Genomic DNA, 68001 nt, shown 5'->3' on the forward strand with positions numbered 1-68001 from the left:
AGCGAGGCAAGCATGGGCAAGTCTCGCCGAGGGCAGAGCAGCTTCGCAAAAGGAACTTGACAAGATCCAGCCTCTGAGCAGACCTGGAGCTCCGCCGTACTGGAGGCGCACTCGGCTCCGCAAAAGCAGGGATTGCAGCTGCAAGCGGCTTGGCTCCCCCGACTCTTCCAAGGAGGCTCGCTTCCCCGCGAACTGTGCACGTGGCTTCCAGGCAGGGACGCCCCACGCCTCCTGCAGGTCTTGGCTCAGAGGCCGCTTCCTCTGAGCTGGGGCTGTGGGCGGGAGCCCAGACACGCAGGGACAACCCCAACCTCCTGCACACGTGTCTGCTGGGGAGGAGAGCACTCGGGAAATGACGTCTGTCAGGCACCTTCTGGGCGCTCACGGAGTCAGCCTCTGTGTGTGTGGGGCTGCAGACCCCAGCCAGGGGCCCTGGGAGCCAGGTGCTCTGCGTGCTGTGCTGAGTCTGGGCGGCCAAGCAACCGCTGGAGGAGCCCTGCAGTTGCCATTCCCTTCCCTAGGACAGAGCTCTCACTGCTGGAGCCCTTGGCAGTGTGCAACACACCGGCCCCTAAACCAACTGCAAAGACGCCTGGGGACTATGTGCAAAGGCAAGGCAGGAGTGGAGCTGAGGCCAGGAAGGCGCCTGTAGCGTCTCCCAGTCTCGCGCAGCCTGCTCCTTCCTGGTCAGGAAGCCTAGACGCGAGGCAAGTGTGGGACAGGCTCGCCCAGGGCAGAGCAGCCTCACGCCAGCAACTCTGCCACATCGGGCCTCTGAGCAGAGCTGGAGCTCTGCCATCCTAGAGGCGCACTGAGCTCCACCCAAGACGGGATTGCAGCCACACGCAGCTGGGCTGCCTCCTCTTCCCCCGAGGAGGCTCGCTGCCAGCATGCTGTGCACTAGGCTTCCAGGCGGGGGCGCCCCGCGCTTCCTGCAGGTCTTGAATCAGGGGCGGCTTCGCCTGAGCTGGGGCTGTGGGCGGGAGCCCAGACACGCAGGGGCAGGCCCCAACCACCTGCACACGTCTCTGCTGGGGAGGAGAGCGCTAGGGAAATGACGTCTGTCAGGCAACTTCTCGGTGCCCACGGAGTCAGCCTCCGGGTGTGTGGGGCTGCAGACCACAGCCAGGGGACCTGGGAGCCTTGTGCTCTCCGAGGGGCGCTGAGTCTGGGCGGCAAAGCAACCGCTGGAGGAGCACTGCAGTTGCCATTCCCTTCCCTAGGACAGAGCTCTCACTGCTGGAGCCCTTGGCAGTGTGCAACACACCGGCCCCTAAACCCACTGCAAGGACGCCTGGGGACTATGTGCAAAGGCAAGGCAGGAGTGGAGCTGAGGCCAGGAAGGCGCCTGTAGCGTCTCCCAGTCTCGCGCAGCCTGCTCCTTCCTGGTCAGGAAGCCTAGACGCGAGGCAAGTCTGGGCCGTGCTCGGCCAGGGCAGAGCAGCCTCACGCCAGCAACTCTGCCACATCGGGCCTCTGAGCAGAGCAGGAGCTCTGCCGTACTGGAGGCTCCCTGGGAACCGCCCAAGAGGTGAGTGCAGCCACAAGAAGCTGGGCTGCCTCCTATTCCCCCGAGGAGGCTAGCTGCCCGCATGCTGTGCACTACGCTTCCAGGCGGGGGCGCCCCGCGCTTCCTGCAGGTCTTGAATCAGGGGCGGCTTCGCCTGAGCTGGGGCTGTGGGCGGGAGCCCAGACACGCAGGGGCAGGCCCAAACCACCTGCACACGTTTCTGCTGGGAAGGAGAGCGCTAGGGAAATGACGTTGGTCAGGCAACTTCTGGGTGCCCACGGAGTCAGCCTCCGGGTGTGTGGGGCAGCAAACCACAGCCAGGGGACCTGGGAGCCTTGTGCTCTCGGTGCGGCGCTGAGTCTGGGCAGCCAAGCAACCGCTGGAGGAGCCCTGCACTTGACCTCCCCTTCCTCTAATAGAGACCTCACTGCTGGAGTGCTTGGCAGGGTGCAAGGCACCGACCCCAAAGCCGTCCTCAAGGACGCCTGGGGCCTGGCTGCAAAGGCAAGGCAGGAGTGGAGCTGAGTCCAGGAAGGCGCCAGTGGCCTCTCCCAGCATCGCACAGCCTGCTCCTTCCTGGGCAGGAATGCTAGCAGCGAGGCAAGTCTGGGCCAGGCTCGCCAAGGGCAGAGCAGCCTCACACCAGCAACTCTGCCACATCGGGCGTCTGAGCAGAGCTGGAGCTCTGCCGTCCTGGAGGCGCACTGGGCTCCGCCCAAGACGGTATTGCTGCCACACGCAGCTGGGCTTCCTCCTCTTCCCCTGAGGAGGCTCGCTGCCAGCATGCTGTGCACTAGGCTTCCAGGAGGGGTTGCCCCGCGCTTCCTGCAGGTCTTGGCTCAGGGGCTGCTTCGCCTAAGCTGGGGCTGTGGGAGAGAGCCCAGAAACGCAGGGGCAGGCCCCAACCACCTGCACACGTCTCTGCTGGGGAGGAGAGCGCTAGGGAAATGACGTCTGTCAGGCAACTTCTGGGTGCCCACGGAGTCAGCCTCCGGGTGTGTGGGGCTGCAGACCACAGCCAGGGGACCTGGGAGCCTTGTGCTCTCCGTGCGGCGCTGAGTCTGGGCGGCCAAGCAACCGCTGGAGGAGCCCTGCACTTGACCTCCCCTTCCTCTAATAGAGCCCTCACTGCTGGAGCGCTTGGCAGGGTGCAAGCCACCGACCCCAAAGCCGTCCCCAAGGACGCCTGGGGCCTGGCTGCAAAGGCAAGGCAGGAGCGGAGCTGAGGCCAGGAAGGCGCCAGTGGCCTCTCCCAGCATCGCACAGCCTGCTCCTTCCTGGGCAGGAAGGCTAGCAGCGAGGCAAGCATGGGCAAGTCTTGCCGAGGGCAGAGCAGCCTCGCAAAAGGAACTTGACAAGATCCAGCCTCTGAGCAGAGCTGGAGCTCTGCTGTACTGGAGGCGCACTCGGCTCCGCAAAAGCAGAGATTGCAGCTGCAAGCGGCTTGGCTCCCCCGACTCTTCCAAGGAGGCTCGCTTCCCCGCGAACTGTGCACGTGGATTCCAGGCAGGGACGCCCCGCGCCTCCTGCAGGTCTTGGCTCAGGGGCCGCTTCCTCTGAGCTGGGGCTGTGGGCGGGAGCCCAGACACGCAGGGACAGGCCCCAACCTCCTGCACACGTCTCTGCTGGGGAGGAGAGCACTCGGGAAATGACGTCTGTCAGGCACCTTCTGGGCGCTCACGGAGTCAGCCTCTGGGTGTGTGGGGCTGCAGACCCCAGCCAGGGGCCCTGGGAGCCTGGTGCTCTGCGTGCTGTGCTGAGTCTGGGCGGCCAAGCAACCGCTGGAGGAGCCCTGCAGTTGCCATTCCCTTCCCTAGGACAGAGCTCTCACTGCTGGAGCCCTTGGCAGTGTGCAAAACACCGGCCCCTAAACCAACTGCAAAGACGCCTGGGGACTATGTGCAAAGGCAAGGCAGGAGTGGAGCTGAGGCCAGGAAGGCGCCTGTAGCGTCTCCCAGTCTCGCGCAGCCTGCTCCTTCCTGGTCACGAAGCCTAGACGCGAGGCAAGTGTGGGCCAGGCTCGCCCAGGGCAGAGCAGCCTCACGCCAGCAACTCTGCCACATCGGGGCTCTGAGCAGAGCTGGAGCTCTGCCATCCTAGAGGCGCACTGAGCTCCGCCCAAGACGGGATTGCAGCCACACGCAGCTGGGCTGCCTCCTCTTCCCCCGAGGAGGCTCGCTGCCAACATGCTGTGCACTAGGCTTCCAGGCGGGGGCGCCCCGCGCTTCCTGCAGGTCTTGAATCAGGGGCGGCTTCGCCTGAGCTGGGGCTGTGGGCGGGAGCCCAGACACGCAGGGGCAGGCCCCAACCACCTGCACACGTCTCTGCTGGGGAGGAGAGCGCTAGGGAAATGACGTCTGTCAGGCAACTTCTCGGTGCCCACGGAGTCAGCCTCCGGGTGTGTGGGGCTGCAGACCACAGCCAGGGGACCTGGGAGCCTTGTGCTCTCCGAGGGGCGCTGAGTCTGGGCGGCAAAGCAACCGCTGGAGGAGCCCTGCAGTTGCCATTCCCTTCCCTAGGACAGAGCTCTCACTGCTGGAGCCCTTGGCAGTGTGCAACACACCGGCCCCTAAACCCACTGCAAGGACGCCTGGGGACTATGTGCAAAGGCAAGGCAGGAGTGGAGCTGAGGCCAGGAAGGCGCCTGTAGCGTCTCCCAGTCTCGCGCAGCCTGCTCCTTCCTGGTCAGGAAGCCTAGACGCGAGGCAAGGCTGGGCCAGGCTCGCCCAGGGCAGAGCAGCCTCACGCCAGCAACTCTGCCACATTGGGCCTCTGAGCAGAGCTGGAGCTCGGCCGTACTGGAGGCGCCCTGGGCTCCGCCAAAGGGATTGCAGCCACAAGCAGCTGCGCTTCCTCCTCTTCCCCCGAGGAGGCTCGCTGCCAGCATGCTGTGCACTAGGCTTCCAGGAGGGGGCGCCCCGCGCTTCCTGCAAGTCTTGGCTCAGGGGCTGCTTCGCCTGAGCTGGGGCTGTGGGAGGGAGCCCAGACACTCAGGGGCAGGCCCCAACCACCTGCACACGTCTCTGCTGGGGAGGAGAGCGCTAGGGAAATGACGTCTGTCAGGCAACTTCTGGGTGCCCACGGAGTCAGCCTCCGGGTGTGTGGGGCTGCAGACCACAGCCAGGGGACCTGGGAGCCTTGTGCTCTCGGTGCGGCGCTGAGTCTGGGCGGCCAAGCAACCGCTGGAGGAGCCCTGCACTTGACCTCCCCTTCCTCTAATAGAGCCCTCACTGCTGGAGCGCTTGGCAGGGTGCAAGGCACCGACCGGAAAGCCGTTCACCAAGGACGCCTGGGGCCTGGCTGCAAAGGCAAGGCAGGAGCGGAGCTGAGGCCAGGAAGGCGCCAGTGGCCTCTCCCAGCATCGCACAGCCTGCTCCTTCCTGGGCAGGAAGGCTAGCAGCGAGGCAAGCCTGGGCAAGTCTCGCCCAGGGCAGAGCAGCCTCACGCAAGGAACTTGACAAGATCCGGCCTCTGAGCAGAGCTGGAGCTCTGCCGAACTGGAGGCGCACTGGCTCCGCAAAGGCAGGGATTGCAGCTGCAAGCGGCTTGGCTCCCCCGACTCTTCCAAGAAGGCTCGCTTCCCCGTGAACTGTGCACGTGGCTACAAGGCAGGGACGCCCCGCGCCTCCTGCAGGTCGTGGCTCAGGGGCCGCTTCCCCTGAGCTGGGGCTGTGGGCGGGAGCCCAGACACGCAGGGGCAGGCCCCAACCTCCTGCACACGTCTCTGCTGGGGAGGAGAGCACTCGGGAAATGACGTCTGTCAGGCACCTTCTGGGCGCTCACGGAGTCAGCCTCTGGGTGTGTGGGGCTGCAGACCCCAGCCAGGGGCCCTGGGAGCCTGGTGCTCTGCGTGCTGTGCTGAGTCTGGGCGGCCAAGCAACCGCTGGAGGAGCCCTGCAGTTGCCATTCCCTTCCCTAGGACAGAGCTCTCACTGCTGGAGCCCTTGGCAGTGTGCAAAACACCGGCCCCTAAACCAACTGCAAAGACGCCTGGGGACTATGTGCAAAGGCAAGGCAGGAGTGGAGCTGAGGCCAGGAAGGCGCCTGTAGCGTCTCCCAGTCTCGCGCAGCCTGCTCCTTCCTGGTCACGAAGCCTAGACGCGAGGCAAGTGTGGGCCAGGCTCGACAAGGGCAGAGCAGCCTCACGCCAGCAACTCTGCCACATCGGGGCTCTGAGCAGAGCTGGAGCTCTGCCATCCTAGAGGCGCACTGAGCTCCGCCCAAGACGGGATTGCAGCCACACGCAGCTGGGCTGCCTCCTCTTCCCCCGAGGAGGCTCGCTGCCAACATGCTGTGCACTAGGCTTCCAGGCGGGGGCGCCCCGCGCTTCCTGCAGGTCTTGAATCAGGGGCGGCTTCGCCTGAGCTGGGGCTGTGGGCGGGAGCCCAGACACGCAGGGGCAGGCCCCAACCACCTGCACACGTCTCTGCTGGGGAGGAGAGCGCTAGGGAAATGACGTCTGTCAGGCAACTTCTCGGTGCCCACGGAGTCAGCCTCCGGGTGTGTGGGGCTGCAGACCACAGCCAGGGGACCTGGGAGCCTTGTGCTCTCCGAGGGGCGCTGAGTCTGGGCGGCAAAGCAACCGCTGGAGGAGCCCTGCAGTTGCCATTCCCTTACCTAGGACAGAGCTCTCACTGCTGGAGCCCTTGGCAGTGTGCAACACACCGGCCCCTAAACCCACTGCAAGGACGCCTGGGGACTATGTGCAAAGGCAAGGCAGGAGTGGAGCTGAGGCCAGGAAGGCGCCTGTAGCGTCTCCCAGTCTCGCGCAGCCTGCTCCTTCCTGGTCAGGAAGCCTAGACGCGAGGCAAGGCTGGGCCAGGCTCGCCCAGGGCAGAGCAGCCTCACGCCAGCAACTCTGCCACATCGGGCCTCTGAGCAGAGCTGGAGCTCGGCCGTACTGGAGGCGCCCTGGGCTCCGCCAAAGGGATTGCAGCCACAAGCAGCTGCGCTTCCTCCTCTTCCCCCGAGGAGGCTCGCTGCCAGCATGCTGTGCACTAGGCTTCCAGGAGGGGGCGCCCCGCGCTTCCTGCAGGTCTTGGCTCAGGGGCTGCTTCGCCTGAGCTGGGGCTGTGGGAGGGAGCCCAGACACTCAGGGGCAGGCCCCAACCACCTGCACACGTCTCTGCTGGGGAGGAGAGCGCTAGGGAAATGACGTCTGTCAGGCAACTTCTGGGTGCCCACGGAGTCAGCCTCCGGGTGTGTGGGGCTGCAGACCACAGCCAGGGGACCTGGGAGCCTTGTGCTCTCGGTGCGGCGCTGAGTCTGGGCGGCCAAGCAACCGCTTGAGGAGCCCTGCACTTGCCCTCCCCTTCCGCTAATAGAGCCCTCACTGCTGGAGCGCTTGGCAGGGTGCAAGGCACCGACCCGAAAGCCGTTCACCAAGGACGCCTGGGGCCTGGCTGCAAAGGCAAGGCAGGAGCGGAGCTGAGGCCAGGAAGGCGCCAGTGGCCTCTCCCAGCATCGCACAGCCTGCTCCTTCCTGGGCAGGAAGGCTAGCAGCGAGGCAAGCCTGGGCAACTCTCGCCCAGGGCAGAGCAGCCTCACGCAAGGAACTTGACAAGATCCGGCCTCTGAGCAGAGCTGGAGCTCTGCCGAACTGGAGGCGCCCTGGCTCCGCAAAGGCAGGGATTGCAGCTGCAAGCGGCTTGGCTCCCCCGACTCTTCCAAGAAGGCTCGCTTCCCCGTGAACTGTGCACGTGGCTACAAGGCAGGGACGCCCCGCGCCTCCTGCAGGTCGTGGCTCAGGGGCCGCTTCCCCTGAGCTGGGGCTGTGGGCGGGAGCCCAGACACGCAGGGGCAGGCCCCAACCTCCTGCACACGTCTCTGCTGGGGAGGAGAGCACTCGGGAAATGACGTCTGTCAGGCACCTTCTGGGCGCTCACGGAGTCAGCCTCTGGGTGTGTGGGGCTGCAGACCCCAGCCAGGGGCCCTGGGAGCCTGGTGCTCTGCGTGCTGTGCTGAGTCTGGGCGGCCAAGCAACCGCTGGAGGAGCCCTGCAGTTGCCATTCCCTTCCCTAGGACAGAGCTCTCACTGCTGGAGCCCTTGGCAGTGTGCAACACACCGGCCCCTAAACCAACTGCAAAGACGCCTGGGGACTATGTGCAAAGGCAAGGCAGGAGTGGAGCTGAGGCCAGGAAGGCGCCTGTAGCGTCTCCCAGTCTCGCGCAGCCTGCTCCTTCCTGGTCAGGAAGCCTAGACGCGAGGCAAGTGTGGGCCAGGCTCGCCCAGGGCAGAGCAGCCTCACGCCAGCAACTCTGCCACATCGGGGCTCTGAGCAGAGCTGGAGCTCTGCCATCCTAGAGGCGCACTGAGCTCCGCCCAAGACGGGATTGCAGCCACACGCAGCTGGGCTGCCTCCTCTTCCCCCGAGGAGGCTCGCTGCCAGCATGCTGTGCACTAGGCTTCCAGGCGGGGGCGCCCCGCGCTTCCTGCAGGTCTTGAATCAGGGGCGGCTTCGCCTGAGCTGGGGCTGTGGGCGGGAGCCCAGACACGCAGGGGCAGGCCCCAACCACCTGCACACGTCTCTGCTGGGGAGGAGAGCGCTAGGGAAATGACGTCTGTCAGGCAACTTCTCGGTGCCCACGGAGTCAGCCTCCGGGTGTGTGGGGCTGCAGACCACAGCCAGGGGACCTGGGAGCCTTGTGCTCTCCGAGGGGCGCTGAGTCTGGGCGGCAAAGCAACCGCTGGAGGAGCCCTGCAGTTGCCATTCCCTCCCCTAGGACAGAGCTCTCACTGCCAGAGCCCTTGGCAGTGTGCAACACACCGGCCCCTAAACCCACTGCAAGGACGCCTGGGGACTATGTGCAAAGGCAAGGCAGGAGTGGAGCTGAGGCCAGGAAGGCGCCTGTAGCGTCTCCCAGTCTCGCGCAGCCTGCTCCTTCCTGGTCAGGAAGCCTAGACGCGAGGCAAGTCTGGGCCAGGCTCGCCCAGGGCAGAGCAGCCTCACACCAGCAACTCTGCCACATCGGGCCTCTGAGCAGAGCAGGAGCTCTGCCGTACTGGAGGCGCCCTGGGCACCGCCCAAGACGGGATTGCAGCCACACGCAGCTGGGCTGCCTCCTCTTCCCCCGAGGAGGCTGGCTGCCAGCATGCTGTGCACTAGGCTTCCAGGAGGGGGCGCCCCGCGCTTCCTGCAGGTCTTGGCTCAGGGGCTGCTTCGCCTGACCTGGGGCTGTGGGCGGGAGCCCAGACACGCAGGGGCAGGCCCCAACCACCTGCACACTTCTCTCCTGGGCAGGAGAGCGCTAGGGAAATGACGTCTGTCAGGCAACTTCTGGGGGCCCACGGAGTCAGCCTCCGGGTGTGTGGGGCTGCAGACCACAGCCAGGGGACCTGGGAGCCTTGTGCTCTCGGTGCGGCGCTGAGTCTGGGCGGCCAAGCAACCGCTGGAGGAGCCCTGCACTTGCCCTCCCCTTCCTCTAATAGAGCCCTCACTGCTGGAGCGCTTGGCAGGTTGCGAGCCACCGACCCCAAAGCCGTCCCCAAGGACGCCTGGGGCCTGGCTGCAAGGGAAGGCAGGAGCGGAGCTGAGGCCAGGAAGGCGCCAGTGGCCTCTCCCAGCATCGCACAGCCTGCTCCTTCCTGGGCAGGAAGGCTAGCAGCGAGACAAGCCTGGGCAAGTCTCGCCGAGGGCAGAGCAGCCTCGCAAAAGGAACTTGACAAGATCCGGCCTCTGAGCAGAGCTGGAGCTCTGCCGTACTGGAGGCGCACTCGGCTCCGCAAAAGCAGGGATTGCAGCTGCAAGGGGCTTGGCTCCCCCGACCCTTCCAAGGAGGCTTGCTTCCCCGCGAAATGTGCACGTGGATTCCAGGCAGGGACGCCCCGCGCCTCCTGCAGGTCGTGGCTCAGGGGCCGCTTCCCCTGAGCTGGGGCTGTGGACCGGAGCCCAGACACGCAGGGGCAGGCCCCAACCTCCTGCACACGTCTCTGCTGGGGAGGAGAGCACTCGGGAAATGACGTCTGTCAGGCACCTTCTGGGCGCTCACGGAGTCAGCCTCTGGGTGTGTGGGGCTGCAGACCCCAGCCAGGGGCCCTGGGAGCCTGGTGCTCTCCGTGCTGTGCTGAGTCTGGGCGGCCAAGCAACCGCTGGAGGAGCCCTGCAGTTGCCATTCCCTTCCCTAGGACAGAGCTCTCACGGCTGCAGCCCTTGGCAGTGTGCAACACACCGGCCCCTAAACCAACTGCAAGGACGCCTGGGGACTAGGTGCAAAGGCAAGGCAGGAGTGGAGCTGAGTCCAGGAAGGCGCCTGTAGCGTCTCCCAGTCTGGCGCAGCCTGCTCCTTCCTCCTCAGGAAGCCTAGACGCGAGGCAAGTCTGGGCCAGGCTCGCCCAGGGCAGAGCAGCCTCACGCCAGCAACTCTGCCACATCGGGCCTCTGAGCAGAGCAGGAGCTCTGCCGTACTGGAGGCGCCCTGGGCACCGCCCAATAGGTGAGTGCAGCCACAAGAAGCTGGGGTGCCTCCTCTTCCCCCGAGTAGGCTAGCTTCCCGCATGCTGTGCACTAGGCTTCCAGGAGGGGCGCCCCGCGCTTCCTGCAGGTCTTGAATCAGGGGCGGCGCGCATGAGCTGGGGCTGTTGGCGGGATCCCAGACACGCAGGGGCAGGCCCAAACCACCTGCACACGTCTCTGCTGGGGAGGAGAGTGCTAGGTAAATGACATCGGTCAGGCAACTTCTGGTTGCCCACGGAGTCAGCCTCCGGGTGTGTGGGGCTACAGACCACAGCCAGGGGACCTGGGAGCCTTGTGCTCTCCGTGCGGCGCTGAGTCTGGGCTGCCAAGCAACCGCTGGAGGAGCCCTGCACTTGACCTCCCCTTCCTCTAATAGAGCCCTCACTGCTGGAGTGCTTGGCAGGGTGCAAGGCACCGACCCCAAAGCCGTCCCCAAGGACGCCTGGGGCCTGGCTGCAAAGGCAAGGCAGGAGCGGAGCTGAGGTCAGGAAGGCGCCAGTGGCCTCTCCCAGCATCGCACAGCCTGCTCCTTCCTGGTCAGGAAGGCTAGCAGCGAGGCAAGTCTGGCCGAGGCTCGCCCAGGGCAGAGCAGCCTCACGCCAGCAACTCTGCCACATCGGGCCTCTGAGCAGAGCTGGAGCTCTGCGGTACTGGAGGCGCCCTGGGCTCCGCCCAAGACGGGATTGCAGCCACACGCAGCTGGGCTGCCTCCTCTTCCCCCGAGGAGGCTGGCTGCCAGCATGCTGTGCACTACGCTTCCAGGCGGGGGCGCCCCGCGCTTCCTGCAGGTCTTGAATCAGGGGCGGCTTCGCCTGAGCTGGGGCTGTGGGCGGGAGCCCAGACACGCAGGGGCAGGCCCCAACCACCTGCACACGTCTCTGCTGGGGAGCAGAGCGCTAGGGAAATGACGTCGGTCAGGCAACTTCTGAGTGCCCACGGAGTCAGCCTCCGGGTGTGTGGGGCTGCCAACCACTGCCAGGGGACCTGGGAGCCTTGTGCTCTCGGTGCGGCGCTGATTCTGGGCGGCCAAGCAACCGCTGGAGGAGCCCTGCACTTGCCCTCCCCTTCCTCTAATAGATCCCTCACTGCTGCAACGCTTGACAGGGTGCAAGGCACCGACCCCAAAGCCTTCCCCAAGGACGCCTGGGGCCTGGCTGCAAAGGCAAGTCAGGAGCGAAGCTGAGGCCTGGAAGGCGTCAGGGGCCTCTCCCAGCATCGCACAGCCTGCTCCTTCCTGGGCAGGAAGGCTAGCAGCGAGGCAAGCCTGGGCAAGTCTCGCCCAGGGCAGAGCAGCCTCGCGCAAGGAACTTGACTAGATCCGGCCTCTGAGCAGAGCTGGAGCTCTGCGTACTGGAGGCGCACTCGGCTCCGCAAAAGCAGGGATTGCAGTTGCAAGCGGCTTGGCTCCCCCGACTCTTCCAAGGAGGCTCGCTTCCCCGCGAACTGTGCAGGTGGCTTCCAGGCAGGGACGCCCCGCGCCTCCTGCAGGTCTTGGATCAGGGGCCACTTCCCCTGAGCTGGGGCTGTGGGCGGGAGCCCAGACACGCAGGGGCAGGCCCCAACCTCCTGCCCACGTCTCTGCTGGGGAGGAGAGAACTCGGGAAATGACGTCTGTCAGGCACCTTCTGGGCGCTCACGGAGTCAGCCTCCGCGTGTGTGGGGCTGCAGACCCCAGCCAGGGGCCCTGGGAGCCTGGTGCTCTCCGTGCTCTGCTGAGTCTGGGCGGCCAAGCAACCGCTGGAGGAGCCCTGCAGTTGCCATTCCCTTCCCTAGGACAGAGCTCTCACTGCTAGAGCCCTTGGCAGTGTGCAACACACCGGCCCCTAAACCAACTGCAAGGACGCCTGGGGACTAGGTGCAAAGGCAAGGCAGTAGTGGAGCTGAGGCCAGGAAGGCGCCTGTTTCGTCTCCCAGTCTCGCGCAGCCTGCTCCTTCCTGGTCAGGAAGCCTAGACGCGAGGCAAGTCTGGGCCAGGCTCGCCCAGGGCAGAGCAGCCTCACGCCAGCAACTCTGCCACATCGGGCCTCTGAGCAGAGCTGGAGCTCTGCCGTCCTGGAGGCGCACTGGGCTCCGCCCAAGGAATTGCAGCCACAGGCAGCTGGGCTGCCTCCTCTTCCCCCGAGGAGGATGGCTGCCTGCATGCTGTGCACTAGGCTTCCAGGAGAGGGCGCCCCGCGCTTCCTGCAGGTCTTGGCTCAGGGGCTGCTTCGCCTGAGCTGGGGCTGTGGGCGGGAGCCCAGACACGCAGGGGCAGGCCCCAACCACCTGTACACGTCTCTGCTGGGGAGGAGAGCGCTAGGGAAATGACGTCTGTCAGGCAACTTCTGGGTGCCCACGGAGTCAGCCTCCGGGTGTGTGGGGCTGCAGACCACAGCCAGGGGACCTGGGAGCCTTGTGATCTCTGTGCGGCGCTGAGTCTGGGCTGCCAAGCAACCGCTGGAGGAGCCCTGCACTTGCCCTCCCCTTCCTCTAATAGAGCCCTCACTGCTGGAGCGCTTGGCATGGTGCAAGGCACCGACCCCAAAGCCGTCCCCAGGGACGCCTGGAACCTGGCTGCAAAGGCAAGGCAGGAGCGGAGCTGAGGCCAGGAAGGCGCCAGTGGCCTCTCCCAGCATCGCACAGCCTGCTCCTTCCTGGGCAGGAAGGCTAGCAGCGAGGCAAGCCTGGCCAAGTCTCGCCCAGGGCAGAGCAGCCTCGCAAAAGGAACTTGACAATATCCGGCCTCTGAGCAGAGCTGGAGCTTTGCCGTACTGGAGGCGCACTCGGCTCCGCAAAAGCAGGGATTGCAGCTGCAAGGGGCTTGGCTCCCCCGACTCTTCCAAGGGGGCTTGCGTCCCCACGAACTGTGCACGTGTCTTCCAGGCAGGGACGCCCCGCGCTCCTGCAGGTCTTGGCTCAGGGGCCGCTTCCCCTGAGCTGGGGCTGTGGGCGGGAGCCCAGGCACGCAGGGGCAGACCCCAACCTAATACACACGTCTCTGCTGGGGAGTAGAGCACTCGGGAAATGACGTCTGTCAGGCACCTTCTGGGCGCTCACCGAGTCAGCATCCGGGTGTTTGGGGCTGCAGACCCCAGCCAGGGGCCCTGGGAGCCTGGTGCTCTCCGTGCTGTGCTGAGTCTGGGCGGCCAAGCAACCGCTGGAGGAGCCCTGCAGTTGCCATTCCCTACCCTATGACAGAGCTCTCACTGCTGGAGCCCATGGCAGTGTGCAACACACCGGCCCGTAAACCCACTGCAAGGAAGCCTGGGGACTAGGTGCAAAGGCAAGGCAGGAGTGGAGATGAGGCCAGGAAGGCGCCTGTAGCGTCTCCCAGTCTCGCGCAGCCTGCTCCTTCCTGGTCAGGAAGCCTAGACGCGAGGCAAGTCTGGGCCAGGCTCGCCCAGGGCAGAGCAGCCTCACGCCAGCAACTCTGCCACATCGGGCCTCTGAGCAGAGCTGGAACTCTGTCGTACTGGAGGCGCAATAGGCTCCGCAAAAGAAGGGATTGCAGCCACACGCAGCAGGGCTGCCTCCTCTTCCCCCGAGGAGACTAGCTGCCAGTATGCTGTGCACTAGGCTTCCAGGCGGGGGCGCCCCGCGCTTCCTGCAGGTCTTGGCTCAGGGGCTGCTTCGCCTGAGCTGGGGCTGTGGGCGGGAGCCCAGACACGCAGGGGCAGGCCCCAACCTCCTGCACACGTCTCTGCTGGGGAGGAGAGCACTCGGGAAATGACGTCTGTCAGGCACCTTCTGGGCGCTCACGGAGTCAGCCTCCAGGTGTGTGGGGCTGCAGACACCAGCCAGGGGCCCTGGGAGCCTGGTGCTCTTCGTGCTGTGCTGAGCCTGGGCGGCCAAGCAACCGCTGCAGGAGCCCTGCAGTTGCCATTCCCTTTCCTATGACAGAGCTCTTACTGCTGGAGCCCTTGGCAGTGTGCAACACACCGGCCCCTAAACCCACTGCAAGGATGCCTGGGAAGTATGTGCAAAGGCAAGGCAGGAGTGGAGATGAGGCCAGGAAGGCGCCTGTAGCGTCTCCCAGTCTCGCGCAGCCTGCTCCTTCCTGGTCAGGAAGCCTAGACGCGAGGCAAGTCTGGGCCAGGCTCGACAAGGGCAGAGCAGCCTCACGCCAGCAACTCTGCCACATCGGGCCTCTGAGCAGAGCTGGAGCTCTGCCGTACTGGAGGCGCCCTGGGCTCCACCCAAGAAGGGATTGCAGCCACACGCAGCTGGGCTGCCTCCTCTTCCCCCGAGGAGGCTCGCTGCCAGCATGCTGTGCACTAGGCTTCCAGGAGGGGGAGCCACACGCTTCCTGCAGGTCTTGGCTCAGGGGCTGCTTCGCCTGAGCTGGGGCTGTGGGCGGGAGCCCAGACACGCAGGGGCAGGCCCCAACCACCAGCACACGTCTCTGCTGGGGAGGAGAGCGCTAGGGAAATGACGTCTGTCAGGCAACTTCTGGGTGCCCACGGAGTCAGCCTCCGGGTGTGTGGGGCTGCAGTCCACAGCCAGGGGACCTGGGAGCCTTGTGCTCTCCGTGCGGCGCTGAGTCTGGGCGGCCAAGCAACCGCTGGAGGAGCCCTGCACTTGCCCTCCCTTCCTATAATAGAGCCCTCACTGCTGGAGAGCTTGGCAGGGTGCAAGGCACCGACCCCAAAGCCGTCCCCAAGGACGCCTGGGGCCTGGCTGCAAAGGCAAGGCAGGAGCGGAGCTGAGGCCAGGAAGGCGCCAGTGGCCTCTCCCAGCATCGCACAGCCTGCTCCTTCCTGGGTAGGAAGGCTAGCAGCGAGGCAAGCCTGGGCAAGTCTCGCCCAGGGCAGAGCAGCCTCGCGCAAGGAACTTGACTAGATCCGGCCTCTGAGCAGACCTGGAGCTCCGCCGTACTGGAGGCGCACTCGGCCCCGCAAAAGCAGGGATTGCAGCTGCAAGTGGCTTGGCTCCCCCGACTCTTCCAAGGAGGCTTGCTTCCCCGCGAACTGTGCACGTGGCTTCCAGGCAATGACGCCCGGCGCCTCCTGCAGGTCTTGGCTCAGGGGACGCTTCTCCTGAGCTGGGTCTGTGGGCGGGAGCCCAGACACGCAGGGGCAGGCCCCAACCTCCTGCACACGTCTCTGCTGGGGAGGAGAGCACTCGGGAAATGACGTCTGTCAGGCACCTTCTGGGCGCTCACGGAGTCAGCCTCCAGGTGTGTGGGGCTGCAGACCCCAGCCAGGGGCCCTGGGAGCCTGGTGATCTCCGTGCTGTGCTGAGTCTGGGCGGCCAAGCAACCGCTGGAGGAGCCCTGCAGTTGCCATTCCCTTTCCTATGACAGAGCTCTTACTGCTGGAGCCCTTGGCAGTGTGCAACACACCGGCCCCTAAACCCACTGCAAGGACGCCTGGGGACTATGTGCAAAGGCAAGGCAGGAGTGGAGCTGAGGCCAGGAAGGCGCCTGTAGCGTCTCCCAGTCTCGAGCAGCCTGCTCCTTCCTGATCAGGAAGCCTAGACGCGAGGCAAGTCTGGGCCAGGCTCGCCCAGGGCAGAGCAGTCTCACGCCAGCAACTCTGCCACATCGGGCCTCTGAGCAGAGCTGGAGCTCTGCCGTACTGGAGGCGCCCTGGGCTCCGCCCAAGACGGGATTGCAGCCAAAGGCAGCTGGGCTGCCTCCTCTTCCCCCGAGGAGGCTCGCTGCCAGCATGCTGTGCACTAGGCTTCCAGGAGGGGGAGCCACGCGCTTCCTGCAGGTCTTGGCTCAGGGGCTGCTTCGCCTGAGCTGGGGCTGTGGGTGGGATCCCAGACACGCAGGGGCAGGCCCCAACCACCTGCACACGTCTCTGCTGGGGAGGAGAGCGCTAGGGAAATGACGTCTGTCAGGCAACTTCTGGGTGCCCACGGAGTCAGCCTCCGGGTGTGTGGGGCTGCAGACCACAGCCAGGGGACCTGGGAGCCTTGTGCTCTCGGTGCGGCGCTGAGTCTGGGCGGCCAAGAAACCGCTGGAGGAGCCCTGCACTTGCCCTCCCTTCCTATAATAGAGCCCTCACTGCTGGAGCGCTTGGCAGGGTGCAAGGCACCGACCCCAAAGCCGTCCCCAAGGACGCCTGGGGCCTGGCTGCAAAGGCAAGGCAGGAGCGGAGCTGAGGCCAGGAAGGCGCCAGTGGCCTCTCCCAGCATCGCACAGCCTGCTCCTTCCTGGGCAGGAAGGCTAGCAGCGAGGCAAGCCTGGGCAAGTCTCGCCCAGGGCAGAGCAGCCTCGCGCAAGGAACTTGACTAGATCCGGCCTCTGAGCAGACCTGGAGCTCCGCCGTACTGGAGGCGCACTCGGCTCCGCAAAAGCAGGGATTGCAGCTGCAAGCGGCTTGGCTCCCCCGACTCTTCCAAGGAGGCTTGCTTCCCCGCGAACTGTGCACGTGGCTTCCAGGCAATGACGCCCGGCGCCTCCTGCAGGTCTTGGCTCAGGGGGCGATTCCCCTGAGCTGGGTCTGTGGGAGGGAGCCCAGACACGCAGGGGCAGGCCCCAACCTCCTGCACACGTCTCTGCTGGGGAGGAGAGCACTCGGGAAATGACGTCTGTCAGGCACCTTCTGGGCGCTCACGGAGTCAGCCTCCAGGTGTGTGGGGCTGCAGACCCCAGCCAGGGGCCCTGGGAGACTGGTGCTCTCCGTGCTGTGCTGAGTCTGGGAGGCCAAGCAACCGCTGGAGGAGCCCTGCAGTTGCCATTCCATTTCCTATGACAGAGCTCTTACTGCTGGAGCCCTTGGCAGTGTGCAACACACCGGCCCCTAAACCCACTGCAAGGACGCCTGGGGACTATGTGCAAAGGCAAGGCAGGAGTGGAGATGAGGCCAGGAAGGCGCCTGTAGCGTCTCCCAGTCTCGCGCAGCCTTCTCCTTCCTGGTCAGGAAGCCTAGACGCGAGGCAAGTCTGGGCCAGGCACGCCCAGGGCAGAGCAGCCTCACGCCAGCAACTCTGCCACATCGGGCCTCTGAGCAGAGCAGGAGCTCTGCCGTACTGGAGGCGCCCTGGGCTCCGCCCAAGACGGGATTGCAGCCACACGCAGCTGGGCTGCCTCCTCTTCCCCCGAGGAGGCTCGCTGCCAGCATGCTGTGCACTAGGCTTCCAGGAGGGGGCGCCCCGCGCTTCCTGCAGGTCTTGGCTCAGGGGCTGCTTCGCCTGAGCTGGGGCTGTGGGCGGGAGCCCAGACACGCAGGGGCAGGCCCCAACCTCCTGCACACGTCTCTGCTGGGGAGGAGAGCGCTAGGGAAATGACGTCTGTCAGGCAACTTCTGGGTGCGCACGGAGTCAGCCTCCGGGTGTGTGGGGCTGCAGACCACAGCCAGGGGACCTGGGAGCCTTGTGCTCTCCGAGGGGCGCTGAGTCTGGGCGGCAAAGCAACCGCTGGAGGAGCCCTGCACTTGCCCTCCCCTTCCTCTAATAGAGCCCTCACTGCTGGAGCACTTGGCAGGGTGCAAGGCACCGACCCCAAAGCCGTCCCCAGGGACGCCTGGGGCCTGGCTGCAAAGGCAAGGCAGGAGCGGAGCTGAGGCCAGGAAGGCGCCAGTGGCCTCTCCCAGCATCGCACAGCCTGCTCCTTCCTGGGCAGGAAGGCTAGCAGCGAGGCAAGCCTGGCCAAGTCTCGCCCAGGGCAGAGCAGCCTCGCAAAAGGAACTTGACAATATCCGGCCTCTGAGCAGAGCTGGAGCTTTGCCGTACTGGAGGCGCACTCGGCTCCGCAAAAGCAGGGATTGCAGCTGCAAGGGGCTTGGCTCCCCCGACTCTTCCAGGGAGGCTTGCGTCCCCGCGAACTGTGCACGTGTCTTCCAGGCAGGGACGCCCCGCGCTCCTGCAGGTCTTGGCTCAGGGGCCGCTTCCCCTGAGCTGGGGCTGTGGGCGGGAGCCCAGGCACGCAGGGGCAGACCCCAACCTCCTGCACACGTCTCTGCTGGGGAGTAGAGCACTCGGGAAATGACGTCTGTCAGGCACCATCTGGGCGCTAACCGAGTCAGCCTCCGGGTGTGTGGGGCTGCAGACCCCAGCCAGGGGCCCTGGGAGCCTGGTGCTCTCCGTGCTGTGCTGAGTCTGGGCGGCCAAGCAACCGCTGGAGGAGCCCTGCAGTTGCCATTCCCTTTCCTATGACAGAGCTCTTACTGCTGGAGCCCTTGGCAGTGTGCAACACACCGGCCCCTAAACCCACTGCAAGGACGCCTGGGGACTATGTGCAAAGGCAAGGCAGGAGTGGAGCTGAGGCCAGGAAGGCGCCTGTAGCGTCTCCCAGTCTCGCGCAGCCTGCTCCTTCCTGGTCAGGAAGCCTAGACGCGAGGCAAGTCTGGGCCAGACACGCCCAGGGCAGATCAGCCTCACGCCAGCAACTCTGCCACATCGGGCCTCTGAGCAGAGCTGGAGCTCTGCCGTACTGGAGGCGCCCTGGGCTCCACCCAAGACGGGATTGCAGCCACACGCAGCTGGGCTGCCTCCTCTTCCCCCGAGGAGGCTCGCTGCCAGCATGCTGTGCACTAGGCTTCCAGGAGGGGGCGCCCCGCGCTTCCTGCAGGTCTTGGCTCAGGGGCTGCTTCGCCTGAGCTGGGGCTGTGGGCGGGAGCCCAGACACGCAGGGGCAGGCCCCAACCACCTGCACACGTCTCTGCTGGGGAGGAGAGCGCTAGGGAAATGACGTCTGTCAGGCAACTTCTGGGTGCCCACGGAGTCAGCCTCCGGGTGTGTGGGGCTGCAGACCACAGCCAGGGGACCTGGGAGCCTTGTGCTCTCCGAGGGGCGCTGAGTCTGGGCGGCAAAGCAACCGCTGGAGGAGCCCTGCACTTGCCCTCCCCTTCCTCTAATAGAGCCCTCACTGCTGGAGCACTTGGCAGGGTGCAAGGCACCGACCCCAAAGCCGTCCCCAGGGACGCCTGGGGCCTGGCTGCAAAGGCAAGGCAGGAGCGGAGCTGAGGCCAGGAAGGCGCCAGTGGCCTCTCCCAGCATCGCACAGCCTGCTCCTTCCTGGGCAGGAAGGCTAGCAGCGAGGCAAGCATGGGCAAGTCTCGCCGAGGGCAGAGCAGCCTCGCAAAAGAACTTGACAAGATCCAGCCTCTGAGCAGAGCTGGAGCAATGCCGTACTGGAGGCGCACTCGGCTCCGCAAAAGCAGGGATTACAGCTGCAAGCTGCTTGGCTCCCCCGACTCTTCCAAGGAGGCTCGCTTCCCCGCGAACTGTGCACGTGGCTTCCAGGCAGGGACGCCCCGCGTCTCCTGCAGGTCTTGGCTCAGGGGCCGCTTCCCTTGAGCTGGGGCTGTGGGCGGGAGCCCAGACACGCAGGGGCAGGCCCCAACCTCCTGCACACGTCTCTGCTGAGGAGGAGAGCACTCGGGAAATGACGTCTGTCAGGCACCTTCTGGGCGCTCACGGAGTCAGCCTCCGGGTGTGTGGGGATGCAGACCCCAGCCAGGGGCGCTGGGAACCTGGTGCTCTCCGTGCTGTGCTGAGTCTGGGCGGCCAAGCAACCGCTGGTGGAGCCCTGCAGTTGCCATTACCTTCCCTATGACAGAGCTCTCACTGCTGGAGCCCTTGGCAGTGTGCAACACACCGGCCCCTAAACCCATTGCAAGGACGCCTGGGGACTAGGTGCAAAGGCAAGGCAGGAGTGGAGCTGAGGCCAGGAAGGCGCCTGTAGCGACTCCCAGTCTCGCGCAGCCTGCTCCTTCCTGGTCAGGACGCCTAGACGCGAGGCAAGTCTGGGCAAGTCTCGCCCAGGGCAGAGCAGACTAGCGCAAGGAACTTGACTAGATCCGGCCTCTGAGCAGAGTTGCAGCTCTGCCGTACTGGAGGTGCACTCGGCTCCACAAAAGCAAGGATTGAAGCTGCAAGCGGCTTAGCTACCCCGACTCTTCCAAGGAAGCTTGCTTCCCCGCGAACAGTGCACATGGCTTCCAGGCAAGGACGCCCCACGCCTCCTGCAGGTCTTGGCTCAGGGGCCGCTTCCCCTGAGCTGGGGCTGTGGTGGGAGCCCAGACACGCCGGGGCAGGCCCCAACCTCCTACACACGTCTCTGCTGGGGAGGAGAGCACTCGGGAAATGACGTCTGTCAGGCACCTTCTGGGCGCTCACAGAGTCAGCCTCCGGGTGTGTGGGGCTGCCGACCCCAGCCAGGGGCCTTGGGAGCCTGGTGCTCTCCGTGCTGTGCTGAGTCTGGGTGGCAAAGCAACCGATGGTGGAGCCCTGCAGTTGCCATTCCCTTCCCTATGACAGAGCTCTCACTGCTGGAGCCCTTGGCAGTGTGCAACACACCGGCCCCTAAACCCACTGCAAGGACGCCTGGGGACTATGTGCAAAGGCAAGGCAGGAGTGGAGCTGAGGCCAGGAAGGCGCCTGTAGCGTCTCCCAGTCTCGCGCAGCCTGCTCCTTCCTGGTCAGGAAGCCTAGACGCGAGGCAAGTCTGGGCCAGGCTCGCCCAGGGCAGAGCAGCCTCACGCAAGGAACTTGACAATATCCGGCCTCTGAGCAGAGCTGGAGCTCTGCCGAACTGGAGGCGCACCGGCTCCGCAAAGGCAGGGATTGCAGCTGCAAGCGGCTTGGCTCACCCGACTCTTCCAAGAAGGCTCGCTTCCCCGTGAACTGTGCACGTGGCTACAAGCCAGGGACGCCCCGCGCCTCCTGCAAGTCGTGGCTCAGGGGCCATTTCCCCTGAGCTGGGGCTGTGGGCGGGAGCCCAGACACGCAGGGGCAGGCCCCAACCTCCTGCACACGTCTCTGCTGGGGAGGAGAGCACTCGGGAAATGACGTCTGTCAGGCACCGTCTGGGCGCTCACGTAGTCAGCATCCGGGTGTTTGAGGCTCCCGACCCCAGCCAGGGGCGCTAGGAGCCTGGTGCTCACCGTGCTGTGCTGAGTTTGGGCGGCCAATTAACCGCTGGTGGAGCCCTGCAGTTGCCATTCCCTTCCCTATGACAGAGCTCTCACTGCTGGAGCCCTTGGCAGTGTGCAAAACACCGGCCCCTAAACCCACTGCAAGGACGCCTGGGGACTAGGTGCAAAGGCAAGGCAGGAGTGGAGCTGAGGCGAGGAAGGCGCCTGTAGCGTCTCCCAGTCTCGCGCAGCCTGCTCCTTCCTGGTCAGGAAGCCTAGACGCGAGGCAAGTCTGGGCCAGGCTCGGCCAGGGCAGAGCAGCCTCACGCCAGCAACTCTGCCACATCGGGCCTCGGAGCAGAGCTGGAGCTCAGCCGTACTGGAGGCACCCTGGGCTCCGCCAACGGGATTGCAGCCACACGCGGCTGGGCTGCCGCCTCTTCCGCCGAGGAGGCTCGCTGCCAGCATGCTGTGCACTAGGCTTCCAGGAGGGCGCGCCCCGCTCTTCCTGCAGGTCTTGGCTCAGGGGCTGCTTCGACTGAGCTGGGGCTGTGGGCGGGAGCCCAGACACGCAGGGGCAGGCCCCAACCACCTGCACACGTCTCTGCTGGGGAGGAGAGTGCTAGGGAAATGACGTCTGTCAGGCAACTTCTGGGTGCCCACGGAGTCAGCCTCCGGGTGTGTGGGGCTGCAGACCACAGCCAGGGGACCTGGGAGCCTTGTGCTCTCCGCGCGGTGCTGAGTCTGGGCGGCCAAGCAACCGCTGGAGGAGCCCTGCACTTGCCCTCCCCTTCCTCTAATAGAGCCCTCACTGCTGGAGCGCTTGGCAGGGTGCAAGCCACCGACCCCAAAGCCGTCCCCAAGGACGCCTGGGGCCTGGCTGCAAAGGCAAGGCAGGAGCGGAGCTGAGGGGAGGAAGGCGCCAGTGGCCTCTCCCAGCATCGCACAGCCTGCTCCTTCCTGGGCAGGAAGGCTAGCAGCGAGGCAAGCCTGGGCAAGTCTCGCCCAGGGCAGAGCAGCCTCGCGCAAGGAACTTGACTAGATCTGGCCTCTGAGCAGAGCTGGAGCTCTGCCGTACTGGAGGCGCACTCGGCTCCACAAAAGCAGGGATTGCAGGTGCAAGCGGCTTAGCTCCCCCGACTCATCCAAGGAGGCTTGCTTCCACGCGAACCGTGCACATGGCTTCCAGGCAAGGACGCCCCGCGCCTCCTGCAGGTCTTGGCTCAGGGGCCGCTTCCCCTGAGCTGGGGCTGTGGGCGGGAGCCCAGACACGCAGGGGCAGGCCCCAACCTCCTGCACACGTCTCTGCTGGGGAGGAGAGCACTCGGGAAATGACGTCTGTCAGGCACCTTCTGGGCGCTCACGGAGTCAGCCTCCGGGTGTGTGGGGCTGCCGACCCCAGCCAGGGGCCCTGGGAGCCTGGTGCTCTCCGTGCTGTGCTGAGTCTGGGCGGCCAAGCAACCGCTGGAGGAGCCCTGCAGTTGCCATTCCCTTCCCTAGGACAGAGCTCTCACTGCTAGAGCCCTTGGCAGTGTGCAACACACCGGCCCCTAAACCAACTGCAAGGACGCCTGGGGACTAGGTGCAAAGGCAAGGCAGTAGTGGAGCTGAGGCCAGGAAGGCGCCTGTTTCGTCTCCCAGTCTCGCGCAGCCTGCTCCTTCCTGGTCAGGAAGCCTAGACGCGAGGCAAGTCTGGGCCAGGCTCGCCCAGGGCAGAGCAGCCTCACGCCAGCAACTCTGCCACATCGGGCCTCTGAGCAGAGCTGGAGCTCTGCCGTCCTGGAGGCGCACTGGGCTCCGCCCAAGGAATTGCAGCCACAGGCAGCTGGGCTGCCTCCTCTTCCCCCGAGGAGGCTGGCTGCCTGCATGCTGTGCACTAGGCTTCCAGGAGAGGGCGCCCCGCGCTTCCTGCAGGTCTTGGCTCAGGGGCTGCTTCGCCTGAGCTGGGGCTGTGGGCGGGAGCCCAGACACGCAGGGGCAGGCCCCAACCACCTGTACACGTCTCTGCTGGGGAGGAGAGCGCTAGGGAAATGACGTCTGTCAGGCAACTTCTGGGTGCCCACGGAGTCAGCCTCCGGGTGTGTGGGGCTGCAGACCACAGCCAGGGGACCTGGGAGCCTTGTGATCTCCGTGCGGCGCTGAGTCTGGGCTGCCAAGCAACCGCTGGAGGAGCCCTGCACTTGCCCTCCCCTTCCTCTAATAGAGCCCTCACTGCTGGAGCGCTTGGCATGGTGCAAGGCACCGACCCCAAAGCCGTCCCCAGGGACGCCTGGAACCTGGCTGCAAAGGCAAGGCAGGAGCGGAGCTGAGGCCAGGAAGGCGCCAGTGGCCTCTCCCAGCATCGCACAGCCTGCTCCTTCCTGGGCAGGAAGGCTAGCAGCGAGGCAAGCCTGGCCAAGTCTCGCCCAGGGCAGAGCAGCCTCGCAAAAGGAACTTGACAATATCCGGCCTCTGAGCAGAGCTGGAGCTTTGCCGTACTGGAGGCGCACTCGGCTCCGCAAAAGCAGGGATTGCAGCTGCAAGGGGCTTGGCTCCCCCGACTCTTCCAAGGGGGCTTGCGTCCCCACGAACTGTGCACGTGTCTTCCAGGCAGGGACGCCCCGCGCTCCTGCAGGTCTTGGCTCAGGGGCCGCTTCCCCTGAGCTGGGGCTGTGGGCGGGAGCCCAGGCACGCAGGGGCAGACCCCAACCTAATACACACGTCTCTGCTGGGGAGTAGAGCACTCGGGAAATGACGTCTGTCAGGCACCTTCTGGGCGCTCACCGAGTCAGCATCCGGGTGTTTGGGGCTGCAGACCCCAGCCAGGGGCCCTGGGAGCCTGGTGCTCTCCGTGCTGTGCTGAGTCTGGGCGGCCAAGCAACCGCTGGAGGAGCCCTGCAGTTGCCATTCCCTACCCTATGACAGAGCTCTCACTGCTGGAGCCCTTGGCAGTGTGCAACACACCGGCCCGTAAACCCACTGCAAGGAAGCCTGGGGACTAGGTGCAAAGGCAAGGCAGGAGTGGAGATGAGGCCAGGAAGGCGCCTGTAGCGTCTCCCAGTCTCGCGCAGCCTGCTCCTTCCTGGTCAGGAAGCCTAGACGCGAGGCAAGTCTGGGCCAGGCTCGCCCAGGGCAGAGCAGCCTCACGCCAGCAACTCTGCCACATCGGGCCTCTGAGCAGAGCTGGAACTCTGTCGTACTGGAGGCGCACTAGGCTCCGCAAAAGAAGGGATTGCAGCCACACGCAGCAGGGCTGCCTCCTCTTCCCCCGAGGAGACTAGCTGCCAGTATGCTGTGCACTAGGCTTCCAGGCGGGGGCGCCCCGCGCTTCCTGCAGGTCTTGGCTCAGGGGCTGCTTCGCCTGAGCTGGGGCTGTGGGCGGGAGCCCAGACACGCAGGGGCAGGCCCCAACCTCCTGCACACGTCTCTGCTGGGGAGGAGAGCACTCGGGAAATGACGTCTGTCAGGCACCTTCTGGGCGCTCACGGAGTCAGCCTCCAGGTGTGTGGGGCTGCAGACACCAGCCAGGGGCCCTGGGAGCCTGGTGCTCTTCGTGCTGTGCTGAGCCTGGGCGGCCAAGCAACCGCTGCAGGAGCCCTGCAGTTGCCATTCCCTTTCCTATGACAGAGCTCTTACTGCTGGAGCCCTTGGCAGTGTGCAACACACCGGCCCCTAAACCCACTGCAAGGATGCCTGGGAAGTATGTGCAAAGGCAAGGCAGGAGTGGAGATGAGGCCAGGAAGGCGCCTGTAGCGTCTCCCAGTCTCGCGCAGCCTGCTCCTTCCTGGTCAGGAAGCCTAGACGCGAGGCAAGTCTGGGCCAGGCTCGACAAGGGCAGAGCAGCCTCACGCCAGCAACTCTGCCACATCGGGCCTCTGAGCAGAGCTGGAGCTCTGCCGTACTGGAGGCGCCCTGGGCTCCGCCCAAGACGGGATTTCAGCCACACGCAGCTGGGCTGCCTCCTCTTCCCCCGAGGAGGCTCGCTGCCAGCATGCTGTGCACTAGGCTTCCAGGAGGGGGAGCCACACGCTTCCTGCAGGTCTTGGCTCAGGGTCTGCTTCGCCTGAGCTGGGGCTGTGGGCGGGAGCCCAGACACGCAGGGGCAGGCCCCAACCACCAGCACACGTCTCTGCTGGGGAGGAGAGCGCTAGGGAAATGACGTCTGTCAGGCAACTTCTGGGTGCCCACGGAGTCAGCCTCCGGGTGTGTGGGGCTGCAGTCCACAGCCAGGGGACCTGGGAGCCTTGTGCTCTCCGTGCGGCGCTGAGTCTGGGCGGCCAAGCAACCGCTGGAGGAGCCCTGCACTTGCCCTCCCTTCCTATAATAGAGCCCTCACTGCTGGAGAGCTTGGCAGGGTGCAAGGCACCGACCCCAAAGCCGTCCCCAAGGACGCCTGGGGCCTGGCTGCAAAGGCAAGGCAGGAGCGGAGCTGAGGCCAGGAAGGCGCCAGTGGCCTCTCCCAGCATCGCACAGCCTGCTCCTTCCTGGGTAGGAAGGCTAGCAGCGAGGCAAGCCTGGGCAAGTCTCGCCCAGGGCAGAGCAGCCTCGCGCAAGGAACTTGACTAGATCCGGCCTCTGAGCAGACCTGGAGCTCCGCCGTACTGGAGGCGCACTCGGCCCCGCAAAAGCAGGGATTGCAGCTGCAAGTGGCTTGGCTCCCCCGACTCTTCCAAGGAGGCTTGCTTCCCCGCGAACTGTGCACATGGCTTCCAGGCAATGACGCCCGGCGCCTCCTGCAGGTCTTGGCTCAGGGGACGCTTCTCCTGAGCTGGGTCTGTGGGCGGGAGCCCAGACACGCAGGGGCAGGCCCCAACCTCCTGCACACGTCTCTGCTGGGGAGGAGAGCACTCGGGAAATGACGTCTGTCAGGCACCTTCTGGGCGCTCACGGAGTCAGCCTCCAGGTGTGTGGGGCTGCAGACCCCAGCCAGGGGCCCTGGGAGCCTGGTGATCTCCGTGCTGTGCTGAGTCTGGGCGGCCAAGCAACCGCTGGAGGAGCCCTGCAGTTGCCATTCCCTTTCCTATGACAGAGCTCTTACTGCTGGAGCCCTTGGCAGTGTGCAACACACCGGCCCCTAAACCCACTGCAAGGACGCCTGGGGACTATGTGCAAAGGCAAGGCAGGAGTGGAGCTGAGGCCAGGAAGGCGCCTGTAGCGTCTCCCAGTCTCGAGCAGCCTGCTCCTTCCTGATCAGGAAGCCTAGACGCGAGGCAAGTCTGGGCCAGGCTCGCCCAGGGCAGAGCAGTCTCACGCCAGCAACTCTGCCACATCGGGCCTCTGAGCAGAGCTGGAGCTCTGCCGTACTGGAGGCGCCCTGGGCTCCGCCCAAGACGGGATTGCAGCCAAACGCAGCTGGGCTGCCTCCTCTTCCCCCGAGGAGGCTCGCTGCCAGCATGCTGTGCACTAGGCTTCCAGGAGGGGGAGCCACGCGCTTCCTGCAGGTCTTGGCTCAGGGGCTGCTTCGCCTGAGCTGGGGCTGTGGGCGGGAGCCCAGACACGCAGGGGCAGGCCCCAACCTCCTGCACACGTCTCTGCTGGGGAGGAGAGCGCTAGGGAAATGACGTCTGTCAGGCAACTTCTGGGTGCGCACGGAGTCAGCCTCCGGGTGTGTGGGGCTGCAGACCACAGCCAGGGGACCTGGGAGCCTTGTGCTCTCCGAGGGGCGCTGAGTCTGGGCGGCAAAGCAACCGCTGGAGGAGCCCTGCACTTGCCCTCCCCTTCCTCTAATAGAGCCCTCACTGCTGGAGCACTTGGCAGGGTGCAAGGCACCGACCCCAAAGCCGTCCCCAGGGACGCCTGGGGCCTGGCTGCAAAGGCAAGGCAGGAGCGGAGCTGAGGCCAGGAAGGCGCCAGTGGCCTCTCCCAGCATCGCACAGCCTGCTCCTTCCTGGGCAGGAAGGCTAGCAGCGAGGCAAGCCTGGCCAAGTCTCGCCCAGGGCAGAGCAGCCTCGCAAAAGGAACTTGACAATATCCGGCCTCTGAGCAGAGCTGGAGCTTTGCCGTACTGGAGGCGCACTCGGCTCCGCAAAAGCAGGGATTGCAGCTGCAAGGGGCTTGGCTCCCCCGACTCTTCCAGGGAGGCTTGCGTCCCCGCGAACTGTGCACGTGTCTTCCAGGCAGGGACGCCCCGCGCTCCTGCAGGTCTTGGCTCAGGGGCCGCTTCCCCTGAGCTGGGGCTGTGGGCGGGAGCCCAGGCACGCAGGGGCAGACCCCAACCTCCTGCACACGTCTCTGCTGGGGAGTAGAGCACTCGGGAAATGACGTCTGTCAGGCACCATCTGGGCGCTAACCGAGTCAGCCTCCGGGTGTGTGGGGCTGCAGACCCCAGCCAGGGGCCCTGGGAGCCTGGTGCTCTCCGTGCTGTGCTGAGTCTGGGCGGCCAAGCAACCGCTGGAGGAGCCCTGCAGTTGCCATTCCCTTTCCTATGACAGAGCTCTTACTGCTGGAGCCCTTGGCAGTGTGCAACACACCGGCCCCTAAACCCACTGCAAGGACGCCTGGGGACTATGTGCAAAGGCAAGGCAGGAGTGGAGCTGAGGCCAGGAAGGCGCCTGTAGCGTCTCCCAGTCTCGCGCAGCCTGCTCCTTCCTGGTCAGGAAGCCTAGACGCGAGGCAAGTCTGGGCCAGACACGCCCAGGGCAGATCAGCCTCACGCCAGCAACTCTGCCACATCGGGCCTCTGAGCAGAGCTGGAGCTCTGCCGTACTGGAGGCGCCCTGGGCTCCACCCAAGACGGGATTGCAGCCACACGCAGCTGGGCTGCCTCCTCTTCCCCCGAGGAGGCTCGCTGCCAGCATGCTGTGCACTAGGCTTCCAGGAGGGGGCGCCCCGCGCTTCCTGCAGGTCTTGGCTCAGGGGCTGCTTCGCCTGAGCTGGGGCTGTGGGCGGGAGCCCAGACACGCAGGGGCAGGCCCCAACCACCTGCACACGTCTCTGCTGGGGAGGAGAGCGCTAGGGAAATGACGTCTGTCAGGCAACTTCTGGGTGCCCACGGAGTCAGCCTCCGGGTGTGTGGGGCTGCAGACCACAGCCAGGGGACCTGGGAGCCTTGTGCTCTCCGAGGGGCGCTGAGTCTGGGCGGCAAAGCAACCGCTGGAGGAGCCCTGCACTTGCCCTCCCCTTCCTCTAATAGAGCCCTCACTGCTGGAGCACTTGGCAGGGTGCAAGGCACCGACCCCAAAGCCGTCCCCAGGGACGCCTGGGGCCTGGCTGCAAAGGCAAGGCAGGAGCGGAGCTGAGGCCAGGAAGGCGCCAGTGGCCTCTCCCAGCATCGCACAGCCTGCTCCTTCCTGGGCAGGAAGGCTAGCAGCGAGGCAAGCATGGGCAAGTCTCGCCGAGGGCAGAGCAGCCTCGCAAAAGAACTTGACAAGATCCAGCCTCTGAGCAGAGCTGGAGCAATGCCGTACTGGAGGCGCACTCGGCTCCGCAAAAGCAGGGATTACAGCTGCAAGCTGCTTGGCTCCCCCGACTCTTCCAAGGAGGCTCGCTTCCCCGCGAACTGTGCACGTGGCTTCCAGGCAGGGACGCCCCGCGTCTCCTGCAGGTCTTGGCTCAGGGGCCGCTTCCCTTGAGCTGGGGCTGTGGGCGGGAGCCCAGACACGCAGGGGCAGGCCCCAACCTCCTGCACACGTCTCTGCTGAGGAGGAGAGCACTCGGGAAATGACGTCTGTCAGGCACCTTCTGGGCGCTCACGGAGTCAGCCTCCGGGTGTGTGGGGCTGCCGACCCCAGCCAGGGGCCTTGGGAGCCTGGTGCTCTCCGTGCTGTGCTGAGTCTGGGTGGCAAAGCAACCGATGGTGGAGCCCTGCAGTTGCCATTCCCTTCCCTATGACAGAGCTCTCACTGCTGGAGCCCTTGGCAGTGTGCAACACACCGGCCCCTAAACCCACTGCAAGGACGCCTGGGGACTATGTGCAAAGGCAAGGCAGGAGTGGAGCTGAGGCCAGGAAGGCGCCTGTAGCGTCTCCCAGTCTCGCGCAGCCTGCTCCTTCCTGGTCAGGAAGCCTAGACGCGAGGCAAGTCTGGGCCAGGCTCGCCCAGGGCAGAGCAGCCTCACGCAAGGAACTTGACAATATCCGGCCTCTGAGCAGAGCTGGAGCTCTGCCGAACTGGAGGCGCACCGGCTCCGCAAAGGCAGGGATTGCAGCTGCAAGCGGCTTGGCTCACCCGACTCTTCCAAGAAGGCTCGCTTCCCCGTGAACTGTGCACGTGGCTACAAGCCAGGGACGCCCCGCGCCTCCTGCAAGTCGTGGCTCAGGGGCCATTTCCCCTGAGCTGGGGCTGTGGGCGGGAGCCCAGACACGCAGGGGCAGGCCCCAACCTCCTGCACACGTCTCTGCTGGGGAGGAGAGCACTCGGGAAATGACGTCTGTCAGGCACCGTCTGGGCGCTCACGTAGTCAGCATCCGGGTGTTTGAGGCTCCCGACCCCAGCCAGGGGCGCTAGGAGCCTGGTGCTCACCGTGCTGTGCTGAGTTTGGGCGGCCAATTAACCGCTGGTGGAGCCCTGCAGTTGCCATTCCCTTCCCTATGACAGAGCTCTCACTGCTGGAGCCCTTGGCAGTGTGCAAAACACCGGCCCCTAAACCCACTGCAAGGACGCCTGGGGACTAGGTGCAAAGGCAAGGCAGGAGTGGAGCTGAGGCGAGGAAGGCGCCTGTAGCGTCTCCCAGTCTCGCGCAGCCTGCTCCTTCCTGGTCAGGAAGCCTAGACGCGAGGCAAGTCTGGGCCAGGCTCGGCCAGGGCAGAGCAGCCTCACGCCAGCAACTCTGCCACATCGGGCCTCGGAGCAGAGCTGGAGCTCAGCCGTACTGGAGGCACCCTGGGCTCCGCCAACGGGATTGCAGCCACACGCGGCTGGGCTGCCGCCTCTTCCGCCGAGGAGGCTCGCTGCCAGCATGCTGTGCACTAGGCTTCCAGGAGGGCGCGCCCCGCTCTTCCTGCAGGTCTTGGCTCAGGGGCTGCTTCGACTGAGCTGGGGCTGTGGGCGGGAGCCCAGACACGCAGGGGCAGGCCCCAACCACCTGCACACGTCTCTGCTGGGGAGGAGAGTGCTAGGGAAATGACGTCTGTCAGGCAACTTCTGGGTGCCCACGGAGTCAGCCTCCGGGTGTGTGGGGCTGCAGACCACAGCCAGGGGACCTGGGAGCCTTGTGCTCTCCGCGCGGTGCTGAGTCTAGGCGGCCAAGCAACCGCTGGAGGAGCCCTGCACTTGCCCTCCCCTTCCTCTAATAGAGCCCTCACTGCTGGAGCGCTTGGCAGGGTGCAAGCCACCGACCCCAAAGCCGTCCCCAAGGACGCCTGGGGCCTGGCTGCAAAGGCAAGGCAGGAGCGGAGCTGAGGGGAGGAAGGCGCCAGTGGCCTCTCCCAGCATCGCACAGCCTGCTCCTTCCTGGGCAGGAAGGCTAGCAGCGAGGCAAGCCTGGGCACGTCTCGCCCAGGGCAGAGCAGCCTCGCGCAAGGAACTTGACTAGATCTGGCCTCTGAGCAGAGCTGGAGCTCTGCCGTACTGGAGGCGCACTCGGCTCCACAAAAGCAGGGATTGCAGGTGCAAGCGGCTTAGCTCCCCCGACTCATCCAAGGAGGCTTGCTTCCACGCGAACCGTGCACATGGCTTCCAGGCAAGGACGCCCCGCGCCTCCTGCAGGTCTTGGCTCAGGGGCCGCTTCCCCTGAGCTGGGGCTGTGGGCGGGAGCCCAGACACGCAGGGGCAGGCCCCAACCTCCTGCACACGTCTCTGCTGGGGAGGAGAGCACTCGGGAAATGACGTCTGTCAGGCACCTTCTGGGCGCTCACGGAGTCAGCCTCCGGGTGTGTGGGGCTGCCGACCCCAGCCAGGGGCCCTGGGAGCCTGGTGCTCTCCGTGCTGTGCTGAGTCTGGCGGCCAAGCAACCGCTGGAGGAGCCCTGCACTTGCCCTCCCCTTCCTCTAATAGAGCCCTCACTGCTGGAGCGCTTGGCAGGGTGCAAGGCAACGACCCCAAAGCCGTCCCCAAGGACGCCTGGGGCCTGGCTGCAAAGGCAAGGCAGGAGCGGAGCTGAGGCCAGGAAGGCGCCAGTGGCCTCTCCCAGCATCGCACAGCCTGCTCCTTCCTGGGCAGGAAGGCTAGCAGCGAGGCAAGCATGGGCAAGTCTCGCGGAGGGCAGAGCAGCCTCGCAAAAGAACTTGACAAGATCCAGCCTCTGAGCAGAGCTGGAGCAATGCCGTACTGGAGGCGCACTCGGCTCCGCAAAAGCAGGGATTGCAGCTGCAAGCGGCTTGGCTCCCCCGACTCTTCCAAGGAGGCTCGCTTCCCCGCGAACTGTGCACGTGGCTTCCAGGCAGGGACGCCCCGCGTCTCCTGCTGGTCTTGGCTCAGGGGCCGCTTCCCTTGAGCTGGGGCTGTGGGCGGGAGCCCAGACACGCAGGGGCAGGCCCCAACCTCCTCCACACGTCTCTGCTGAGGAGGAGAGCACTCGGGAAATGACGTCTGTCAGGCACCTTCTGGGCGCTCACGGAGTCAGCCTCCAGGTGTGTGGGGCTGCAGACAACAGCCAGGGGCCCTGGGAGCCTGGTGCTCTTCGTGCTGTGCTGAGCCTGGGCGGCCAAGCAACCGCTGGAGGAGCCCTGCAGTTGCCATTCCCTTTCCTATGACAGAGCTCTTACTGCTGGAGCCCTTGGCAGTGTGCAACACACCGGCCCCTAAACCCACTGCAAGGATGCCTGGGAAGTATGTGCAAAGGCAAGGCAGGAGTGGAGATGAGGCCAGGAAGGCGCCTGTAACGTCTCCCAGTCTCGCGCAGCCTGCTCCTTCCTGGTCAGGAAGCCTAGACGCGAGGCAAGGCTGGGCCAGGCTCGCCCAGGGCAGAGCAGCCTCACGCCAGCAACTCTGCCACATCGGGCCTCTGAGCAGAGCTGGAGCTCTGCCGTACTGCAGGCGCCCTGGGCTCCGCCAAAGGGATTGCAGCCACAAGCAGCTGGGCTTCCTCCTCTTCCCCGAGGAGGCTCGCTGCCCGCATGCTGTTCACTAGGCTTCCCGGAGGGGGCGCCCCGTGCTTCCTGCAGGTCTTGGCTCAGGGGCTGCGTCTCATGAGCTGGGGCTGTGGGCGGGAGCCCAGACACGCAGGGCAGGCCCCAACCTCCTGCACACGTCTCTGCTGGGGAGGAGAGCACTCGGGAAATGACACCTGTCAGGCACCTTCTGGGCGCTCACGGATTCAGCCTCTGGGTGTGTGGGGCTGCAGACCCCAGCCAGGGGACCTGGGAGCCTGGTGCACTCCGTGCTGTGCTGAGTCTGGGCGGCCAAGCAACCGCTGGAGGAGCCCTGCAGTTGCCATTCCCTTCCCTAGGATAGAGCTCTCACTGCTGGAGCCCTTGGCAGTGTGCAACACACCGGCCCCTAAACCCACTGCAAGGACGCCTGGGGACTAGGTGCAAAGGCAAGGCAGGAGTGGAGCTGAGGCCAGGGAGGCGCCTGTAGCATCTCCCAGTTTCGCGCAGCCTGCTCCTTCCTGGTCAGGAAGCCTAGACCTGAGGCAAGTCTGGGCCAGGCTCGCCCAGGGCAGAGCAGCCTCACGCCAGCAACTCTGCCACATCGGGCCTCGGAGAAGAGCTGGAGCTCTGCCGTACTGGAGGCACCCTGGGCTCCGCCAAAGGGATTGCAGCCACAAGCAGCTGGGCTTCCTCCTCTTCCCCGAGGAGGCTCGCTGCCCGCATGCTGTTCACTAGGCTTCCCGGAGGGGGCGCCCCTCGCTTCCTGCAGGTCTTGGCTCAGGGGCTGCGTCGCATGAGCTGGGGCTGTGTGCGGGGGCCCAGACACGCAGGGGCAGGCACCAACCTCCTGCACACGTCTCTGCTGGGGAGGAGAGCACTCGGGAAATGACGTCTGTCAGGCACCTTCTGGGTGCTCACGGAGTCAGCCTCCGGGTGTGTGGTCCTGCAGACCCCAGCCAGGGGCATGGGAGCCTGGTGCTCTCCGTGCTGTGCTGAATCTGGGCGGCCAAGCAACCGCTGGAGAAGCCCTGCAGTTGCCATTCCCTTCCCTATGACAGAGCTCTCACTGCTGGAGCCCTTGGCAGTGGGCAACACACCGGCCCCTAAACCCACTGCAAGGACGCCTGGGGACTATGTGCAAAGGCAAGGCAGGAGTGGACCTGAGGCAAGGAAGGCGCCTGTAGCGTCTCCCAGTCTCGCGCAGCCTGCTCCTTCCTGGTCAGGAATCCTAGACGTTAGGCAAGTATGGGTAAGGCTCTCCCAGGGCAGCGCAGCCTCACGCCAGCAACTCTGCCAGATCCGGCCTCTAAGCAAAGCTGGAGCTCTGCCGTACTGGAGGCGCACTCGGCTCCGCAAAAGCAGGGATTGCAGCTGCAAGCGGCTTGGATCCCCCAACTCTACCAAGGAGGCTCGCTTCCCCGCGAACTGTGCACGTGTCTTCCAGGCAGGGACGCCCCACGCCTCCTGCAGGTCTTGGCTCAGGGGCCGCTTCCCCTGAGCTGGGGCTGTGGGCGGGAGCCCAGACACGCAGGGGCAGGCCCCAACCTCCTGCACACGTCTCTGCTGGGGAGGAGAGCACTCGGGAAATGACGTCTGTCAGGCACCTTCTGCGCGCACACGGAGTCATCCTCTGGGTGTGTGGGGCTGCAGACCCCAGGCAGGGGCCCTGGGAGCCTGGTGCTCTGAGTGCTGTGCTGAGTCTGGGCGGCCAAGCAACCGCTGGAGGAGCCCTGCAGTTGCCATTCCCTTCCCTAGGACTGAGCTCTCACTGCTGGAGCCCTTGGCAGTGTGCAACACACCGACCCATAACCCACTGCAAGGACGCCTGGGGACTATGTGCAAAGGCAAGGCAGGAGTGGAGCTGAGGCCAGGAAGGCGCCTGTAGCGTCTCCCAGTCTCGCGCAGCCTGCTCCTTCCTGGTCAGGAAGCCTAGACCTGAGGCAAGTCTGGGCCTGGCTCGCACAGGGCAGAGCAGCCTCATGCCAGCAACTCTGCCACATCGGGCCTCTGAGCAGAGCAGGAGCTCTGCCGTACTGGAGGCGCCATGGGCAACGCCCAAGAGGTGAGTTCAGCCCCAAGAACCTGGGCTGCCTCCTATTCCCCCGAGGAGGCTAGCTGCCCGCATGCTGTGCACTACGCTTCCAGGCCGGGGCGCCCCGTGCTTCCTGCAGGTCTTGAATCAGGGGCGGCTTCGTCTGAGCTGGGGCTGTGGGCGGGAGCCCAGACACGCAGAGGCAGGCCCAAACCACCTGCACACGTCTCTGCTGGGGAGGAGAGCACTAGGGAAATGACGTTGGTTAGGAAACTTCTGGGTGCCCACGGAGTCAGCCTCCGGGTGTGTGGGGCTGCAAACCACAGCCAGGGGACCTGGGAGCCTTGTGCTCTCGGTGCGGCGCTGAGTCTGGGCGGCCAAGCAACCGCTGGAGGAGCCCTGCACTTGACCTCCCCTTCCTCTAATAGAGCCCTCACTGCTGGAGCGCTTGGCAGGGTGCAAGCCACCGACCCCAAAGCCGTCCCCAAGGACGCCTGGGGCCTGGCTGCAAAGGCAAGGCAGGAGCGGAGCTGAGGCCAGGAAGGCGCCAGTGGCCTCTCCCAGCATCGCACAGCCTGCTCCTTCCTGGGCAGGAAGGCTAGCAGCGAGGCAAGCATGGGCAAGTCTCGCCGAGGGCAGAGCAGCCTCGCAAAAGGAACTTGACAAGATCCAGCCTCTGAGCAGAGCTGGAGCTCTGCCGTACTGGAGGCGCACTCGGCTCCGCAAAAGCAGGGATTGCAGCTGCAAGCGGCTTGGCTCCCCCGACTCTTCCAAGGAGGCTCGCTTCCCCGCGAACTGTGCACGTGGCTTCCAGGCAGGGACGCCCCGCGCCTCCTGCAGGTCTTGGCTCAGGGGCCGCTTCCTCTGAGCTGGGGCTGTGGGCGGGAGCCCAGACACGCAGGGACAGGCCCCAACCTCCTGCACACGTCTCTGCTGGGGAGGAGAGCACTCGGGAAATGACGTCTGTCAGGCACCTTCTGGGCGCTCACGGAGTCAGCCTCTGTGTGTGTGGGGCTGCAGACCCCAGCCAGGGGCCCTGGGAGCCTGGTGCTCTGCGTGCTGTGCTGAGTCTGGGCGGCCAAGCAACCGCTGGAGGAGCCCTGCAGTTGCCATTCCCTTCCCTAGGACAGAGCTCTCACTGCTGGAGCCCTTGGCAGTGTGCAACACACCGGCCCCTAAACCAACTGCAAAGACGCCTGGGGACTATGTGCAAAGGCAAGGCAGGAGTGGAGCTGAGTCCAGGAAGGCGCCTGTAGCGTCTCCCAGTCTCGCGCAGCCTGCTCCTTCCTGGTCAGGAAGCCTAGACGCGAGGCAAGTGTGGGACAGGCTCGCCCAGGGCAGAGCAGCCTCACGCCAGCAACTCTGCCACATCGGGCCTCTGAGCAGAGCTGGATCTCTGCCATCCTAGAGGCGCACTGAGCTCCGCCCAAGACGGGATTGCAGCCACACGCAGCTGGGCTGCCTCCTCTTCCCCCGAGGAGGCTCGCTGCCAGCATGCTGTGCACTAGGCTTCCAGGCGGGGGCGCCCCGCGCTTCCTGCAGGTCTTGAATCAGGGGCGGCTTCGCCTGAGCTGGGGCTGTGGGCGGGAGCCCAGACACGCAGGGGCAGGCCCCAACCACCTGCACACTTCTCTGCTGGGGAGGAGAGCGCTAGGGAAATGACGTCTGTCAGGCAACTTCTCGGTGCCCACGGAGTCAGCCTCCGGGTGTGTGGGGCTGCAGACCACAGCCAGGGGACCCGGGAGCCTTGTGCTCTCCGAGGGGCGCTGAGTCTGGGCGGGAAAGCAACCGCTGGAGGAGCCCTGCAGTTGCCATTCCCTTCCCTAGGACAGAGCTCTCACTGCTGGAGCCCTTGGCAGTGTGCAACACACCGGCCCCTAAACCCACTGCAAGGACGCCTGGGGACTATGTGCAAAGGCAAGGCAGGAGTGGAGCTGAGGCCAGGAAGGCGCCTGTAGCGTCTCCCAGTCTCGCTCAGCCTGCTCCTTCCTGGTCAGGAAGCCTAGACTTGAGGCAATTCTGGGCCATGCTCGGCCAGGGCAGAGCAGCCTCACGCCAGCAACTCTGCCACATCGGGCCTCTGAGCAGAGCAGGAGCTCTGCCGTACTGGAGGCTCCCTGGGAACCGCCCAAGAGGTGAGTGCAGCCACAAGAAGCTGGGCTGCCTCCTATTCCCCCGAGGAGGCTAGCTGCCCGCATGCTGTGCACTACGCTTCCAGGCGGGGGCGCCCCGCGCTTCCTGCAGGTCTTGAATCAGGGGCGGCTTCGCCTGAGCTGGGGCTGTGGGCGGGAGCCCAGACACGCAGGGGTAGGCCCAAACCACCTGCACACGTTTCTGCTGGGGAGGAGAGCGCTAGGGAAATGACGTTGGTCAGGCAACTTCTGAGTGCCCACGGAGTCAGCCTCCGGGTGTGTGGGGAAGCAAACCACAGCCAGGGGACCTGGGAGCCTTGTGCTCTCGGTGCGGCGCTGAGTCTGGGCAGCCAAGCAACCGCTGGAGGAGCCCTGCACTTGACCTCCCCTTCCTCTAATAGAGCCCTCACTGCTGGAGTGCTTGGCAGGGTGCAAGGCACCGACCCCAAAGCCGTACTCAAGGACGTCTGGGGCCTGGCTGCAAAGGCAAGGCAGGAGTGGAGCTGAGTCCAGGAAGGCGCCAGTGGCCTCTCCCAGCATCGCACAGCCTGCTCCTTCCTGGGCAGGAATGATAGCAGCGAGGCAAGTCTGGGCCAGGCTCGCCAAGGGCAGAGCAGCCTCACGCCAGCAACTCTGCCACATCGGGCCTCTGAGCAGAGCTGGAGCTCTGCCGTCCTGGAGGCGCACTGGGCTCCGCCCAAGACGGGATTGCAGCCACACGCAGCTCGCTGCCTCCTCTTCCCCCGAGGAGGCTGGCTGCTAGCATGCTGTGCACTAGGCTTCCAGGAGGGGGCGCCCCGCGCTTCCTGCAGGTCTTGGCTCAGGGGCTGCTTCGCCTGAGCTGGGGCTGTGGGCGGGAGCCCAGACACGCAGGGGCAGGCCCCAACCTCCTGCACACGTCTCTGCTGGGGAGGAGAGCACTCGGGAAATGACGTCTGTCAGGCACCTTCTGGGCGCTCACGGAGTCAGCCTCTGGGTGTGTGGGGCTGCAGACCCCAGCCAGGGGCCCTGGGAGCCTGGTGCACTCCGTGCTGTGCTGAGTCTGGGCGGCCAAGCAACCGCTGGAGGAGCCCTGCAGTTGCCATTCCCTTCCCTAGGACAGAGCTCTCACTGCTGGAGCCCTTGGCAGTGTGCAACACACCGGCCCCTAAACCCACTGCAAGGACGCCTGGGGACTAGGTGCAAAGGCAAGGCAGGAGTGGAGCTGAGTCCAGGGAGGCGCCTGTAGCGTCTCCCAGTCTCGCGCAGCCTGCTCCTTCCTGGTCAGGAAGCCTAGACGCGAGGCAAGGCTGGGCCAGGCTCGCCCAGGGCAGAGCAGCCTCACGCCAGCAACTCTGCCACATCGGGCCTCTGAGCAGAGCTGGAGCTCGGCCGTACTGGAGGCGCCCTGGGCTCCGCCAAAGGGATTGCAGCCACAAGCAGCTGCGCTTCCTCCTCTTCCCCCGAGGAGGCTCGCTGCCCGCATGCTGTGCACTAGGCTTCCAGGAGGGGGCGCCCCGCGCTTCCTGCAAGTCTTGGCTCAGGGGCTGCTTCGCCTGAGCTGGGGCTGTGGGAGGGAGCCCAGACACTCAGGGGCAGGCCCCAACCACCTGCAGACGTCTCTGCTGGGCAGGAGAGCGCTAGGGAAATGACGTCTGTCAGGCAACTTCTGGGTGCCCACGGAGTCAGCCTCCGGGTGTGTGGGGCTGCAGACCACAGCCAGGGGACCTGGGAGCCTTGTGCTCTCGGTGCGGCGCTGAGTCTGGGCAGCCAAGCAACCGCTGGAAGAGCCCTGCACTTGCCCTCCCCTTCCTCTAATAGAGCCCTCACTGCTGGATTGCTTGGCAGGATGCAAGCCACCGACCCCAAAGCCGTCCCCAAGGACGCCTGGGGCCTGGCTGCAAAGGCAAGGCAGGAGCGGAGCTGAGGCCAGGAAGGCGCCAGTGGCCTCTCCCAGCATCGCACAGCCTGCTCCTTCCTGGGCAGGAAGGCTAGCAGCGAGGCAAGCATGGGCAAGTCTCGCCGAGGGCAGAGCAGCCTCGCAAAAGAACTTGACAAGATCCAGCCTCTGAGCAGAGCTGGAGCAATGCCGTACTGGAGGCGCACTCGGCTCCGCAAAAGCAGGGATTACAGCTGCAAGCTGCTTGGCTCCCCCGACTCTTCCAAGGAGGCTCGCTTCCCCGCGAACTGTGCACGTGGCTTCCAGGCAGGGACGCCCCGCGTCTCCTGCAGGTCTTGGCTCAGGGGCCGCTTCCCTTGAGCTGGGGCTGTGGGCGGGAGCCCAGACACGCAGGGGCAGGCCCCAACCTCCTGCACACGTCTCTGCTGAGGAGGAGAGCACTCGGGAAATGACGTCTGTCAGGCACCTTCTGGGCGCTCACGGAGTCAGCCTCCGGGTGTGTGGGGATGCAGACCCCAGCCAGGGGCGCTGGGAACCTGGTGCTCTCCGTGCTGTGCTGAGTCTGGGCGGCCAAGCAACCGCTGGTGGAGCCCTGCAGTTGCCATTACCTTCCCTATGACAGAGCTCTCACTGCTGGAGCCCTTGGCAGTGTGCAACACACCGGCCCCTAAACCCATTGCAAGGACGCCTGGGGACTAGGTGCAAAGGCAAGGCAGGAGTGGAGCTGAGGCCAGGAAGGCGCCTGTAGCGACTCCCAGTCTCGCGCAGCCTGCTCCTTCCTGGTCAGGACGCCTAGACGCGAGGCAAGTCTGGGCAAGTCTCGCCCAGGGCAGAGCAGACTAGCGCAAGGAACTTGACTAGATCCGGCCTCTGAGCAGAGTTGCAGCTCTGCCGTACTGGAGGTGCACTCGGCTCCACAAAAGCAAGGATTGAAGCTGCAAGCGGCTTAGCTACCCCGACTCTTCCAAGGAAGCTTGCTTCCCCGCGAACAGTGCACATGGCTTCCAGGCAAGGACGCCCCACGCCTCCTGCAGGTCTTGGCTCAGGGGCCGCTTCCCCTGAGCTGGGGCTGTGGTGGGAGCCCAGACACGCCGGGGCAGGCCCCAACCTCCTACACACGTCTCTGCTGGGGAGGAGAGCACTCGGGAAATGACGTCTGTCAGGCACCTTCTGGGCGCTCACAGAGTCAGCCTCCGGGTGTGTGGGGCTGCCGACCCCAGCCAGGGGCCTTGGGAGCCTGGTGCTCTCCGTGCTGTGCTGAGTCTGGGTGGCAAAGCAACCGATGGTGGAGCCCTGCAGTTGCCATTCCCTTCCCTATGACAGAGCTCTCACTGCTGGAGCCCTTGGCAGTGTGCAACACACCGGCCCCTAAACCCACTGCAAGGACGCCTGGGGACTATGTGCAAAGGCAAGGCAGGAGTGGAGCTGAGGCCAGGAAGGCGCCTGTAGCGTCTCCCAGTCTCGCGCAGCCTGCTCCTTCCTGGTCAGGAAGCCTAGACGCGAGGCAAGTCTGGGCCAGGCTCGCCCAGGGCAGAGCAGCCTCACGCAAGGAACTTGACAATATCCGGCCTCTGAGCAGAGCTGGAGCTCTGCCGAACTGGAGGCGCACCGGCTCCGCAAAGGCAGGGATTGCAGCTGCAAGCGGCTTGGCTCACCCGACTCTTCCAAGAAGGCTCGCTTCCCCGTGAACTGTGCACGTGGCTACAAGCCAGGGACGCCGCGCGCCTCCTGCAAGTCGTGGCTCAGGGGCCATTTCCCCTGAGCTGGGGCTGTGGGCGGGAGCCCAGACACGCAGGGGCAGGCCCCAACCTCCTGCACACGTCTCTGCTGGGGAGGAGAGCACTCGGGAAATGACGTCTGTCAGGCACCGTCTGGGCGCTCACGTAGTCAGCATCCGGGTGTTTGAGGCTCCCGACCCCAGCCAGGGGCGCTAGGAGCCTGGTGCTCACCGTGCTGTGCTGAGTTTGGGCGGCCAATTAACCGCTGGTGGAGCCCTGCAGTTGCCATTCCCTTCCCTATGACAGAGCTCTCACTGCTGGAGCCCTTGGCAGTGTGCAAAACACCGGCCCCTAAACCCACTGCAAGGACGCCTGGGGACTAGGTGCAAAGGCAAGGCAGGAGTGGAGCTGAGGCGAGGAAGGCGCCTGTAGCGTCTCCCAGTCTCGCGCAGCCTGCTCCTTCCTGGTCAGGAAGCCTAGACGCGAGGCAAGTCTGGGCCAGGCTCGGCCAGGGCAGAGCAGCCTCACGCCAGCAACTCTGCCACATCGGGCCTCGGAGCAGAGCTGGAGCTCAGCCGTACTGGAGGCACCCTGGGCTCCGCCAACGGGATTGCAGTCACACGCGGCTGGGCTGCCGCCTCTTCCGCCGAGGAGGCTCGCTGCCAGCATGCTGTGCACTAGGCTTCCAGGAGGGCGCGCCCCGCTCTTCCTGCAGGTCTTGGCTCAGGGGCTGCTTCGACTGAGCTGGGGCTGTGGGCGGGAGCCCAGACACGCAGGGGCAGGCCCCAACCACCTGCACACGTCTCTGCTGGGGAGGAGAGTGCTAGGGAAATGACGTCTGTCAGGCAACTTCTGGGTGCCCACGGAGTCAGCCTCCGGGTGTGTGGGGCTGCAGACCACAGCCAGGGGACCTGGGAGCCTTGTGCTCTCCGCGCGGTGCTGAGTCTGGGCGGCCAAGCAACCGCTGGAGGAGCCCTGCACTTGCCCTCCCCTTCCTCTAATAGAGCCCTCACTGCTGGAGCGCTTGGCAGGGTGCAAGCCACCGACCCCAAAGCCGTCCCCAAGGACGCCTGGGGCCTGGCTGCAAAGGCAAGGCAGGAGCGGAGCTGAGGGGAGGAAGGCGCCAGTGGCCTCTCCCAGCATCGCACAGCCTGCTCCTTCCTGGGCAGGAAGGCTAGCAGCGAGGCAAGCCTGGGCAAGTCTCGCCCAGGGCAGAGCAGCCTCGCGCAAGGAACTTGACTAGATCTGGCCTCTGAGCAGAGCTGGAGCTCTGCCGTACTGGAGGCGCACTCGGCTCCACAAAAGCAGGGATTGCAGGTGCAAGCGGCTTAGCTCCCCCGACTCATCCAAGGAGGCTTGCTTCCACGCGAACCGTGCACATGGCTTCCAGGCAAGGACGCCCCGCGCCTCCTGCAGGTCTTGGCTCAGGGGCCGCTTCCCCTGAGCTGGGGCTGTGGGCGGGAGCCCAGACACGCAGGGGCAGGCCCCAAACTCCTGCACACGTCTCTGCTGGGGAGGAGAGCACTCGGGAAATGACGTCTGTCAGGCACCTTCTGGGCGCTCACGGAGTCAGCCTCCGGGTGTGTGGGGCTGCCGACCCCAGCCAGGGGCCCTGGGAGCCTGGTGCTCTCCGTGCTGTGCTGAGTCTGGCGGCCAAGCAACCGCTGGAGGAGCCCTGCACTTGCCCTCCCCTTCCTCTAATAGAGCCCTCACTGCTGGAGCGCTTGGCAGGGTGCAAGGCAACGACCCCAAAGCCGTCCCCAAGGACGCCTGGGGCCTGGCTGCAAAGGCAAGGCAGGAGCGGAGCTGAGGCCAGGAAGGCGCCAGTGGCCTCTCCCAGCATCGCACAGCCTGCTCCTTCCTGGGCAGGAAGGCTAGCAGCGAGGCAAGCATGGGCAAGTCTCGCGGAGGGCAGAGCAGCCTCGCAAAAGAACTTGACAAGATCCAGCCTCTGAGCAGAGCTGGAGCAATGCCGTACTGGAGGCGCACTCGGCTCCGCAAAAGCAGGGATTGCAGCTGCAAGCGGCTTGGCTCCCCCGACTCTTCCAAGGAGGCTCGCTTCCCCGCGAACTGTGCACGTGGCTTCCAGGCAGGGACGCCCCGCGTCTCCTGCTGGTCTTGGCTCAGGGGCCGCTTCCCTTGAGCTGGGGCTGTGGGCGGGAGCACAGACACGCAGGGGCAGGCCCCAACCTCCTCCACACGTCTCTGCTGAGGAGGAGAGCACTCGGGAAATGACGTCTGTCAGGCACCTTCTGGGCGCTCACGGAGTCAGCCTCCAGGTGTGTGGGGCTGCAGACAACAGCCAGGGGCCCTGGGAGCCTGGTGCTCTTCGTGCTGTGCTGAGCCTGGGCGGCCAAGCAACCGCTGGAGGAGCCCTGCAGTTGCCATTCCCTTTCCTATGACAGAGCTCTTACTGCTGGAGCCCTTGGCAGTGTGCAACACACCGGCCCCTAAACCCACTGCAAGGATGCCTGGGAAGTATGTGCAAAGGCAAGGCAGGAGTGGAGATGAGGCCAGGAAGGCGCCTGTAGCGTCTCCCAGTCTCGCGCAGCCTGCTCCTTCCTGGTCAGGAAGCCTAGACGCGAGGCAAGTCTGGGCCAGGCTCGCCCAGGGCAGAGCAGCCTCACGCCAGCAACTCTGCCACATCGGGCCTCTGAGCAGAGCTGGAGCTCTGCCGTACTGCAGGCGCCCTGGGCTCCGCCAAAGGGATTGCAGCCACAAGCAGCTGGGCTTCCTCCTCTTCCCCGAGGAGGCTCGCTGCCCGCATGCTGTTCACTAGGCTTCCCGGAGGGGGCGCCCCGTGCTTCCTGCAGGTCTTGGCTCAGGGGCTGCGTCTCATGAGCTGGGGCTGTGGGCGGGAGCCCAGACACGCAGGGGCAGGCCCCAACCTCCTGCACACGTCTCTGCTGGGGAGGAGAGCACTCGGGAAATGACACCTGTCAGGCACCTTCTGGGCGCTCACGGATTCAGCCTCTGGGTGTGTGGGGCTGCAGACCCCAGCCAGGGGACCTGGGAGCCTGGTGCACTCCGTGCTGTGCTGAGTCTGGGCGGCCAAGCAACCGCTGGAGGAGCCCTGCAGTTGCCATTCCCTTCCCTAGGATAGAGCTCTCACTGCTGGAGCCCTTGGCAGTGTGCAACACACCGGCCCCTAAACCCACTGCAAGGACGCCTGGGGACTAGGTGCAAAGGCAAGGCAGGAGTGGAGCTGAGGCCAGGGAGGCGCCTGTAGCATCTCCCAGTTTCGCGCAGCCTGCTCCTTCCTGGTCAGGAAGCCTAGACCTGAGGCAAGTCTGGGCCAGGCTCGCCCAGGGCAGAGCAGCCTCACGCCAGCAACTCTGCCACATCGGGCCTCGGAGAAGAGCTGGAGCTCTGCCGTACTGGAGGCACCCTGGGCTCCGCCAAAGGGATTGCAGCCACAAGCAGCTGGGCTTCCTCCTCTTCCCCGAGGAGGCTCGCTGCCCGCATGCTGTTCACTAGGCTTCCCGGAGGGGGCGCCCCTCGCTTCCTGCAGGTCTTGGCTCAGGGGCTGCGTCGCATGAGCTGGGGCTGTGTGCGGGGGCCCAGACACGCAGGGGCAGGCACCAACCTCCTGCACACGTCTCTGCTGGGGAGGAGAGCACTCGGGAAATGACGTCTGTCAGGCACCTTCTGGGTGCTCACGGAGTCAGCCTCTGGGTGTGTGGTCCTGCAGACCCCAGCCAGGGGCATGGGAGCCTGGTGCTCTCCGTGCTGTGCTGAATCTGGGCGGCCAAGCAACCGCTGGAGAAGCCCTGCAGTTGCCATTCCCTTCCCTATGACAGAGCTCTCACTGCTGGAGCCCTTGGCAGTGGGCAACACACCGGCCCCTAAACCCACTGCAAGGACGCCTGGGGACTATGTGCAAAGGCAAGGCAGGAGTGGACCTGAGGCAAGGAAGGCGCCTGTAGCGTCTCCCAGTCTCGCGCAGCCTGCTCCTTCCTGGTCAGGAATCCTAGACGTTAGGCAAGTATGGGTAAGGCTCTCCCAGGGCAGCGCAGCCTCACGCCAGCAACTCTGCCAGATCCGGCCTCTAAGCAAAGCTGGAGCTCTGCCGTACTGGAGGCGCACTCGGCTCCGCAAAAGCAGGGATTGCAGCTGCAAGCGGCTTGGATCCCCCAACTCTACCAAGGAGGCTCGCTTCCCCGCGAACTGTGCACGTGTCTTCCAGGCAGGGACGCCCCACGCCTCCTGCAGGTCTTGGCTCAGGGGCCGCTTCCCCTGAGCTGGGGCTGTGGGCGGGAGCCCAGACACGCAGGGGCAGGCCCCAACCTCCTGCACACGTCTCTGCTGGGGAGGAGAGCACTCGGGAAATGACGTCTGTCAGGCACCTTCTGCGCGCACACGGAGTCATCCTCTGGGTGTGTGGGGCTGCAGACCCCAGGCAGGGGCCCTGGGAGCCTGGTGCTCTGAGTGCTGTGCTGAGTCTGGGCGGCCAAGCAACCGCTGGAGGAGCCCTGCAGTTGCCATTCCCTTCCCTAGGACTGAGCTCTCACTGCTGGAGCCCTTGGCAGTGTGCAACACACCGACCCATAACCCACTGCAAGGACGCCTGGGGACTATGTGCAAAGGCAAGGCAGGAGTGGAGCTGAGGCCAGGAAGGCGCCTGTAGCGTCTCCCAGTCTCGCGCAGCCTGCTCCTTCCTGGTCAGGAAGCCTAGACCTGAGGCAAGTCTGGGCCTGGCTCGCACAGGGCAGAGCAGCCTCATGCCAGCAACTCTGCCACATCGGGCCTCTGAGCAGAGCAGGAGCTCTGCCGTACTGGAGGCGCCATGGGCAACGCCCAAGAGGTGAGTTCAGCCCCAAGAACCTGGGCTGCCTCCTATTCCCCCGAGGAGGCTAGCTGCCCGCATGCTGTGCACTACGCTTCCAGGCCGGGGCGCCCCGTGCTTCCTGCAGGTCTTGAATCAGGGGCGGCTTCGTCTGAGCTGGGGCTGTGGGCGGGAGCCCAGACACGCAGAGGCAGGCCCAAACCACCTGCACACGTCTCTGCTGGGGAGGAGAGCACTAGGGAAATGACGTTGGTTAGGAAACTTCTGGGTGCCCACGGAGTCAGCCTCCGGGTGTGTGGGGCTGCAAACTACAGCCAGGGGACCTGGGAGCCTTGTGCTCTCGGTGCGGCGCTGAGTCTGGGCGGCCAAGCAACCGCTGGAGGAGCCCTGCACTTGACCTCCCCTTCCTCTAATAGAGCCCTCACTGCTGGAGCGCTTGGCAGGGTGCAAGCCACCGACCCCAAAGCCGTCCCCAAGGACGCCTGGGGCCTGGCTGCAAAGGCAAGGCAGGAGCGGAGCTGAGGCCAGGAAGGCGCCAGTGGCCTCTCCCAGCATCGCACAGCCTGCTCCTTCCTGGGCAGGAAGTCTAGCAGCGAGGCAAGCATGGGCAAGTCTCGCCGAGGGCAGAGCAGCCTCGCAAAAGGAACTTGACAAGATCCAGCCTCTGAGCAGAGCTGGAGCTCTGCCGTACTGGAGGCGCACTCGGCTCCGCAAAAGCAGGGATTGCAGCTGCAAGCGGCTTGGCTCCCCCGACTCTTCCAAGGAGGCTCGCTTCCCCGCGAACTGTGCACGTGGCTTCCAGGCAGGGACGCCCCGCGCCTCCTGCAGGTCTTGGCTCAGGGGCCGCTTCCTCTGAGCTGGGGCTGTGGGCGGGAGCCCAGACACGCAGGGACAGGCCCCAACCTCCTGCACACGTCTCTGCTGGGGAGGAGAGCACTCGGGAAATGACGTCTGTCAGGCACCTTCTGGGCGCTCACGGAGTCAGCCTCTGTGTGTGTGGGGCTGCAGACCCCAGCCAGGGGCCCTGGGAGCCTGGTGCTCTGCGTGCTGTGCTGAGTCTGGGCGGCCAAGCAACCGCTGGAGGAGCCCTGCAGTTGCCATTCCCTTCCCTAGGACAGAGCTCTCACTGCTGGAGCCCTTGGCAGTGTGCAACACACCGGCCCCTAAACCAACTGCAAAGACGCCTGGGGACTATGTGCAAAGGCAAGGCAGGAGTGGAGCTGAGTCCAGGAAGGCGCCTGTAGCGTCTCCCAGTCTCGCGCAGCCTGCTCCTTCCTGGTCAGGAAGCCTAGACGCGAGGCAAGTGTGGGACAGGCTCGCCCAGGGCAGAGCAGCCTCACGCCAGCAACTCTGCCACATCGGGCCTCTGAGCAGAGCTGGATCTCTGCCATCCTAGAGGCGCACTGAGCTCCGCCCAAGACGGGATTGCAGCCACACGCAGCTGGGCTGCCTCCTCTTCCCCCGAGGAGGCTCGCTGCCAGCATGCTGTGCACTAGGCTTCCAGGCGGGGGCGCCCCGCGCTTCCTGCAGGTCTTGAATCAGGGGCGGCTTCGCCTGAGCTGGGGCTGTGGGCGGGAGCCCAGACACGCAGGGGCAGGCCCCAACCACCTGCACACTTCTCTGCTGGGGAGGAGAGCGCTAGGGAAATGACGTCTGTCAGGCAACTTCTCGGTGCCCACGGAGTCAGCCTCCGGGTGTGTGGGGCTGCAGACCACAGCCAGGGGACCCGGGAGCCTTGTGCTCTCCGAGGGGCGCTGAGTCTGGGCGGGAAAGCAACCGCTGGAGGAGCCCTGCAGTTGCCATTCCCTTCCCTAGGACAGAGCTCTCACTGCTGGAGCCCTTGGCAGTGTGCAACACACCGGCCCCTAAACCCACTGCAAGGACGCCTGGGGACTATGTGCAAAGGCAAGGCAGGAGTGGAGCTGAGGCCAGGAAGGCGCCTGTAGCGTCTCCCAGTCTCGCGCAGCCTGCTCCTTCCTGGTCAGGAAGCCTAGACTTGAGGCAATTCTGGGCCATGCTCGGCCAGGGCAGAGCAGCCTCACGCCAGCAACTCTGCCACATCGGGCCTCTGAGCAGAGCAGGAGCTCTGCCGTACTGGAGGCTCCCTGGGAACCGCCCAAGAGGTGAGTGCAGCCACAAGAAGCTGGGCTGCCTCCTATTCCCCCGAGGAGGCTAGCTGCCCGCATGCTGTGCACTACGCTTCCAGGCGGGGGCGCCCCGCGCTTCCTGCAGGTCTTGAATCAGGGGCGGCTTCGCCTGAGCTGGGGCTGTGGGCGGGAGCCCAGACACGCAGGGGTAGGCCCAAACCACCTGCACACGTTTCTGCTGGGGAGGAGAGCGCTAGGGAAATGACGTTGGTCAGGCAACTTCTGAGTGCCCACGGAGTCAGCCTCCGGGTGTGTGGGGAAGCAAACCACAGCCAGGGGACCTGGGAGCCTTGTGCTCTCGGTGCGGCGCTGAGTCTGGGCAGCCAAGCAACCGCTGGAGGAGCCCTGCACTTGACCTCCCCTTCCTCTAATAGAGCCCTAACTGCTGGAGTGCTTGGCAGGGTGCAAGGCACCGACCCCAAAGCCGTACTCAAGGACGTCTGGGGCCTGGCTGCAAAGGCAAGGCAGGAGTGGAGCTGAGTCCAGGAAGGCGCCAGTGGCCTCTCCCAGCATCGCACATCCTGCTCCTTCCTGGGCAGGAATGATAGCAGCGAGGCAAGTCTGGGCCAGGCTCGCCAAGGGCAGAGCAGCCTCACGCCAGCAACTCTGCCACATCGGGCCTCTGAGCAGAGCTGGAGCTCTGCCGTCCTGGAGGCGCACTGGGCTCCGCCCAAGACGGGATTGCAGCCACACGCAGCTCGCTGCCTCCTCTTCCCCCGAGGAGGCTGGCTGCTAGCATGCTGTGCACTAGGCTTCCAGGAGGGGGCGCCCCGCGCTTCCTGCAGGTCTTGGCTCAGGGGCTGCTTCGCCTGAGCTGGGGCTGTGGGCGGGAGCCCAGACACGCAGGGGCAGGCCCCAACCTCCTGCACACGTCTCTGCTGGGGAGGAGAGCACTCGGGAAATGACGTCTGTCAGGCACCTTCTGGGCGCTCACGGAGTCAGCCTCTGGGTGTGTGGGGCTGCAGACCCCAGCCAGGGGCCCTGGGAGCCTGGTGCACTCCGTGCTGTGCTGAGTCTGGGCGGCCAAGCAACCGCTGGAGGAGCCCTGCAGTTGCCATTCCCTTCCCTAGGACAGAGCTCTCACTGCTGGAGCCCTTGGCAGTGTGCAACACACCGGCCCCTAAACCCACTGCAAGGACGCCTGGGGACTAGGTGCAAAGGCAAGGCAGGAGTGGAGCTGAGTCCAGGGAGGCGCCTGTAGCGTCTCCCAGTCTCGCGCAGCCTGCTCCTTCCTGGTCAGGAAGCCTAGACGCGAGGCAAGGCTGGGCCAGGCTCGCCCAGGGCAGAGCAGCCTCACGCCAGCAACTCTGCCACATCGGGCCTCTGAGCAGAGCTGGAGCTCGGCCGTACTGGAGGCGCCCTGGGCTCCGCCAAAGGGATTGCAGCCACAAGCAGCTGCGCTTCCTCCTCTTCCCCCGAGGAGGCTCGCTGCCCGCATGCTGTGCACTAGGCTTCCAGGAGGGGGCGCCCCGCGCTTCCTGCAAGTCTTGGCTCAGGGGCTGCTTCGCCTGAGCTGGGGCTGTGGGAGGGAGCCCAGACACTCAGGGGCAGGCCCCAACCACCTGCACACGTCTCTGCTGGGGAGGAGAGCGCTAGGGAAATGACGTCTGTCAGGCAACTTCTGGGTGCCCACGGAGTCAGCCTCCGGGTGTGTGGGGCTGCAGACCACAGCCAGGGGACCTGGGAGCCTTGTGCTCTCGGTGCGGCGCTGAGTCTGGGCAGCCAAGCAACCGCTGGAAGAGCCCTGCACTTGCCCTCCCCTTCCTCTAATAGAGCCCTCACTGCTGGATTGCTTGGCAGGATGCAAGCCACCGACCCCAAAGCCGTCCCCAAGGACGCCTGGGGCCTGGCTGCAAAGGCAAGGCAGGAGCGGAGCTGAGGCCAGGAAGGCGCCAGTGGCCTCTCCCAGCATCGCACAGCCTGCTCCTTCCTGGGCAGGAAGGCTAGCAGCGAGGCAAGCATGGGCAAGTCTCGCCGAGGGCAGAGCAGCCTCGCAAAAGGAACTTGACAAGATCCAGCCTCTGAGCAGAGCTGGAGCTCTGCCGTACTGGAGGCGCACTCGGCTCCGCAAAAGCAGGGATTGCAGCTGCAAGCGGCTTGGCTCCCCCGACTCCTCCAAGGAGGCTCGCTTCCCCGCGAACTGTGCACGTGGCTTCCAGGCAGGGACGCCCCGCGCCTCCTGCAGGTCTTGGCTCAGGGGCCGCTTCCCCTGAGCTGGGGCTGTGGGCGGGAGCCCAGGCACGCAGGGGCAGGCCCCAACCTCCTGCACACGTCTCTGCTGGGGAGGAGAGCACTCGGGAAATGACGTCTGTCAGGCACCTTCTGGGCGCTCACGGAGTCAGCCTCTGTGTGTGTGGGGCTGCAGACCCCAGCCAGGGGCCCTGGGAGCCTGGTACTCTGCGTGCTGTGCTGAGTCTGGGCGGCCAAGCAACCGCTTGAGGAGCCCTGCAGTTGCCATTCCCTTCCCTAGGACAGAGATGTCACTGCTGGAGCCCTTGGCAGTGTGCAACACACCGGCCCCTAAACCCACTGCAAGGACGCCTGGGGACTATGTGCAAAGGCAAGGCAGGAGTGGAGCTGAGGCCAGGAAGGCGCCTGTAGCGTCTCCCAGTCTCGCGAAGCCTGCTCCTTCCTGGTCAGGAAGCCTAGACGCGAGGCAAGGCTGGGCCAGGCTCGCCCAGGGCAGAGCAGCCTCACGCCAGCAACTCTGCCACATCGGGCCTCTGAGCAGAGCTGGAGCTCGGCCGTACTGGAGGCGCCCTTGGCTCCGCCAAAGGGATTGCAGCCACAAGCAGCTGGGCTTCCTCCTCTTCCCCCGAGGAGGCTCGCTGCCCGCATGCTGTGCACTAGGCTTCCAGGAGGGGGCGCCCCGCGCTTCCTGCAAGTCTTGGCTCAGGGGATGCTTCGCCTGAGCTGGGGCTGTGGGAGGGAGCCCAGACACTCAGGGGCAGGCCCCAACCACCTGCACACGTCTCTGCTGGGGAGGAGAGCGCTAGGGAAATGACGTCTGTCAGGCAACTTCTGGGTGCCCACGGAGTCAGCCTCCGGGTGTGTGGGGCTGCAGACCACAGCCAGGGGACCTGGGAGCCTTGTGCTCTCCGAGGGGCGCTGAGTCTGGGCGGCCAAGCAACCGCTGGAGGAGCCCTGCACTTGCCCTCCCCTTCCTCTAATAGAGCCCTCACTGCTGGTGCGCTTGGCAGGGTGCAAGGAACCGACCCGAAAGCCGTCCCCAAGGACGCCTGGGGCCTGGCTGCAAAGGCAAGGCAGGAGCGGAGCTGAGGCCAGGAAGGCGCCAGTGGCCTCTCCCAGCATCGCACAGCCTGCTCCTTCCTGGGCAGGAAGGCTAGCAGCGAGGCAAGCCTGGGCAAGTCTCGCCCAGGGCAGAGCAGCCTCACGCAAGGAACTTGACAAGATCCGGCCTCTGAGCAGAGCTGGAGCTCTGCCGAACTGGAGGCGCACCAGCTCCGCAAAGGCAGGGATTGCAGCTGCAAGCGGCTTGGCTCCCCCGACTCTTCCAAGAAGGCTCGCTTCCCCGTGAACTGTGCACGTGGCTACAAGGCAGGGACGCCCCGCGCCTCCTGCAGGTCGTGGCTCAGGGGCCGCTTCCCCTGAGCTGGGGCTGTGGGCGGGAGCCCAGACACGCAGGGGCAGGCCCCAACCTCCTGCACACGTCTCTGCTGGGGAGGAGAGCACTCGGGAAATGACATCTGTCAGGCTCCTTCTGGGCGCTCACGTAGTCAGCATCCGGGTGTTTGAGGCTCCCGACCCCAGCCAGGGGCGCTGGGAGCCTAGTGCTCTCCGTGCTGTGCTGAGTTTGGGCGGCCAATCAACCGCTGGTGGAGCCCTGCAATTGCCATTCCCTTCCCTATGACAGAGCTCTCACTGCTGGAGCCCTTGGCAGTGTGCAACACACCGGCCCCTAAACCCACTGCAAGACCGCCTGGGGACTAGGTGCAAAGGCAAGGCAGGAGTAGAGCTGAGGCCAGGAATGCGCCTGTAGCGGCTCCCAGGCTCGCACAGCCTGCTCCTTCCTGGTCAGGAAGCCTAGACGCGAGGCAAGTCTGGGCCAGGCTCGGCCAGGGCAGAGCAGCCTCGCGCCAGCAACTCTGCCACATCGGGCCTCGGAGCAGAGCTGGAGCTCGGCCGTCCTGGAGGCGCACTGGGCTCCGCCCAAGACGGGATTGCAGCCACACGCAGCTCGCTGCCTCCTCTTCCCCCGAGGAGGCTGGCTGCTAGCATGCTGTGCACTAGGCTTCCAGGAGGGGGCGCCCCGCGCTTCCTGCAGATCTTGGCTCAGGGGCTGCTTCGCCTGAGCTGGGGCTGTGGGCGGGAGCCCAGACACGCAGGGGCAGGCCCCAACCTCCTGCACACGTCTCTGCTGGGGAGGAGAGCACTCGGGAAATGACGTCTGTCAGGCACCTTCTGGGCGCTCACGGAGTCAGCCTCTGGGTGTGTGGGGCTGCAGACCCCAGCCAGGGGCCCTGGGAGCCTGGTGCACTCCGTGCTGTGCTGAGTCTGGGCGGCCAAGCAACCGCTGGAGGAGCCCTGCAGTTGCCATTCCCTTCCCTAGGACAGAGCTCTCACTGCTGGAGCCCTTGGCAGTGTGCAACACACCGGCCCCTAAACCCACTGCAAGGACGCCTGGGGACTACGTGCAAAGGCAAGGCAGGAGTGGAGCTGAGGCCAGGGAGGCGCCTGTAGCATCTCCCAGTCTCGCGCAGCCTGCTCCTTCCTGGTCAGGAAGCCTAGACCTGAGGCAAGTCTGGGCCAGGCTCGCACAGGGCAGAGCAGCCTCATGCCAGCAACTCTGCCACATCGGGCCTCTGAGCAGAGCAGGAGCTCTGCCGTACTGGAGGCGCCATGGGCAACGCCCAAGAGGTGAGTTCAGCCCCAAGAAGCTGGGCTGCCTCCTATTCCCCCGAGGAGGCTAGCTGCCCGCATGCTGTGCACTACGCTTCCAGGCGGGGGCGCCCCGTGCTTCCTGCAGGTCTTGAATCAGGGGCGGCTTCGTCTGAGCTGGGGCTGTGGGCGGGAGCCCAGACACGCAGAGGCAGGCCCAAACCACCTGCACACGTCTCTGCTGGGGAGGAGAGCACTAGGGAAATGACGTTGGTTAGGCAACTTCTGGGTGCCCACGGAGTCAGCCTCCGGGTGTGTGGGGCTGCAAACCACAGCCAGGGGACCTGGGAGCCTTGTGCTCTCGGTGCGGCGCTGAGTCTGGGCGGCCAAGCAACCGCTGGAGGAGCCCTGCACTTGACCTCCCCTTCCTCTAATAGAGCCCTCACTGCTGGAGCGCTTGGCAGGGTGCAAGCCACCGACCCCAAAGCCGTCCCCAAGGACGCCTGGGGCCTGGCTGCAAAGGTAAGGCAGGAGCGGAGCTGAGGCCAGGAAAGCGCCAGTGGCCTCTCCCAGCATTGCACAGCCTGCTCCTTCCTGGGCAGGAAGTCTAGCAGCGAGGCAAGCATGGGCAAGTCTCGCCGAGGGCAGAGCAGCCTCGCAAAAGGAACTTGACAAGATCCAGCCTCTGAGCAGAGCTGGAGCTCTGCCGTACTGGAGGCGCACTCGGCTCCGCAAAAGCAGGGATTGCAGCTGCAAGCGGCTTGGCTCCCCCGACTCTTCCAAGGAGGCTCGCTTCCGCGCGAACTGTGCACGTGTCTTCCAGGCAGGGACGCCCCGCGCCTCCTGCAGGTCTAGGCTCAGGGGCCGCTTCCCCTGAGCTGGGGCTGTGGGCGGGAGCCCAGGCACGCAGGGGGAGGCCCCAACCTCCTGCACACGTCTCTGCTGGGGAGGAGAGCACTCGGGAAATGACGTCTGTCAGGCACCTTCTGGGCGCTCACGGAGTCAGCCTCTGTGTGTGTGGGGCTGCAGACCCCAGCCAGGGGCCCTGGGAGCCTGGTGCTCTGCGTGCTGTGCTGAGTCTGGGCGGCCAAGCAACCGCTTGAGGAGCCCTGCAGTTGCCATTCCCTTCCCTAGGACAGAGCTCTCACTGCTGGAGCCCTTGGCAGTGTGCAACACACCGGCCCCTAAACCCACTGCAAGGACGCCTGGGGACTATGTGCAAAGGCAAGGCAGGAGTGGAGCTGAGGCCAGGAAGGCGCCTGTAGCGTCTCCCAGTCTCGCGCAGCCTGCTCCTTCCTGGTCAGGAAGCCTAGACGCGAGGCAAGGCTGGGCCAGGCTCGCCCAGGGCAGAGCAGCCTCACGACAGCAACTCTGCCACATCGGGCCTCTGAGCAGAGCTGGAGCTCTGCCGTACTGGAGGCGCCCTGGGCTCCGTCAAAGGGATTGCAGCCACAAGCAGCTGGGCTTCCTCCTCTTCCCCCGAGGAGGCTTGCTGCCCGCATGCTGTGCACTAGGCTTCCAGGAGGGGGCGCCCCGCGCTTCCTGCAAGTCTTGGCTCAGGGGCTGCTTCGCCTGAGCTGGGGCTGTGGGAGGGAGCCCAGACACTCAGGGGCAGGCCCCAACCACCTGCACACGTCTCTGCTGGGGAGGAGAGCGCTAGGGAAATGACGTCTGTCAGGCAACTTCTGGGTGCCCACGGAGTCAGCCTCCGGGTGTGTGGGGCTGCAGACCACAGCCAGGGGACCTGGGAGCCTTGTGCTCTCCGAGGGGCGCTGAGTCTGGGCGGCCAAGCAACCGCTGGAGGAGCCCTGCACTTGCCCTCCCCTTCCTCTAATAGAGCCCTCACTGCTGGAGCGCTTGGCAGGGTGCAAGGCACCGACCCGAAAGCCGTCCCCAAGGACGCCTGGGGCCTGGCTGCAAAGGCAAGGCAGGAGCGGAGCTGAGGCCAGGAAGGCGCCAGTGGCCTCTCCCAGCATCGCACAGCCTGCTCCTTCCTGGGCAGGAAGGCTAGCAGCGAGGCAAGCCTGGGCAAGTCTCGCCCAGGGCAGAGCAGCCTCACGCAAGGAACTTGACAAGATCCGGCCTCTGAGCAGAGCTGGAGCTCTGCCGAACTGGAGGCGCACCGGCTCCGCAAAGGCAGGGATTGCAGCTGCAAGCGGCTTGGCTCCCCCGACTCTTCCAAGAAGGCTCGCTTCCCCGTGAACTGTGCACGTGGCTACAAGGCAGGGACGCCCCGCGCCTCCTGCAGGTCGTGGCTAAGGGGCCGCTTCCCCTAAGCTGGGGCTGTGGGCGGGAGCCCAGACACGCAGGGGCAGGCCCCAACCTCCTGCACACGTCTCTGCTGGGGAGGAGAGCACTCGGGAAATGACATCTGTCAGGCTCCTTCTGGGCGCTCACGTAGTCAGCATCCGGGTGTTTGAGGCTCCCGACCCCAGCCAGGGGCGCTGGGAGCCTAGTGCTCTCCGTGCTGTGCTGAGTTTGGGCGGCCAATCAACCGCTGGTGGAGCCCTGCAATTGCCATTCCCATCCCTATGACAGAGCTCTCACTGCTGGAGCCCTTGGCAGTGTGCAACACACCGGCCCCTAAACCCACTGCAAGACCGCCTGGGGACTAGGTGCAAAGGCAAGGCAGGAGTAGAGCTGAGGCCAGGAAGGCGCCTGTAGCGTCTCCCAGGCTCGCGCAGCCTTCTCCTTCCTGGTCAGGAAGCCTAGACGCGAGGCAAGTCTGGGCCAGGCTCGGCCAGGGCAGAGCAGCCTCACGCCAGCAACTCTGCCACATCGGGCCTCAGAGCAGAGCTGGAGCTCGGCCGTCCTGGAGGCGCACTGGGCTCCGCCCAAGACGGGATTGCAGCCACACGCAGCTCGCTGCCTCCTCTTCCCCCGAGGAGGCTGGCTGCTAGCATGCTGTGCACTAGGCTTCCAGGAGGGGGCGCCCCGCGCTTCCTGCAGGTCTTGGCTCAGGGGCTGCTTCGCCTGAGCTGGGGCTGTGGGCGGGAGCCCAGACACGCAGGGGCAGGCCCCAACCTCCTGCACACGTCTCTGCTGGGGAGGAGAGCACTCGGGAAATGACGTCTGTCAGGCACCTTCTGGGCGCTCACGGAGTCAGCCTCTGGGTGTGTGGGGCTGCAGAGCCCAGCCAGGGGCCCTGGGAGCCTGGTGCACTCCGTGCTGTGCTGAGTCTGGGCGGCCAAGCAACCGCTGGAGGAGCCCTGCAGTTGCCATTCCCTTCCCTAGGACAGAGCTCTCACTGCTGGAGCCCTTGGCAGTGTGCAACACACCGGCCCCTAAACCCATTGCAAGGACGCCTGGGGACTAGGTGCAAAGGCAAGGCAGGAGTGGAGCTGAGGCCAGGAAGGCGCCTGTAGCGTCTCCCAGTCTCGCGCAGCCTGCTCCTTCCTGGTCAGGAAGCCTAGACGCGAGGCAAGTCTGGGCCAGGCTCGGCCAGGGCAGAGCAGCCTCACGCCAGCAACTCTGCCACATCGGGCCTCGGAGCAGAGCTGGAGCTAGGCCGTACTGGAGGCGCCCTGGGCTCCGCCAAAGGGATTGCAGCCACAAGCAGCTGGGCTTCCTCCTCTTCCCCGAGGAGGCTCGCTGCCCGCATGCTGTTCACTAGGCTTCCCGGAGGGGGCGCCCCGCGCTTCCTGCAGGTCTTGGCTCAGGGGCTGCGTCGCCTGAGCTGGGGCTGTGGGCGGGAGCCCAGACACGCAGGGGCAGGCCCCAACCACCTGCACACGTCTCTGCTGGGGAGGAGAGCGCTAGGGAAATGACGTCTGTCAGGCAACTTCTGGGTGCCCACGGAGTCAGCCTCCGGGTGTGTGGGGCTGCAGACCACAGCCAGGGGACCTGGGAGCCTTGTGCTCTCGGTGCGGCGCTGAGTCTGGGCAGCCAAGCAACCGCTGGAGGAGCCCTGCACTTGCCCTCCCCTTCCTCTAATAGAGCCCTCACTGCTGGATTGCTTGGCAGGATGCAAGCCACCGACCCCAAAGCCGTCCCCAAGGACGCCTGGGGCCTGGCTGCAAAGGCAAGGCAGGAGCGGAGCTGAGGCCAGGAAGGCGCCAGTGGCCTCTCCCAGCATCGCACAGCCTGCTCCTTCCTGGGCAGGAAGGCTAGCAGCGAGGCAAGCATGGGCAAGTCTCGCCGAGGGCAGAGCAGCCTCGCAAAAGGAACTTGACAAGATCCAGCCTCTGAGCAGAGCTGGAGCTCTGCCGTACTGGAGGCGCACTCGGCTCCGCAAAAGCAGGGATTGCAGCTGCAAGCGGCGTGGCTCCCCTGACTCTTCCAAGGAGGCTCGCTTCCGCGCGAAATGTGCACGTGGCTTCCAGGCAGGGACGCCCCGCGCCTCCTGCAGGTCTTGGCTCAGGGGCCGCTTCCCCTGAGCTGGGGCTGTGGGCGGGAGCCCAGGCACGCAGGGGCAGGCCCCAACCTCCTGCACACGTCTCTGCTGGGGAGGAGAGCACTCGGGAAATGACGTCTGTCAGGCACCTTCTGGGCGCTCACGGAGTCAGCCTCTGTGTGTGTGGGGCTGCAGACCCCAGCCAGGGGCCCTGGGAGCCTGGTACTCTGCGTGCTGTGCTGAGTCTGGGCGGCCAAGCAACCGCTTGAGGAGCCCTGCAGTTGCCATTCCCTTCCCTAGGACAGAGCTCTCACTGCTGGAGCCCTTGGCAGTGTGCAACACACCGGCCCCTAAACCCACTGCAAGGACGCCTGGGGACTATGTGCAAAGGCAAGGCAGGAGTGGAGCTGAGGCCAGGAAGGCGCCTGTAGCGTCTCCCAGTCTCGCGCAGCCTGCTCCTTCCTGGTCAGGAAGCCTAGACGCGAGGCAAGGCTGGGCCAGGCTCGCCCAGGGCAGAGCAGCCTCACGCCAGCAACTCTGCCACATCGGGCCTCTGAGCAGAGCTGGAGCTCGGCCGTACTGGAGGCGCCCTGGTCTCCGCCAAAGGGATTGCAGCCACAAGCAGCTGCGCTTCCTCCTCTTCCCCCGAGGGGGCTCGCTGCCCGCATGCTGTGCACTAGGCTTCCAGGAGGGGGCGCCCCGCGCTTCCTGCAAGTCTTGGCTCAGGGGCTGCTTCGCCTGAGCTGGGGCTGTGGGAGGGAGCCCAGACACTCAGGGGCAGGCCCCAACCACCTGCACACGTCTCTGCTGGGGAGGAGAGCGCTAGGGAAATGACGTCTGTCAGGCAACTTCTGGGTGCCCACGGAGTCAGCCTCCGGGTGTGTGGGGCTGCAGACCACAGCCAGGGGACCTGGGAGCCTTGTGCTCTCCGAGGGGCGCTGAGTCTGGGCGGCCAAGCAACCGCTGGAGGAGCCCTGCACTTGCCCTCCCCTTCCTCTAATAGAGCCCTCACTGCTGGAGCGCTTGGCAGGGTGCAAGGCACCGACCCGAAAGCCGTCCCCAAGGACGCCTGGGGCCTGGCTGCAAAGGCAAGGCAGGAGCGGAGCTGAGGCCAGGAAGGCGCCAGTGGCCTCTCCCAGCATCGCACAGCCTGCTCCTTCCTGGGCAGGAAGGCTAGCAGCGAGGCAAGCCTGGGCAAGTCTCGCCCAGGGCAGAGCAGCCTCACGCAAGGAACTTGACAAGATCCGGCCTCTGAGCAGAGCTGGAGCTCTGCCGAACTGGAGGCGCACCGGCTCCGCAAAGGCAGGGATTGCAGCTGCAAGCGGCTTGGCTCCCCCGACTCTTCCAAGAAGGCTCGCTTCCCCGTGAACTGTGCACGTGGCTACAAGGCAGGGACGCCCCGCGCCTCCTGCAGGTCGTGGCTCAGGGGCCGCTTCCCCTGAGCTGGGGCTGTGGGCGGGAGCCCAGACACGCAGGGGCAGGCCCCAACCTCCTGCACACGTCTCTGCTGGGGAGGAGAGCACTCGGGAAATGACATCTGTCAGGCTCCTTCTGGGCGCTCACGTAGTCAGCATCCGGGTGTTTGAGGCTCCCGACCCCAGCCAGGGGCGCTGGGAGCCTAGTGCTCTCCGTGCTGTGCTGAGTTTGGGCGGCCAATCAACCGCTGGTGGAGCCCTGCAATTGCCATTCCCTTCCCTATGACAGAGCTCTCACTGCTGGAGCCCTTGGCAGTGTGCAACACACCGGCCCCTAAACCCACTGCAAGACCGCCTGGGGACTAGGTGCAAAGGCAAGGCAGGAGTAGAGCTGAGGCCAGGAAGGCGCCTGTAGCGGCTCCCAGGCTCGCGCAGCCTGCTCCTTCCTGTTCAGGAAGCCTAGACGCGAGGCAAGTCTGGGCCAGGCTCGGCCAGGGCAGAGCAGCCTCGCGCCAGCAACTCTGCCACATCGGGCCTCGGAGCAGAGCTGGAGCTCGGCCGTCCTGGAGGCGCACTGGGCTCCGCCCAAGACGGGATTGCAGCCACACGCAGCTCGCTGCCTCCTCTTCCCCCGAGGAGGCTGGCTGCTAGCATGCTGTGCACTAGGCTTCCAGGAGGGGGCGCCCCGCGCTTCCTGCAGGTCTTGGCTCAGGGGCTGCTTCGCCTGAGCTGGGGCTGTGGGCGGGAGCCCAGACACGCAGGGGCAGGCCCCAACCTCCTGCACACGTCTCTGCTGGGGAGGAGAGCACTCGGGAAATGACGTCTGTCAGGCACCTTCTGGGCGCTCACGGAGTCAGCCTCTGGGTGTGTGGGGCTGCAGAGCCCAGCCAGGGGCCCTGGGAGCCTGGTGCACTCCGTGCTGTGCTGAGTCTGGGCGGCCAAGCAACCGCTGGAGGAGCCCTGCAGTTGCCATTCCCTTCCCTAGGACAGAGCTCTCACTGCTGGAGCCCTTGGCAGTGTGCAACACACCGGCCCCTAAACCCACTGCAAGGACGCCTGGGGACTAGGTGCAAAGGCAAGGCAGGAGTGGAGCTGAGGCCAGGGAGGCGCCTGTAGCATCTCCCAGTCTCGCGCAGCCTGCTCCTTCCTGGTCAGGAAGCCTAGACCTGAGGCAAGTCTGGGCCAGGCTCGCCCAGGGCAGAGCAGCCTCACGCCAGCAACTCTGCCACATCGGGCCTCTGAGCAGAGCTGGAGCTCGGCCGTACTGGAGGCGCCCTGGTCTCCGCCAAAGGGATTGCAGCCACAAGCAGCTGGGCTTCCTCCTCTTCCCCCGAGGAGGCTCGCTGCCCGCATGCTGTGCACTAGGCTTCCAGGAGGGGGCTCCCCGCGCTTCCTGCAAGTCTTGGCTCAGGGGCTGCTTCGCCTGAGCTGGGGCTGTGGGAGGGAGCCCAGACACTCAGGGGCAGGCCCCAACCACCTGCACACGTCTCTGCTGGGGAGGAGAGCGCTAGGGAAATGACGTCTGTCAGGCAACTTCTGGGTGCCCACGGAGTCAGCCTCCGGGTGTGTGGGGCTGCAGACCACAGCCAGGGGACCTGGGAGCCTTGTGCTCTCCGAGGGGCGCTGAGTCTGGGCGGCCAAGCAACCGCTGGAGGAGCCCTGCACTTGCCCTCCCCTTCCTCTAATAGAGCCCTCACTGCTGGAGCGCTTGGCAGGGTGCAAGGCACCGACCCGAAAGCCGTCCCCAAGGACGCCTGGGGCCTGGCTGCAAAGGCAAGGCAGGAGCGGAGCTGAGGCCAGGAAGGCGCCAGTGGCCTCTCCCAGCATCGCACAGCCTGCTCCTTCCTGGGCAGGAAGGCTAGCAGCGAGGCAAGCCTGGGCAAGTCTCGCCCAGGGCAGAGCAGCCTCACGCAAGGAACTTGACAAGATCCGGCCTCTGAGCAGAGCTGGAGCTCTGCCGAACTGGAGGCGCACCGGCTCCGCAAAGGCAGGGATTGCAGCTGCAAGCGGCTTGGCTCCCCCGACTCTTCCAAGAAGGCTCGCTTCCCCGTGAACTGTGCACGTGGCTACAAGGCAGGGACGCCCCGCGCCTCCTGCAGGTCGTGGCTCAGGGGCCGCTTCCCCTGAGCTGGGGCTGTGGGCGGGAGCCCAGACACGCAGGGGCAGGCCCCAACCTCCTGCACACGTCTCTGCTGGGGAGGAGAGCACTCGGGAAATGACATCTGTCAGGCTCCTTCTGGGCGCTCACGTAGTCAGCATCCGGGTGTTTGAGGCTCCCGTCCCCAGCCAGGGGCGCTGGGAGCCTAGTGCTCTCCGTGCTGTGCTGAGTTTGGGCGGCCAATCAACCGCTGGTGGAGCCCTGCAATTGCCATTCCCTTCCCTATGACAGAGCTCTCACTGCTGGAGCCCTTGGCAGTGTGCAACACACCGGCCCCTAAACCCACTGCAAGACCGCCTGGGGACTAGGTGCAAAGGCAAGGCAGGAGTAGAGCTGAGGCCAGGAAGGCGCCTGTAGCGGCTCCCAGGCTCGCGCAGCCTGCTCCTTCCTGTTCAGGAAGCCTAGACGCGAGGCAAGTCTGGGCCAGGCTCGGCCAGGGCAGAGCAGCCTCGCGCCAGCAACTCTGCCACATCGGGCCTCGGAGCAGAGCTGGAGCTCGGCCGTCCTGGAGGCGCACTGGGCTCCGCCCAAGACGGGATTGCAGCCACACGCAGCTCGCTGCCTCCTCTTCCCCCGAGGAGGCTGGCTGCTAGCATGCTGTGCACTAGGCTTCCAGGAGGGGGCGCCCCGCGCTTCCTGCAGGTCTTGGCTCAGGGGCTGCTTCGCCTGAGCTGGGGCTGTGGGCGGGAGCCCAGACACGCAGGGGCAGGCCCCAACCTCCTGCACACGTCTCTGCTGGGGAGGAGAGCACTCGGGAAATGACGTCTGTCAGGCACCTTCTGGGCGCTCACGGAGTCAGCCTCTGGGTGTGTGGGGCTGCAGACCCCAGCCAGGGGCCCTGGGAGCCTGGTGCACTCCGTGCTGTGCTGAGTCTGGGCGGCCAAGCAACCGCTGGAGGAGCCCTGCAGTTGCCATTCCCTTCCCTAGGACAGAGCTCTCACTGCTGGAGCCCTTGGCAGTGTGCAACACACCGGCCCCTAAACCCACTGCAAGGACGCCTGGGGACTAGGTGCAAAGGCAAGGCAGGAGCGGAGCTGAGGCCAGGGAGGCGCCTGTAGCATCTCCCAGTCTCGCGCAGCCTGCTCCTTCCTGGTCAGGAAGCCTAGACCTGAGGCAAGTCTGGGCCAGGCTCGCACAGGGCAGAGCAGCCTCATGCCAGCAACTCTGCCACATCGGGCCTCTGAGCAGAGCAGGAGCTCTGCCGTACTGGAGGCGCCATGGGCAACGCCCAAGAGGTGAGTTCAGCCCCAAGAAGCTGGGCTGCCTCCTATTCCCCCGAGGAGGCTAGCTGCCCGCATGCTGTGCACTACGCTTCCAGGCGGGGGCGCCCCGTGCTTCCTGCAGGTCTTGAATCAGGGGCGGCTTCGTCTGAGCTGGGGCTGTGGGTGGGAGCCCAGACACGCAGAGGCAGGCCCAAACCACCTGCACACGTCTCTGCTGGGGAGGAGACCACTAGGGAAATGACGTTGGTTAGGCAACTTCTGGGTGCCCACGGAGTCAGCCTCCGGGTGTGTGGGGCTGCAAACCACAGCCAGGGGACCTGGGAGCCTTGTGCTCTCGGTGCGGCGCTGAGTCTGGGCGGCCAAGCAACCGCTGGAGGAGCCCTGCACTTGACCTCCCCTTCCTCTAATAGAGCCCTCACTGCTGGAGCGCTTGGCAGGGTGCAAGCCACCGACCCCAAAGCCGTCCCCAAGGACGCCTGGGGCCTGGCTGCAAAGGCAAGGCAGGAGCGGAGCTGAGGCCAGGAAGGCGCCAGTGGCCTCTCCCAGCATCGCACAGCCTGCTCCTTCCTGGGCAGGAAGTCTAGCAGCGAGGCAAGCATGGGCAAGTCTCGCCGAGGGCAGAGCAGCCTCGCAAAAGGAACTTGACAAGATCCAGCCTCTGAGCAGAGCTGGAGCTCTGCCGTACTGGAGGCGCACTCGGCTCCGCAAAAGCAGGGATTGCAGCTGCAAGCGGCTTGGCTCCCCCGACTCTTCCAAGGAGGCTCGCTTCCGCGCGAAATGTGCACGTGGCTTCCAGGCAGGGACGCCCCGCGCCTCCTGCAGGTCTTGGCTCAGGGGCCGCTTCCCCTGAGCTGGGGCTGTGGGCGGGAGCCCAGGCACGCAGGGGCAGGCCCCAACCTCCTGCACACGTCTCTGCTGGGGAGGAGAGCACTCGGGAAATGACGTCTGTCAGGCACCTTCTGGGCGCTCACGGAGTCAGCCTCTGTGTGTGTGGGGCTGCAGACCCCAGCCAGGGGCCCTGGGAGCCTGGTGCTCTGCGTGCTGTGCTGAGTCTGGGCGGCCAAGCAACCGCTTGAGGAGCCCTGCAGTTGCCATTCCCTTCCCTAGGACAGAGCTCTCACTGCTGGAGCCCTTGGCAGTGTGCAACACACCGGCCCCTAAACCCACTGCAAGACCGCCTGGGGACTAGGTGCAAAGGCAAGGCAGGAGCGGAGCTGAGGCCAGGAAGGCGCAAGTGGCCTCTCCCAGAATCGCACAGCCTGCTCCTTCCTGGGCAGGAAGGCTAGCAGCGAGGCAAGGCTGGGCCAGGCTCGTCCAGGGCAGAGCAGCCTCACGCCAGCAACTCTGCCACATCGGTCCTCTGAGCAGAGCAGGAGCTCTGCCGTACTGGAGGCGCCCTGGGCACCACCCAAGAGGTGAGTGCAGCCACAAGAAGCTGGGCTGCCTCCTATTCCCCCGAGGAGGCGAGCTGCCCGCATGCTGTGCACTACGCTTCCAGGCGGGGGCGCCCCGCTCTTCCTGCAGGTCTTGAATCAGGGGCGGCTTCGCCTGAGCTGGGGCTGTGGGCGGGAGCCCAGACACGCAGGGACAGGCCCCAACCACCTGCACACGTCTCTGCTGGGGAGGAGAGCGCTAGGGAAATGACGTCTCTCAGGCAACTTCTGAGTGCCCACGGAGTCAGCCTCCGGGTGTGTGGGGCTGCAAACCACAGCCAGGGGACCTGGGAGCCTTGTGCTCTCGGTGCGGCGCTGATTCTGGGCGGCCAAGCAACCGCTGGAGGAGCCCTGCACTGGCCCTCCCCTTCCTCTAATAGAGCCCTCACTGCTGGAGCGCTTGGCAGGGTGCAAGGCACCGACCCCAAAGCCGTCCCCAAGGACGCCTGGGGCCTGGCTGCAAAGGCAAGGCAGGAGCGGAGCTGAGGCCAGGAAGGCGCCACTGGCCTCTCCCAGCATCGCACAGCCTGCTGCTTCCTGGGCAGGAATGCTAACTGCGAGGCAAGTCTGGGCCAGGCTCGCCCAGGGCAGAACAGCCTCACGCCAGCAACTCTGCCACATCGGGCCTCTGAGCAGAGCAGGAGTTCTGCCGTCCTGGAGGCGCACTGGGCTTCGCCCAAGACGGGATTGCGGCCAAAAGCAGCTGGGCTGCCTCCTCTTCCCCCGAGGAGGCTCGCTGCCAGCATGCTGTGCACTAGGCTTCCAGGAGGGGGCGCCCCGCGCTTCGTGCAGGTCTTGGCTCAGGGGCTGCTTCGCCTGACCTGGGGCTGTGGGCGGGAGCCGAGACACGCAGGGGCAGGCCCCAACCACCTGCACACGTCTCTGCTGGGGAGGAGAGCGCTAGGGAAATGACGTCTGTCAGGCAACTTCTGGGGGCCCACGGAGTCAGCCTCCGGGTGTGTGGGGCTGCAGACCACAGCCAGGGGACCTGGGAGCCTTGTGCTCTCGGTGCGGCGCTGAGTCTGGGCGGCCAAGCAACCGCTGGAGGAGCCCTGCACTTGCCCTCCCCTTCCTCTAATAGAGCCCTCACTGCTGGAGCGCTTGGCAGGTTGCGAGCCACCGACCCCAAAGCCGTCCCCAAGGACGCCTGGGGCCTGGCTGCAAGGGAAGGCAGGAGCGGAGCTGAGGCCAGGAAGGCGCCAGTGGCCTCTCCCAGCATCGCACAGCCTGCTCCTTCCTGGTCAGGAAGGCTAGCAGCGAGGCAAGTCTGGCCGAGGCTCGCCCAGGGCAGAGCAGCCTCACGCCAGCAACTCTGCCACATCGGGCCTCTGAGCAGAGCTGGAGCTCTGCGGTACTGGAGGCGCCCTGGGCTCCGCCCAAGACGGGATTGCAGCCACACGGAGCTGGGCTGCCTCCTCTTCCCCCGAGGAGGCTGGCTGCCAGCATGCTGTGCACTAGGCTTCCAGGCGGGGGCGCCCCGCGCTTCCTGCAGGTCTTGAATCAGGGGCGGCTTCGCCTGAGCTGGGGCTGTGGGCGGGAGCCCAGACACGCAGGGGCAGGCCCCAACCACCTGCACACGTCTCTGCTGGGGAGGAGAGCGCTAGGGAAATGACGTCTGTCAGGCAACTTCTCGGTGCCCTCGGAGTCAGCCTCCGGGTGTGTGGGGCTGAAGACCACAGCCAGGGGACCTGGGAGCCTTGTTCTCTCCGAGGGGCGCTGAGTCTGGGCGGCAAAGCAACCGCTGGAGGAGCCCTGCAGTTGCCATTCCCTTCCCTAGGACAGAGCTCTCACTGCTGGAGCCCTTGGCAGTGTGCAACACACCGGCCCCTAAACCCACTGCAAGGACGCCTGGGGACTATGTGCAAAGGCAAGGCAGGAGTGAAGCTGAGGCCAGGAAGGCACCTGTAGCGTCTCCAAGTCTCGCGCAGCCTGCTCCTTCCTGGTCAGGAAGCCTAGACGCGAGGCAAGTCTGGGCCATGCTCGGCCAGGGCAGAGCAGCCTCACGCCAGCAACTCTGCCACATCGGGCCTCTGAGCAGAGCAGGAGCTCTGCCGTACAGGAGGCTCCCTGGGAACCGCCCAAGAGGTGAGTGCAGCCACAAGAAGCTGGGCTGCCTCCTATTCCCCCGAGGAGGCGAGCTGCCCGCATGCTGTGCACTATGCTTCCAGGCGGGGGCGCCCCGCGCTTCCTGCAGGTCTTGAATCAGGGGCGGCTTCGCCTGAGCTGGGGCTGTGGGCGGGAGCCCAGACACGCAGGGGCAGGCCCAAACCACCTGCACACGTTTCTGCTGGGGAGGAGAGCGCTAGGGAAATGACGTTGGTCAGGCAACTTCTGAGTGCCCACGGAGTCAGCCTCCGGGTGTGTGGGGCAGCAAACCACAGCCAGGGGACCTGGGAGCCTTGTGCTCTCGGTGCGGCGCTGAGTCTGGGCAGCCAAGCAACCGCTGGAGGAGCCCTGCACTTGACCTCCCCTTCCTCTAATAGAGCCCTCACTGCTGGAGTGCTTGGCAGGGTGCAAAGCACCGACCCCAAAGCCGTACTCAAGGACGCCTGGGGCCTGGCTGCAAAGGCAAGGCAGGAGTGGAGCTGAGTCCAGGAAGGCGCCAGTGGCCTCTCCCAGCACCGCACAGCCTGCTCCTTCCTGGGCAGGAATGCTAGCAGCGAGGCAAGTCTGGGCCAGGCTCGCCAAGGGCAGAGCAGCCTCACGCCAGCAACTCTGCCACATCGGGCCTCTGAGCAGAGCAGGAGCTCTGCCGTACTGGAGGCGCCATGGGCAACGCCCAAGAGGTGAGTTCAGCCCCAAGAAGCTGGGCTGCCTCCTATTCCCCCGAGGAGGCTAGCTGCCCGCATGCTGTGCACTACGCTTCCAGGCGGGGGCGCCCCGCGCTTCCTGCAGGTCTTGAATCAGGGGCGGCTTCGTCTGAGCTGGGGCTGTGGGCGGGAGCCCAGACACGCAGAGGCAGGCCCAAACCACCTGCACACGTCTCTGCTGGGGAGGAGAGCACTAGGGAAATGACGTTGGTTAGGCAACTTCTGGGTGCCCACGGAGTCAGCCTCCGGGTGTGTGGGGCTGCAAACCACAGCCAGGGGACCTGGGAGCCTTGTGCTCTCGGTGCGGCGCTGAGTCTGGGCAGCCAAGCAACCGCTGGAGGAGCCCTGCACTTGACCTCCCCTTCCTCTAATAGAGCCCTCACTGCTGGAGTGCTTGGCAGGGTGCAAGGCACCGAGCCCAAAGCCGTCCCCAAGGACGCCTGGGGCCTGGCTGCAAAGGCAAGGCAGGAGCGAAGCTGAGGCCAGGAAGGCGCCAGTGGCCTCTCCCAGCATCGCACAGCCTGCTCCTTCCTGGGCAGGAATGCTAGCAGCTAGGCAAGTATGAGCCAGGCTCGCCCAGGGCAGAGCAGCCTCACGCCAGCAACTCTGCCACATCGGGCCTCCGAGCAGAGCTGGAGCTCTGCGGAACTGGAGGCGCCCTGGGCTCCGCCCAAGACGGGATTGCAGCCACACGCAGCTGGGCTGCCTCCTCTTCCCCCGAGGAGGCTGGCTGCCAACATGCTGTGCACTACGCTTCCAGGCGGGGGCGCCCCGCGCTTCCTGCAGGTCTTGAATCAGGGGCGGCTTCGCCTGAGCTGGGGCTGTGGGCGGGAGCCCGGACACGCAGGGCCAGGCCCCAACCACCTGCACACGTCTCTGCTGGGGAGGAGAGCGCTAGGGAAATGACGTCTGTCAGGCAACTTCTGGGTGCCCGCGGAGTCAGCCTCCGGGTGTGTGGGGCTGCTGACCACAGCCAGGGGCGCTGGGAGCCTGGTGCTCTCCGTGCTGTGCTGAGTCTGGGCGGCCAAGCAACCGCTGGAGGAGCCCTGCACTTGCCCTCCCCTTCCTCTAATAGAGCCCTCACTGCTGGAGCGCTTGGCAGGGTGCAAGGCAACGACCCCAAAGCCATCCCCAAGGACGCCTGGGGCCTGGCTGTAAAGGCAAGGCAGGAGCGGAGCTGAGGCCAGGAAGGCGCCAGTGGCCTCTCCCAGCATCGCACAGCCTGCTCCTTCCTGGGCAGGAAGGCTAGCAGCGAGGCAAGCCTGGGCAAGTCTCGCCCAGGGCAGAGCAGCCTCGAGCAAGGAACTTGACTAGATCCGGCCTCTGAGCAGAGCTGGAGCTCTGCCGTACTGGAGGCGCACTCGTCTCCGCAAAAGCAGGGATTGCAGCTGCAAGCGGCTTAGCTCCCCCGACTCTTCCAAGGAGGCTTGCTTCCACGCGAACCGTGCACATGGCTTCCAGGCAAGGACGCCCCGCGTCTCCTGCAGGTCTAGGCTCAGGGGCCGCTTCCCCTGAGCTGGGGCTGTGGGCGGGAGCCCAGACACGCAGGGGCACGCCCCAACCTCCTGCACACGTCTCTGCTGGGGAGGAGAGCACTCGGGAAATGACGTCTGTCAGGCACCTTCTGGGAGCTCACGGAGTCAGCCTCTGGGTGTCTGGGGCTGCAGACCCCAGCCAGGGGCCCTGGGAACCTGGTGCTCTCCGTGATGTGCTGACTCTGGGCGGCCAAGCAACCGCTGGAGGAGCCCTGCAGTTGCCATTCCCTTCCCTAGGACAGAGATCTCAGTGCTGGAGCCCTTGGCAGTGTGCAACACACCGGCCCCTAAACCCACTGCAAGGACGCCTGGGGACTAGGTGCAAAGGCAAGGCAGGAGTGGAGCTGAGGCCAGGGAGGCGCCTGTAGCATCTCCCAGTCTCGCGCAGCCTGCTCCTTCCTGGTCAGGAAGCCTAGACCTGAGGCAAGTCTGGGCCAGGCTCGCCCAGGGCAGAGCAGCCTCACGCCAGCAACTCTGCCACATCGGGCCTCTGAGCAGAGCTGGAGCTCGGCCGTACTGGAGGCGCCCTGGTCTCCGCCAAAGGGATTGCAGCCACAAGCAGCTGGGCTTCCTCCTCTTCCCCCGAGGAGGCTCGCTGCCCGCATGCTGTGCACTAGGCTTCCAGGAGGGGGCTCCCCGCGCTTCCTGCAAGTCTTGGCTCAGGGGCTGCTTCGCCTGAGCTGGGGCTGTGGGAGGGAGCCCAGACACTCAGGGGCAGGCCCCAACCACCTGCACACGTCTCTGCTGGGGAGGAGAGCGCTAGGGAAATGACGTCTGTCAGGCAACTTCTGGGTGCCCACGGAGTCAGCCTCCGGGTGTGTGGGGCTGCAGACCACAGCCAGGGGACCTGGGAGCCTTGTGCTCTCCGAGGGGCGCTGAGTCTGGGCGGCCAAGCAACCGCTGGAGGAGCCCTGCACTTGCCCTCCCCTTCCTCTAATAGAGCCCTCACTGCTGGAGCGCTTGGCAGGGTGCAAGGCACCGACCCGAAAGCCGTCCCCAAGGACGCCTGGGGCCTGGCTGCAAAGGCAAGGCAGGAGCGGAGCTGAGGCCAGGAAGGCGCCAGTGGCCTCTCCCAGCATCGCACAGCCTGCTCCTTCCTGGGCAGGAAGGCTAGCAGCGAGGCAAGCCTGGGCAAGTCTCGCCCAGGGCAGAGCAGCCTCACGCAAGGAACTTGACAAGATCCGGCCTCTGAGCAGAGCTGGAGCTCTGCCGAACTGGAGGCGCACCGGCTCCGCAAAGGCAGGGATTGCAGCTGCAAGCGGCTTGGCTCCCCCGACTCTTCCAAGAAGGCTCGCTTCCCCGTGAACTGTGCACGTGGCTACAAGGCAGGGACGCCCCGCGCCTCCTGCAGGTCGTGGCTCAGGGGCCGCTTCCCCTGAGCTGGGGCTGTGGGCGGGAGCCCAGACACGCAGGGGCAGGCCCCAACCTCCTGCACACGTCTCTGCTGGGGAGGAGAGCACTCGGGAAATGACATCTGTCAGGCTCCTTCTGGGCGCTCACGTAGTCAGCATCCGGGTGTTTGAGGCTCCCGACCCCAGCCAGGGGCGCTGGGAGCCTAGTGCTCTCCGTGCTGTGCTGAGTTTGGGCGGCCAATCAACCGCTGGTGGAGCCCTGCAATTGCCATTCCCTTCCCTATGACAGAGCTCTCACTGCTGGAGCCCTTGGCAGTGTGCAACACACCGGCCCCTAAACCCACTGCAAGACCGCCTGGGGACTAGGTGCAAAGGCAAGGCAGGAGTAGAGCTGAGGCCAGGAAGGCGCCTGTAGCGGCTCCCAGGCTCGCGCAGCCTGCTCCTTCCTGTTCAGGAAGCCTAGACGCGAGGCAAGTCTGGGCCAGGCTCGGCCAGGGCAGAGCAGCCTCGCGCC

The sequence above is a fragment of the Budorcas taxicolor genome, chromosome 2 (assembly GCF_023091745.1).
Source record: "Budorcas taxicolor isolate Tak-1 chromosome 2, Takin1.1, whole genome shotgun sequence".
NCBI classification, from domain to species: Eukaryota; Metazoa; Chordata; class Mammalia; order Artiodactyla; family Bovidae; genus Budorcas; species Budorcas taxicolor.